Source organism: Eulemur rufifrons, chromosome 28, assembly GCF_041146395.1.
Source record: "Eulemur rufifrons isolate Redbay chromosome 28, OSU_ERuf_1, whole genome shotgun sequence".
Taxonomy (NCBI): Eukaryota; Metazoa; Chordata; class Mammalia; order Primates; family Lemuridae; genus Eulemur; species Eulemur rufifrons.
The window spans coordinates 19,389,429-19,461,517 of record NC_091010.1 but is presented as its reverse complement, the minus strand read 5'-3'; the positions used below and the strand labels follow the sequence as shown (position 1 = coordinate 19,461,517).

General features: G+C 42.1%; 1 protein-coding gene and 1 non-coding gene across 2 annotated transcripts; both read left to right on the top strand.

The window, feature by feature from the left end:
• The first annotated feature begins 25,954 nt into the window (after positions 1-25,954).
• On the top strand, positions 25,955-41,092 carry DYDC1 (DPY30 domain containing 1). The gene is made up of 6 exons (XM_069461222.1): positions 25,955-26,101; positions 26,568-26,669; positions 34,989-35,078; positions 37,838-37,885; positions 38,658-38,762; positions 41,063-41,092. Exons 1-6 carry the CDS (start codon positions 25,955-25,957, stop codon positions 41,090-41,092), a joined length of 522 nt encoding a protein of 173 aa, XP_069317323.1.
• Positions 36,988-37,092, top strand: LOC138376761 (small nucleolar RNA U13). The gene has a single exon (XR_011231734.1). It is a non-coding gene; the product is annotated as a small nucleolar RNA U13 (small nucleolar RNA).
• Positions 41,093-72,089: the final 30,997 nt, after the last annotated feature.

The window sequence follows — 72,089 nt, the reverse complement described above, 5'->3', positions numbered from 1 at the left end:
ACTCCCCAGACAAAGGGACATCTGAGTGGAGTTTTAAAAAACAAGCAGTGGGGAAGGGAGTTCCAGGGAAAATCTTGCAGAATGTAAGGTATAACCTGGGAGGATGTGGCTCATTTTTGGAGATTTAAATGCTCTCCTTGGTGCTTCTGGTGTGTGGGGAGAAAGAGGAAAGGGTAGGGTGGACCAGACAGGATCTGCTGGGCCAGGCTAAGTCTGTTTTTTATCCCAAGAGCAGAAAAAAAAACATTAAAGTATTTTGTTTGTTTTTAACCAGAGAAGTGTCCTGATCAGATTCATGGGCACAGAGACACACTCCCTCTGGGGTAGAGTGTGGGGAGTGAGCAGGTGGCAGCTCTGGTGTCTGTCAAGTCAGCTTTTGTTTGTTAAGCAGGTCAGAGGGGATTTGAGCCTGCCTGCTACAGGTGGAGTGAGGAATGTGGGGACCAGCTAGGTGTTTGCAGGAGGTTTTTAGGAAGATTGCTCAGCTTGGTGGGATGTAACCAACTCCTACTGGGGAATTACGCCACTCAGGGCTCGATGTTTGGACTGTGGCTGCTACACAGCCTGGAAATTCTGAGTCCCAGCCTTTGAAAGCCACACTTAGTAAACACACTGCAGTTCTGTATGGTTTTTACTAGACCTTGCTCATATAAAAAAGGAATAATGCCATGTGTCCCTTCCATTTATCGCAGTTTGTACACTGTTAACGTAATGGGAGCTCAGCAAAGTAACAGCAGCCTCCATTCACTGGGTGTCACTACGTCTAGACACCTCTTAATCATGCCACGACCTGTGTCCTCTGGAATCTTCCCCTCAGCACAAAGAAGTAGGTATGAGCTCCCCACACTAGAGGAAGACACAGAGGCGCTGGAGGTTTGATAATGTGCCAGAATCACACATCTTGTGATGTCCACGGAAAAGAAGTTAGGGCCCGAGCCACGCCCAAGAAGCCTTGAGCAAGTGGACTCCCTGTGGTTGGTCACAGTTTGGTTTTATACATTTCAGGGAGACAGGGGTTACAGGTAAAGTCATAAATCAATACGTGGGAGACATACATTGGTTTGGCCCCAAAAGATGGGCCATTTCGAAGGGGGCGGGGCTTACAGTTTCTAGGTGGGTTTAAAGATTCTTTGACTCTTAATTGGTTAAAGACATGAAGCTTTGTCAAAAGGCTTGGAATGTTTGAAGCTAAGGAGCTCTGTCAATCAGAGACAAGCCACCAGGCGACAAGCCACAGACATACATTTGTTGTGTAAATTGAGGACCTGCAGCTTTGTCTGGGGTACCCTAGGCCTGTTAGTGGGTTACAAAGGATGTCTCCAAGAAGGGGGGGGAGCATGATGAGGCATGTCTGACCTCCCTCCTCAGGGCAGGCAATTTAGTTTTAGGATATCCCTTGGCCAAGAGGGGTCCACTCAGCTGGTGAGGGGGAGCCTTAAGCTTTTATTTCAGCTCACAGTGAGAAGCAGGGTTGGCATGCTCCAGGTCTCTAGGCCTTGCAGGCTCCTGATCTCCGCTAGGGACAAGTCACCAGCTCCAAAGGTACCCCAGCCCTGAGGCTGCGACGTCCGAAGCAAGTGCAGTGGTGCCCACAAGCAAGACCCCGTAGTTTCGCGTGCCCCGGGCACACACGAGACCCAGAGTGCGCATGCTCCACGGCGGAGGGTGGGGAGGTGGGGGGGTGACATCGCTGTAGGCCAGGGCCACTGTGCTCCTGTGGGACCTCATTTGAAAGGGGCGGGGCGCATCAGCCTGAGAAAACGGTCAGGAACTGCAGGGGCGGAGCCGGTGTCTGATTGACAGGCGAGAGGCCAATGAGAGAAGGAAGGCCAGACGAAGGAACGCGCCACCTTCAGTTAAACTGTCACGGCCCCTGGGATTTCTAACAGATATTGCCTGTCAGGTTCTCAACAGGCTCGGCTTGGCCCAGCGCTCTCGAAACTGATCTTTTCTGGCCGTCTGTACAACGCTTTCGTGGGCTCTGTCCTCCGTCTTCTGTACGCTTCTCCACAAGACCTTGGTGAGCACTATTACCATGTCCGTTTTACAGGTGCTGCAGCTGAGGCTTAGAGGTAGAAACCTCAGCAAGGACACAGCTGGGATCCCAATCTTGGCACCTGACCCTACACCCATCCTGTCAAGGGCCCTGCAGTTCTACTGGCCCATAGACCTGGGAATCAAGGAGGAGTCCCGTAAAGAGACCGGGATGAATGCAGTTGAGCGGGTTGCTGGCGGAAGTGCCATAGGAGTGGACATAAATAGTAATAAATAGCTAGTTGGGTCCCACGCAGTGTGAGAGCCCAGAGGATGCAGCTGGGAGGGGAGCCAGGAGAGAGGAAGGTGATCCTGTGGGTGTTAGGGGCCAGGCTGTCCTCCGGCTGGCGGAGCCTGGCAGCCCTGCAGTATGACGTGGCTTTGGGTTGCCAGCAGGTGCAGAAAAGCTGCTCTCTTGGGGCTGTGGTGCTTTCCAGGTGTGAAGTTCAGCATTTTAGGAGCACAGCAGTATTATAGTACCTAGGAGACAGTTGCCTCTGTCTGTTAGGGCTGTGATAACAAAATACCACAGACAAGGTGACTTAGACAACAAATTTATTTTCTCACAGCCGGGAGGCTGAGAAGTCTGAGATCAGTGTGCTGGCAGAGGTGATTCCTGGCCAGGCCTCTTTCTGGCTTGCAGATGGCCACCTTCTATCTGCGTTCTCCCATGGTGGACCGAGGTCTGTCTGTCTGTCTGTCTCTCTCTCTCTCTCTCTCCCCTTATAAAGCCATCAATTCTGTTGGATGATGACGGCACACTTATGACCTCATTTAACTTTAATTGCCTCCTTCAAAGCCTTATCTCCACATAGAGTCACATTGGGGCTTAGGCCTTCAACACATGAATTTGGGGAGACACAATTCATTCCATAACAACGGTTCATACTCAGTAAGTATGTGACAAGTGATAATCGAGGCCTGAAGAAATTGAACAGTTTGAGAACTCACATGTACCTGAGGTCCTTCCACAAATCTTACCTGGTTTAATGGGCATGAGACTCGCTGGCTGGTGTGTGCCTCAGCCGTGGGGGAACATTCTGAGGAGAACTTGCGTGGGAGCTCATGGTTGTCCTCCCATAGCCACCACGAGGGGGTCTGAGAAAGTTACACCACGTGTCCTTGGTGGGGCTTAGTGAATCCATTATCCTTAGATTGCCCTAAACATTTCTTGAACTGTGATGTAGCTGTGCAGCTTCTGGAATAATGAGATCCCTCATGACCACCCCCGGGGAAGCGAAAGAATAATGAGTTTTATTTTGTATTGTTTGATGTTGTCCTTCTAGAGTGTGGTGACCAAGTCTGTCTTTTTCATCCTACTTGCCCTGGTGGGAGGAAGAGTGATGCAGTATGAAGCTCAAAGCCTTCAGGGTCTGGCCTATATGCTTCCATTTCTGGGTTCAATCACCTATCGAGTGACCTTGGGTAAGTTACTTAACTTTTTCTGAATCTGTTTCTTCACCTATAAAATAAACCTAAGAGAAATATTGACCAATAGTGTAGTCATGAGGTTATATGAAAACAATCTGAAATCATTAAAGAATGGCCCCTTGGACTAGTTATTCAAGTCACGAGACCCCCTCCACCCACCCTTCCTGAGAAGAGCCATCTGCTGACAGGCCCACATCTGGCAGGCTAGTCATTCATTCATCAGAGTGTTATCTTGAATGCCTGCAAGGAGCTGCAACTCCTAGTGCTGAGTCCTGGGGCCAGGGAAGAACAAGACAAACAAGGTTCCTCCCTTTATGTAGCTTGTGTTCCTGGGGGAGACCAAGAAATAAAATGCATTGGGATAGTGCTAAGAATGAAAGAAATTAAATACAGAGTAATGTGCTAAGAGAGTTCCTGAAAGCTGGGGTGTGTGTGTGGGGGGGGCTGTTGGAACACTGTGTCGGTGGCCAGATAGAGGGGGAGGCTTCTATGAGGAGGTGAGCTGAGTCCTAAACATGGAGGACCCATCAGTCTCCAGGCAGGGGAGCAGCAAGCGAAAGGCCCAGCTGATTGGGTCAGGCTGGGTGCCCGACCACACGGTCTGCAGGCTGACCGGTGCTCTGACTTTTCCCTTGGGATTTAGAGGTGGGAAGCAGGACAGGAATTTTCACTTGGCAGTGGGAGCTGAAGGTAAAAGGTAGAGGGATGAAAGTTTGAGAGAATCAGAAACTCTGTCTTCCTCTGCCTGGTTTCTTTCACTTAACAGAATGCCCTCCAGGGCCATCTATGTTGTCACAGTGACAGGATGTCCTTCTGTTGAAAGGCTGAATAGTGTCCCACTGTGTGTGTGCCCCGTTGTGGTCACCCATTCACTGTGGATGGACCGTGGATGGATTCCGTGCCTCGGCTACTGTGCATAAGGCTGTGATGCCAAAGGAGAGAAAGCTCCCACCATGTGTCCACTGAGTGTGATGTCCGCTTTGGCCTGTCACATGTGCTCTTACTGTGTTCTGGCACATTCCATCTGTACTTAATTGTTGAGAGTTTTTATCACGAAAGGATGTTGAATTTTGTCAAATAATTTTTCTGCATCACTCAAGATAATCACATGGTTCTTTTCCTTCATTCTCTTAACGTGCTCTGTCATATTCATGAACCTGTGTGTGTAGAACATCCCTGTTGATCATGGTGAACGATGATTTTAATGTGCTGTTGAATTTGGCTGGCTGCATTTTGTTGAGAATTTTTGCATGTATGTTCATCAGCAATATTGGTGTAAAATTGGATTTGCTCGTAGTGTCTTTGTCTGGTTTGGGCATAATGGCAATGCTGTCCTCGTAAAAGGAGTTTCTTCAATCGTATTCATTTTGGGGAAGAGTTTGAGAAGTGTTCTTATTAGTTCTTTAAATGTTTGGTAGGATTTGGCAGTGAAGCCATCAGGTCCTGGGCTTTTCTTCCCATTACCCATTTTACTACTAATTCAACCTCCTTGCTCATTATTGGTCTATGCTGTCTGCCTTATTCTCCATGGTGCAATTCAAACATCACCCCTTCTGACATCTGAAGCTTCCTTAAATCCTAGCAGGCAGAACTAATCACAGTTTCTCCGCTCCCTCTAGTCGCCCCTTCCCCATAGCTAGAAAGCAGCTCTGACACAAGAACAGTGGCTTATCCATCGCCACTTCCCCAGCCCTGTTGAGAGCAGCTACTCAATAAACATGGGCTGCACTCACTCAGGTTCAGCAAACGTTCTGTGTAAAAGGCCAGATAGGAAATGCTTTAGGCTCTGCCAGCCATAGGGTTTCCGTGGCAGCCGCTGCTCTGCTGCGGTAGCTCAGAGGCAGCCTTGGACAACACGCAAACTGTGTGTGAATGCATGGACGTGGCCGAGTGCCAGTGAAAGCTTATTTACAAACATGCTTCAGCATGAACTACTCAATAAATACCGAATGCACAAACGAGACACGTTTCCTTCTCACCCCCCAATTATCTTGCAGATGTAGAGTGGCCTCACTGGTATGGATGTCAAAGTCGTTGACCATCCGGTTCATGAGTGCAACAGCCTCTCAAGTTCTGAGTGTTGCAGGAGACAGAAGAGCTGGCCAGTGGTCTCCAGAGCTTTCTCTGCCACCTGTGTCCAAAGAGACACAATGAATTTGCCTGAGCTCGTCATTCATCTTGGTGTCCCCAGGGCCTGGCACAGTGCCTGGCAGGCAGAGGGTGCCCAGCAAATGCAAATGACAGAACCGCATCATTACCCAGTAAGTGAATGGACAGTGCAGTGTTTTCTGACTGTCCCCTTTTCTGGTCAACACAAGGAGGTGGCTGAGGAGCACCTCCCCCACCCCGGCTCCGGAAGAGCCCGGTGAGAAACAAGCAAGTGGACAGACACTGCCCCTGCCCACCTTTGCCTCAGCCTCTCCCCTTCAGCCCATCCACCCAAGGCCAGCTACCTCCCGCTCCCGCCTTGCTTTTGCTGGCCAGGGGCTGATGGTGGAAGAAAACCTGGAGGGTTTTATCAGCCTTGGTGGCCACTTTGATAAACGCTCTGGTCATTGCTCTCTCCTGCAGAGAGGCATTGTCCAGGACAACCTGGGCACTGGTGGCCACTCCATGGAGCACTGTGAGGGGAGCAGGGAGTTGGAGCTTCCGTCACCCTTCCCTCCCCACAGAGGAAACAGACACACAGACATGTGCACACAGTCCCCACTCCTGACCCCAAGAGGGCCCCTGGGACCTGTGCTGGCAACACTGCCCATTCACCATCTCCCAGCTATCCTCCCCGTGATGGCACCTGGTCCACCCAGAGGGGCAAGGGAATGGGTGAGGCTGCCAACACTGCCGGCATCCCAATCAAGGTGGATCCTGGCCCCAAACCAGGCGATGGAGCACCCCTTCCCTGGGCTCCTGGGATCCACATTCAGAGACCTCATCTTTTCCTGCCTTTCTTTGCACCCTCCCTGATTCCCGCAGAGCTTTCTCCAGAACCCTGACCCTCACCCTGACACAGCAACAACATATCCTTCTCCTCATTGGTCTTTCTCAGCAGGCTCAGGATACGGGCCCACGTGGTATCCCGGTAGTTCTCTATGTCTGGGAGGGAGAGAGCAGGAATGACACCCCCGTCCTAGGGATGGGAGCCTTCCAGCCATGCTGCAGTGTAGGATGCCTTACTGATTAGGGGCCACGAGACCTGGCTTCTGACCCCAGCTTTGCCTGCAAAGAGTCCTGGTAACCTGGAGCAAGGTACCTCATTGACCTGAATTGCAGTTTCTGCAGCTATGGAAGGGGCCCACAGCCCTGATCTGGCTGCCTCTGGGAAGGAGCACTGGGAGGGTAAAGCTCCATGTCGGTGTGAGCACAGCACACAAGAGCCAGGGGCTGCCACGACCTGCACACGCACCCCCTTTCAGGAACACTTGAAAGACCAAAGACATGTGCTTTCTGAGCTGGATGTGAGAGCATTCGTCATGATTAGATCAGGAGTCACATGTCCAGCTTCTATTGCTGTGTCCTCTGGGCTTCTCTTGTAGCCCAACACTTGAGCCTTGTCCTTTGGAACCTGATGCCCAGAAGCCTGGCTGACTTCCCAGCCTCTCTTTGGCCCCAGCTCCAAGTGGTCTACAAAGGGCAGGGACTGTGATTTGCCTCATGACTTGATTTGTCTTTGATTAAGGGACAGGAGTGGAATGGGTAAGAGAACCACTGCTGTCACCAGGTGCCACAGGGACAGTGTGGAGGAGGAAGACTGTGTGGTTATTCTCTACTTGCTCCTGCTATACTATTGTTCTTCCAAGCCTCTCATCCAATCCACAGCCCCAGTGTTCCCTAAGCAATGTCCCCTCACTGCCACCTTTGCCCCTCCCGCCTCTGCGGAACGGGGCTTTCTGTTCCGCCTTCTCACTCATCTCTGTTCCTCGGGCTTCTCCCCAGCCCCAGTCTCTCACACCCTAATACTCTCTCTTCTGAGCCATTCCTGGTACCCAGGAACTCCTCCTCAGTTCCCATCAGCCCACACGGATCCTGGATTGTCACCCTCCTCTCCCACACACCCCCTCGGTGGCCCAAGTGGAGCTGTCCCATGAGAAGAATTAGGAGAATCAAGACTCCGTACAGTGACCCCTCTCCTGCTGCCCCAGCCCCTTCCCATACAAACTCTCCCCTCACAGGGTCCAGACCTGGGTGCACACTGAGCTGCTCCAGTGCCAGCAGCAGGCTCCTTGGGGGCATTCTGTTGTTCTCGATGTCATACAACAGCATACTGGTGATGATTTCTATGCTGTGTGACCACAGAGCCAGGAGGAGTGATGTACATGCATCCTCCAGTTCTCCCTGTGGCCTCTGGAAAGAGAAGGGCTAGCTGTTCCCAGGCTCACCCCCAAGATGAGTCCTCAGGCTTCTGAGAATCAGCTTCCGTCAATAAGTGATTCTCTTCTCTCAAGAGGGCGGGAGCTCACTCACCTCAACCCCACCCATCCAACATTCACCTTCCCGGTGCTGGAGGGCAAGAGCTTCCTCGAGTGTGCAAGAGGACCAGAAGACAAGAAGGGACAAGTTCTCAGCCTGCAATGTCTCTGGCTTGTGTGTTGGGGTGAGGGTGGGTGGGGACTGGCGGTTCCAAAGCACAGAGTGTCCCCTGTAGCTGCGAGTGACCATCAAGAGGGTGGATGGAAGTGGTGGAAGCAACTTCTGCAAGTCCCTGGGAGGTCAGAGGTCTAGGTCACAAGACAACTGTGCCAAGGGAAGGCAGGTTAACTGGAAGGAGGATACCTCCTACGTAGTAGTTAACTAAGAAAATAAGATGGCAGATTAAGCCAGCGTCAGGAAAGCAACTACAAAACTATGTGGATGGATAGACAGGTTGATCGCATGAACACTCAGTGTAGAGGTGGGCCAGCACACTGGTGAGTGGATTTATATAGGTTAGAAAATTGAGTGGGACAACTAGTTGAGTCACAATAACAAAGGTGACTGCCTATGGTGTCCCAGAAGGAAGTGGTGGACGCAGGCTGAGGATCCGGGCAGGTGCTAAAGCCAATACCACAAATCCTTCCCATTGTCTGTCTCAGCTCTTTTGCCTCACCCCTTCCCTCCATTACTGGGTCTTCCATTCTGCCTAGGTCACATTTCTTCAGGTGCACTCAGGGTGCAAGATATGGGCTTGATCACACTGTTTAGAGACTTGAGGTGCTTATATCCCAGGTCCCAACTGGGTCCAAATGTCAGCACCCACCAAAAGAGAACTCCTGGGCTCAGACCCAGGGTCCTTTCTTTCCTTTCTCCGAGCCCAGAGGCAAGGGCTCCTCACCATTCTTTTCAGATATAAGATGGTGATATCAGCCACCATCTGGCACCGCCCATTGGCCAACTCCTCGTTCTGGATCTTGATTTTGAGGGCCTTCAGTGTGCCCAGCATATCCTCTGCAAAAACCTAGAGGAGAGACGGTACTCAGGAAGAAGGGAAGGTTAGAGGGTGGAAATAATAAAGAGAATGACAATCTCTGGCAGAGAAAGGAAGAGGAGGAGTGAGTGTGGAGAGAGGATGCAAGCCTGACTAGTGGTTGTGGGAGTGAAGTTACGGGTCACACGAGGGACATGGGAACCAGACCTGGAGCTGTGAATGAACTGGACCAAGTCATGCTCTGCTCACAGGAAATTTTGCTGGGCAGGCGCCCAACCAGCTATGTGGATGGAGGTGTCCTACCTTGGCTGGAGCCAGAAAGATGTCTGAGATATCCTTACCTTACCAGCTCTTTGCAGGGACCCCTCAAAGGTGTTCTTGGGTGCAGTGGGCTCATGCCATGCTGAGTCCCTTCTAGAGGACTTTGTGTAGTCCTCCACAGGGGACGAGGGACCCCTGGTTGCTGGGCAGCACTTTAACGATAATGAGGTACCCATGGCTGCTGATGTTTCTGTAAGGGATAAAGAAGGGGTGTTTCTCTTCTGCTGGACGTGGTTATTTTCTTTGGGGTATTTCATCATGGGTGGTGAAGACATGCAAAGAATAATGCTTAAGAATCAGAGGATGGCAGCTTGGTTCGAGACAAGACACTGCACCTCCCTGCTAACATTTCCTCAGGCAATTTGCTTAACTTTTAGGGCCTCTATTTCTTCACGTGTAAAGGGAAATATGTGACCCTTGGGGGGCGTTGGAAATGTGCTAGATGTGGACATATGTATCAAAACTTCTTGAAGTGTACACCTAAAATTGGTGAATTTTAAACACATATAAGTTATATCTCAATACAGTTGATATGAAAAATCAATGGTGGTTGTACAATAGTGTGAATGTATTTAATGTCACTGAACTAACTATACACCTAAAAATGGTTAAAATGGTAAATTTTCTGTTAGGTATATTTTATCACAATGAAATAAACTGCCACCCAAACTCAATTGCATTCTATATACTGACAATAAACAATTAGAAAATAAAATTTTGAAAAGAACATTTAAAATAGTGCCCAAACCAAAAAATACCAAGGAATATATGTAGTAAGAGAGGTGCAAGATCTCTACACTGGAAATCATACAACGTTGCTGGGAAGAAAATAAAGAATACCTAAATAATTAGAGGATTATATGATGGTCAGGGATTGGTACACAATATTTTAAGTTGTCAAATCTCCCTGATTGCATAAATTTTATGCATTATTCTTTGATTAACTTCTTAAAATTACTTTAAGCAGAAAAAAGGAAGACATATTTAACAATATTAAACGTAGCAAACAGTTAAGTAAGGACTTGAAATATCCAAATCTGTTAGCTAGGGAGTCAGTATTGACCCTAAAAGAAATATTTCACTGTGTTGTTAGGGGAAGAAGGCACATGGCTTTGGGTTTAGATGGAAGGTAAGAATGCTAACAGCATACTGCCTAAGAAAACCGTGCACACCGTATACATGAAGCTCTCTTTGTTAACTGGCGGGACTTACTCTCTGCCACTCCCTGCATATGAAGGAACAAAATAGAAAAACAAGAGTATCCAACTGGACACTTTTGCTGTCCCTGGAGATCCCTGTGTCATCTCCAGAAGCAGTGACATGCTCCCATCAGTGAGAAAAAGCATGAGTCACATTCTCTTATTCCTTCACTCAGCACACACATATTAAGAGTCTCCTATGGGCCAGACTTGCCAATCCCCCTAGAGGACAGGGACACAGCGAGGTGGCTCACAGGTCCTTCTCCTCTAGGAGATCCCCGCACTGAAACATACTCATTTCACCAGCACACAGTACCTGCTATAAAAGGTAATAAACCGAGGAGAGATGCTGGAGGCCACTGCCTCAGCCCTCCCCCTCTCCTCAATGGCCAACCTGGAATAAATGCCTCCTCACTCCCAGCCAGGGAGGAAAAACTCAGGGGACCTTGATCAGATCCCTCCAGTGCTCAGTCATCTACTGCCTGGAGACGGAGACAGTCTGTTGAATCTGTGAAGAGGCCAGTTATTTCTGTGTTTCTCAACATCAAAGCTCTTGTGTGCCCAGAGAAATCTGGACAGATTCAGTGCTATGGGTCATGGCTTCCACAGCCATTCACATCCTCATTTGCCTTGAGCCTCACTGACCTCACACCCAGCAGCAGCGTTTAACACTCTCATAGAAAAAGTGACTACTACAAAGAAAGATAAACTGACAGGCTACTTTGCCTAACTTCGAACATGAAAATCTCTGCAAAGGCAACCAGTCAAAGTGAGCAAGACTGCCTGCCTCTCAGTTGCTGTAATCACAGTCTCTCTCTAGTCGCACTCATAGTGCCAGCTGGACTCTCAAATATCCCCATTTGGCCCACCTGCAAAGCCTGGATGGAATAGGGCATGAAAGGAAATGCAAAATGGATGCCATGAACCTTCTGGGTTCTATCAACCATGGTCCTGGGAAAAAAAATCAATAGATACTGTAGCTCTCTCGTGAGCCAGGAAGAAGGGGATTGAAGTCAAGAGCAGTCTCCGTACTTGTTACAGAATTTCTCCTTGGTTGCAAATTTCCTTGCAAGCAGAGACCATGTCTTCTCCGTCCTTTGCATGCCCATGTGAAACTACAACATAACCATGCAATGCATCCAGGGGACAGTAAGTGGCTATAGCAGGATGCAGCCTAGGAGAGCCCCCAAACCAAATCTCCACTACCATCTACCACTGCTTGGATACTACTCCAATGCCGCTGTGAAAGGCTTGCAGATGTCCTCTTGAAGATGTGCACCCCTGGGATCAGGGAGGGTATCTGTGAGGACCTTTGCAGCATTCTGCTCCCATGTGTCTGCAATGCAGCATTTGCCTGCCATGGCTGCTCCACTTTACCCTGCTGTGGACACGTGGAAATCATGGCACTCAGGCAGACAAGGATGAGCACAGCTTGTAGGAGCCGCACAGGTGGGCATACACACCAACACCTTACAGATACCTTTAGTTTGCTTCTTAGTTCACCCTGGCCTCCATTTCCAGTACAGGTAAGAGCCCCTCCCGTATTGTTCTGGCCTGAAGAAATAACAGCTTTCTCTTTGGCTCCAGACTACAGAGTTCTCTTCAAAGACACTGGCCTCTGCCTGGAACAGCTTCCCCATACTGAGATGACCTTATTTCTATTTCCCCGCTAGACCAAGGTCTACAGAGAACTCCTGCTCCATGTTTATATCATATTTCGTGTCCTCTCCTGAACCTTTTTCTCCGAGATGGCTTTTACCTACCCCTCTCCTCCTTCAGTCACCATCTGGAGGACACACTCTACCATCCTGGTCCCCACACCTCTCTCACTGCAAGCCATTTCCAGGTCCATCTAAGTACAAATGTTCACAAGTCTAAAACCAAGTTTGTTAATATTAATAGATCCAACACCCATCCTTACTACTCCGGCCACATGAAGACAAGTGACAGTGTCGATCCATTTAGAAGGGGGAAGGTAGTTGCCATTGTGTTCTTCTAATTATAGTTTAGGGGCCACTGAAATGACCAGAGACACACACGGGTGGAGGGATAACCATAAGGATGACTCCATAAAAGTAGGAGAATTCAATACTGAGAGGGAGACATGCCATTGAAAAGCCATTAAAGCACGAGAGAAAGGGGAAGAAGAAAGGGACGCCACACATCCTGAGCACCTGCTGGGTGCTAAACCCTCTGCAGGCCCTTTTCCTTTTAGGCTCTCTTTTACTCTCTACAACACCACAAGGACACAGCTCTGTACTGATGCTTAAGCTGTGCTCAAAGTCACAGCTAATATGGGCAAAGCCAGGGATTCAAACCCAGGTCCACATGGCTCTGTTCCAGTCAAGTTCTCTGGCTGCAAGAGAACCAGCAGAAGGAAAAGGGAGGTGTGCCGAAAGTATACATGGTGCAAGATTAAGAACTGAGTCTATCTGGCAACAGCAAGAACAGAAGCTGATGACAAGGTGGGACTTCTTGCAGACCAGAACTGCAAGGTGGCTTGGATTTCAAGACAGCTCCAGGAACCTCACCGACAAGTAAATGCCCTGTGTTTTCATTCTCCTGCTCAGGCAGGTGCCACATGGAGCCACCATCTGACTTCCTCCGCTGGCTCAGAGTTTCTGATTACCCCAAACTTTCATCCCTCTACCTTTTACCTTCAGCTCCCACTGCCAAGTAAAAATTCCTGTCGTGCTTCCCACCTCTAAATCCAAGGGAAAAGTCAGAGCACCGGTCAGTCTACAGACCGTGTGGTCGGGCACCCAGCCTGACCCAGTCAGCTGGGCCTTGCGCCTGCTGCTCCCCCTGCCTGGAGACTGATGGGTCCTCCATGTTTAGGACTCAGCTCACCTCCTCAGAGAAGCCTCCCCCTCTATTTGGCCACTGACACAGTGTTTCAACACTCCCCCACACACACCCCAGCTTTCAGGAACTCTCTTAGCACATTACTCTGTATTTAATTTCTTTCATTCTTAGCACTATCCCAATGCATTTTATTTCTTGGTCTCCCCAGGAACACAAGCTACATAAAAGGAGGAACCTTGTTTGTCTTGTTCTTCCCTGGCCCCAGGACTCAGCACTAGGAGTTGCAGCTCCTTGCAGGCATTCAAGATAACACTCTGATGAATGAATGACTAGCCAGCCAGATGTGGGCCTGTCAGCAGATGGCTCTTCTCAGGAGGGGTGGGTGGAGGGGGTCTCGTGACTTGAATAACTAGTCACCTCGGGCGGCGGCGAGGTGGGGCGCCGGGGCGGGCGGCCGGGGGAAGGCGGGAGGTAGGGTCGGGCGAAGCACTTCCTCGGACTGTCGCTATCGTGTGCGGTCCTGAGTGACGCGGTGTCGCCTGACGACTGGAAGCGGCAGAGGTCGACAAACCAGGGCTCCCCAGGGCTTTCTGCGCCGCTTTTGCAATTGCCCGGGGAGAAGGAGGTGCCGGGAACCCGGGCGCTCTGGCCCATCTGGGCTGAAGGGGCTTAGTCTTGGGGACCGAGCTCTTTGTCCCTCTTCCCGTGGCTGATCGCCGGCCGGGGGCTTCCGCGCCGCAGTCACCACGTTGGCGCCCTCCACAAGCTCTCGGTGGCCCAAGACTCGCGTCCTCCCCAGAAACCACGGGTGGGGGACCGGACTGCCTGGTCCTGTTAAGGCTGTTTAAAAGCAGTGCGGCAGCCGCCAGAGGAAGCCCGGGAAGGGGGTGTGGAGGAGCCTGGGCCCCCGGCGGGGCGAGGTTAACTCGTTCGGCCAAGGGCGCGTTGAAAGGAGTGTCCGAGAGAGCGCACGGTAGCTAGGGGTCGCTTCCTCGTCAGACGCCCAGACCCCTTTTGCCCCCGAATCCCGCGCCTCAGAGCTGCAGACATTAAATGTTCTTCTCCTAGGCCAGTGGCTGGGGGTTGGGAGGGGACGATCGAAGGGAGCCCGGGACCCCGATGAGTGAAGGGTTTTATCTGCCTAAGCAATCGATTAAGCGAGCAGCCAGCGCTTGCTGAGCTGGCCAGATCTCAAGGCTGGGGCTTGGTTCGCTGCAATTTCCAAGCCTGGGCCAGCAGGGTTGGAGCGCGATGTTTCTATGGAGAACATGTAAGCTCCACTTCCTTGGGCTTGAAATCTTCTTCTAGGCTCCTTAGCCTTAAATCACTTCCTTCCTGGCAAATAGGCCAATTAGAAAATAATCCTAGGCCGGGCGCAGTGGCTCACGCCTGTAATCCTAGCACTCTGGGAGGCCGAGGCGGGTGGATCGCTCAAGGTCAGGAGTTCGAGACCAGCCTGAGCAAGAGTGAGACCCCGTCTCTACTAAAAATAGAAAGAAATTATATGGACAACTAAATATATATATATATAGAAAAAAATTAGCCGGGCATAGTGGCGCATGCCTGTAGTCCCAGCTACTTGGGAGGCTGAGGGAGGAGGATCGCTTGAGCCCAGGAGTTTGAGGTTGCTGTGAGCTAGGCTGATGCCACGGCACTCACTCTAGCCTGGGCAACAAAGTGAGACTCTGTCTCGAAAAAAAAAAAAATAATCCTAGAGTCCCAAAGCTGCCTGAGAGCAAGGTGGGGAAATTGAACGTTTGCCTGGCGTGCATTTGAGAAAAACTGAGAGTTGTACCTTTTTGAATTCATCAAAGGAAACAAGCGAATCTGGAGGCCCCTGAGTTTTCCCCCCTCTGCCCAAGGGACACTTTACACCTCCCAGGAAGTCTCTGTCCTCTCCCCTTGTTTCCCACCCACCACTTAGCTCTCTCTCACTCTACTTTTGGCCACCCCCCCAAAAAAAAAAAATCCAAAAGAAAATGCACTGGGTTCCATAAAAGTGCATCAAGAGGCAAAGAAAAAAAAAAAGAAAGAAAATGCACTGGGGTCTGGAGGTAATTGGATGTTTTACTTTTGCGTTAAGACAGAGGTCATAAAGAAAGAAAAATGGGTTTCCCATGTGTGCTCTGGATGTGTCCAACTGGCACTAGTGGTCCCACAGACAGCTTGCAGGGAACTTCCCCAGAGGCTGTAAGTAGGATGCCAATTGTCACTGAAGATGTCCATGCATTTTAAGTTGATTAGTCTCAATCACCTAGTCTGAATGAACTGTGAATAGATGATTCACTGGATAAATGTTTAGAATCTGGAATATTAATCATCACACTCTCTTAACCACTGAGTATTTAGTATTTACTACTTGACATGGGAGCCATTTAAAGTTTTGCTAAATCTAGTGATTGTTTGGATTTCTCCTTCCCAGACACTCCATTCTTCCTTACTCCACACCCCCACCCCCACCCGTTAGTTTTCTCTAATCCATCCCCATAAGAGTTTTCTGTAAAGAAATTTTAAAGAAAAGTTGTTCATTTTTATCAAAAGGTATTTAGACTGGAGACCATGTCTGTGTCTCCAAAAGGAAATGGAGAATTATAGCAATTACATAGATAATTCAAGCAAAACCTCCCACCACAGATTTACAATAATTACTTGGAAAGTTTAGGGGGAATGGAGTTATTTGGGACGGAAGAACTGTTCACTCACAATGTATCCATTGAGGCATAATCGACCTAGAACGCAGGTAGGCATACAGAGATGAGTAAAACTACCTTTTCAATATGGAAGATGGTTGAAGTGTCTATGACATTAGCTTCACATTTCTGTTGTTTGGAATGCTAGTGCAATGGATAGTGGTATTCCTATAAAATGGTTATTATTTCTGTGAGTTGCTAAATGCATCACCATGTAAACTTTTGAATCCCACCCCAGAACATCCAGGGCAAATATGAAGCTCTCACAAAACGTTGAATGCCTTCAGGAAGGCGCTCTTGGCTACTGCCACATGCTGGTGGATTTAACCCCAAGGGGAGGCCAAGGCCACGTCTGTGTGGATAGCTGGGAACCAAGGAGGCATAAAGGGGAAAAGGATAGGTTTGGCATTGAAGGAAACCTGCCAAAATGGCGGCCCAGCCCGATGAGTCCATGGACTGCACGTCTGTGCTCCATCCTCCAGGAACGAGGGAGAGCTTCCTACAGCCCCCAGCTCTGCTCGCACCTGCTATGAGTGTAGAACTGCCCAGGTGGCTGCCGGCCTCTTCGTGCCTCCACTGACCCATGACTCGGAGGGCCAAGGCCACACCCTCACCTTTTAGAAGCTCACCTGCCACAAACCTCCCAGTGAGGTCTACCTTTCCAGTGTTGAACCTGTTATGGGGCTTGTCCCTGTGCAGCCAGGTCACCCACTGCACCTGCTATGTCCCCCAGTCCAGGAAGCCAAGGCAGGTGCTGGTGGCCACCACATAGGTCCCGTCCAGCACAGGGCCACAGAGCCAACACAGCTTCCTGGGGGAAGTCTGCTGCGTCTCCACAGGGCCAATGCGGCTCCCCCCTGCTGCACAGTCAGTAGGTGCTGACAGAGGTACGGGTGCATTCCTCTTCCCGGGGGCAGTGGGCCTGGCTGCTCCCAGGCATGGTCTGGGCTGGCTTCCGTGGGCCACCTGCATTCTGCCCGAGACATCACTTCGCTGCACTCCCCACTACACACACAGCCATCCACTGCGGGCCCAGCAGGTGACTGACCTCATGTCTCTGCCTCCTTGTCTATAAGGCGGACAGTGGGCTCTGCCTCGTGGGGAGGGTGTGAGGGTGAGTGGAGGATGCACTTAGGGCACAGCAACTGCTGTGTGGATGGTGTGAGGCCACACAGGTGCAGCAGCTCCACACAGGCATATGATCCCATGTAGGTGGGTAAGCCCTAGACAGCTCTGTGAGCCCCACACGGGCGCATTAGTCTTATGCAGGTGTGTGAGCTCTTTACAGGTGCATTAGCTCCATACAGGTGTGTGAAATCTTTACACCTGTGTGAGCTCTTTCAGACCGTTTGTTTTCATCCTGCCATGCCCCCAACATTGTGCCTGACATGCAGGATTGATGACCAGCAAACGATCAGGAACCACCACCGCTTGGGCATCTCTGCGTTAGGATAGGTGCCCCAAGGCAGAACCTAGCGTCAGGCTCAGAGACTGCCGATCCTGTGCAGTGAGACATTTGAAGATGTTACAGCTTCTATTGACTTTTTGTCTAGAAGAGAAAACAAGTCCTCCTACTTGTTGATGCAACAACGTCATCGCTGTGGACCTATAAACTCCCGCTGTCTGCAAGTACATTCGGGCTGATAGCTCCCACTAGAGATGGGCCCAGAAGCAGCTGGCACAAGCTATAATGATGTGGGAGCCCCCAGCAGAGTCCAGAGGAAGTGCTCCTTGAGGAGCACCTGGGGTGCCTCAGGCCTCATCAGGGATGGGAATGAGCCAGCCAGGGTGGGCAGAGGCCAGTGCGCTCCAGCAGCCTGGAGTCCTGCGGGAGCCCGGGTGGGCTCCTGGGCCAGCACTCTCACTGCCTCCCTGTTTCCCTGTGGGACGTTAGAAAGTTGTCCCCTTGGTACCTCTGAGTCACACATTTCCCACACAATGCCACCTGTCCCCACAGCCAGCCAAGCCTCCAGCGCTTGCTGCCTGTTCCCTGTGGACACTGTGGGGTGACAGCAGTCAGGACAGGTGGAAGGAGGACCTGGCTCAAAGCCCAGCCACCTCTCCCTTCATCTGCAGAGTCGGAGGGGAATAAATCCCCCAGGGCCACAAGAGCGTCCCAGATCAGGGCTATCTCCCAGTGAGGCTGGGTTGGGGGCTGGGTCTGCCTCACAGCCGCATCTGCCCACCCTGTTCCCAGCTCTCCCTTCCCTTGAGCACCGAGGACCCCAAGCCTGTGTGTCTGCTCCTGCGAAGTGGCGGCAGCCCGGGGTCTGGGCCTGGCCAGGTGCACCAGTAGCTTGCCCGGGACGGTATTTACTGTGGATTGAGAGAGGATGCCAGCCGCCAGGCCTGGGCCCTGGAACCCTGGCTCAGGCACACGTTGTATGTGTCACCTGGACCAGAGGAGTGTTCTGTTCTGAGACTCTTATTTTCTCTACTGTAAAACAGAGCCAATACAGTGGTTGCAGTAGGCACCATTGCAGGCATCGAGCAGTCGGAAGGGCTTAATACTTTTTTAAGAATCTGCTATAATTTGGCAACTGTCAGGCACGAGGGGTACTTCTACAACAGGGGAGTGGCCTGAGGAAGCACACAGTGCAGCGGTGGCTGAGGTGGGAGTGCTGCCCACAAGTGTCTGGGGCACAGCTGGACTTCCGGCACCCTCATCAGCCTCCTCACCTGGCCCCTTGATACACTCATGGGATCTGATTAAATTATGTTCCATGACGTTTTATTCCAGGGCCATCTACTGACCCCAGAATGACCCCTCTCCCCCAGGAGGCTTGCTGGCCATCTCCCCTCCTGTCCATGAGTGCACAGAATGGGGCAGGGGCCGTCACTGCCACATTCTCACTCGGCAGAGCCTGTGGATGGTCTCATGGAACTAGGTTTTCACTGGAATGTACTTTCTCAGGAGTGGCTGAAGGACTGAGCAACCCCTTCCTACAGAGAGCTAACGTTTATTGGGCACTTCTTGTATCAGATATTGTGCCCAGTGCCCTACACACACTATCTCCATGAATTCCCAAAACAGCCTTAGTGTAACATTTTTGTATGAGTCGACCTAAATAACAAACAGAGAAAGGCTCTCTAAAAGAAAACTTTATTCAGGAATAGAGCATTGCAGTGGGAATGGAATATACATGCCGTAATCAACTATGCACACGTTCAGGGAGATAGAGAAAGAGGTTTTTAGAGTAAAAATGAGGAGGGTTACTGAAATTTTTGAGCTCATCATTCTTGTCTACAAAGATCAATAAAATGGGTGACACCAATGTGGTGTTGAACAGGCAGTTGCTGGGTAGATGTTCTTACAGAAGTATTTTTTGTGTAAGTTTTGCAATGGCGTTTGTGCAAGCTTGTGGTTTTTGCAAAGACTTTTGTGATAGTTTTTATTATTACATATACAAGCATGAGAACCCTGTCCTCATAGACTCCCTCAGCTCAATTTATCAGATTTTTTTGTTTTTGTTTTTTAACACACATGACTCCATTTTGATTCTGACAACTTTCCTATTTCTCCCTTTTGATTAAAAGCTTTCTCTGGCAGCATCACTGCTCAGTCATCCTGTGTCTAGGATTTGATTATCCTTCAGTGCTGGGATGGGCCTGTCCTGGTGCTGGTCTCGTCCCATGTTGGAGGGAGTGATTGGCAACTCGGAGTCAGTGTCAAACCCTTCCTTTGCTGTGAGGATGGGTCCAGTCGTCATCCGTGGCGTATGAGTCATGCTCTGTAAACCTGTATCTTGCTCTTGCCCTATAACCCTATCTTTCTCTCCTCAATAAACCTCATTTTCGTGTTTGCCTAACTTTGGCGTGTCTGGTCATTCTTCGGCCACAGGCACACAAAGAACCAACATTTTCACACTGAAACCTGACACTAAGACATTATTGTAGACTTTATAAATATTGTACACTTCAGCTAAATTTAAAACTTTCTTCAATAAATTAACCTTCCTGTGACTTCTTTACAAACTTTAACTTTTTAAACTTTACTCTTTTGTAATAACACTTAGCTTAAAACACAAACATATTGTACAGCTACACAAAAATTTTTTTTGTTTATATCTTTATTCTATAAGCTTTTATTTTTAATTTTTTTTAAACTTTTTTGTTAAAAACTAAAACATGAACACACACGTTAGTCTAGGCCTACACAGAGCCAGGACTGTCAATATCCCTGTCTTCTACCTCTACATCTTGTCCCACTGGAAGGTCTTCAGAGGCAATGACACATGGAGCTGTGGTCTCCTATGGTAACAATGCTGACCTTCTAGAATACCTCCTGAAGGACCTGCTTGAGGCTGTCTTACAGTTTACTTTTTTTCCCTTAGATAAGTAGAAGGCGTATACTCTCAAATAATAATGGCCAGACAGGGATGTGATGGCTCACGCCTATAATCCCAGCACTTTGGGAGGCCGAGGTGGGAGGATCGCTTGAGCCCTGGGAAACAGAGAGAGATCCTCTTTCTAAAAAATAAAAAGTTTTTAAAAAGTAAATACTAGGTGATAGGAATTTTTCAGCTCCATTATAATCTGGAACCACAGTCATATATGAGGTCCATAATTGACTGAAGTGTCAGTTTGGTGCATTGTTGGTGAAGAATGTAAATTAGTACAGTCACCATGGAAAAGAGTATAGAGGTTCCTCAAAAAAATCAAAATTAAAAATAGAACTACCCTATGATCCAGGAATCCTACTACTGGGTATATATCCACAGGAAATAAAATCAGTACATTGAAGAGATATCTGCACACTGTGTTTATTGCAGCACCCACAATAGCCAAAATAGGGAATCAACCTAAGTATCCTTCAAGGGATGAATGGATAAAGAAAATGTGGTCTATTCACCCAATGGAATACTATTTATCCAAAACAAAAAAAAAAAATGAAATTCTGCTATTTGCAGCAACATAGATAAGCCCGGAAGACATTATATTATGGGACATAAGCCAGGCACAGAAAGACAAACACTGCATGCTGTCACTCATATGAGGAGCCTAAAAATGTTATCATACAAGTAGAGAGTAGAATAGTGGTTGCCAGAGGCTGGGGGAAAGGGGGTACAGAGTGGAGAGGGGAGATTGATCAATGGGTAATAAGTTGCAGTTGGATAAGAAGAATAAAGGACTGATAACTAGAATCTATTTAGAACTCAGGAAAATCAGCAAGAAAAAATCAAACAACCCTATCAAAAAGTGAGCAAAGGACATGAACAGAAATTTTTCAAAAGAAGACAGAAGAATGGCCAACAAACATATGAAAAAATGCTCAACATCTCTAATCATCAGGGAAATGCAAATCAAAACCACAATGAGATATCACTTAACTCCAGTGAGAATGGCCTTTATCAAAAAGTCCCATAACAATAAATATTGGCATGGATGCGAAGAGACAGGAACACTAATACACTGCTGGTGGGACTGCTAACTAGTGCAACCTCTGTGGAAAGCAATATGGAGATACCTTAAACAGATACAAGTAGACCTACCATTTGATCCAGCAATCTCATTGCTGGGCATCTACCCAAAAGAAAAAAAGACATTCTATAAAAAAGACATCTGCACTTGAATGTTTTTAGCAGCACAATTCACAATTGCAAAGATGTGGAAACAACCCAAGTGCCCATCAATACATGAGTGGATTAATACAAAGTGGTATATGTATACCATGGAGTATTACTCAGCTATAAGAAATAATGGGCATATAGAATCTCTTATGTTCTCCTGGATAGAGTTGGAACCCATTCTACTAAGTGAAGTATCCCAAGAATGGAAAAATAAGCACCACGTATACTCACCATCAAATTGGTTTCACTGATCATCACCTAACAGCACATTTAGGAATAACGTTAATCGGGTGTCGGGCGGATGGCGGGGAGGGGATGGGTGTGTACATACATAATGAGTGGGATGCACACTGTCTAGGGGATGGACACGTTTGAAGCTCTGACTGGGGGGGGGCAAGGGCAATATACGTAACTTTTGTACGTAAACTTTTGTACCCCCACAATATGCTGAAATAATAATAAATAAAAAAATAAAAGGAACCAAGCAGAAGTCACCAGCAAGTGCAAAGGTGAGGAGCTGTGAAACTGCTGGGCCACAGAGCTTGCAGTGACAGTCTCCCAGGAACTCTGGCGGGGGGCGGTCCTCCAGCCCTTTATGGCGTCTTCCCCAAAGCCCGCTCCCCGTTCATCCCTCCCAGAGCGTGCCGGCCTGCCTGTCGGGCTCCATTGCTCTTTTCCGCGGCCCCCTTCGCAAAGCTGCTACGCTGCAAGTCTCCTCTGCTCATCCCCGCGCGCGCCCGCTGCCCTCTGCCGCGCCCTCGGCCCGCGCGCCTCCGCTCGCCATCCGGGCCCCTCCCTGCGACGCGCCTACTCGGCCCCCGAGGCGCGCGTGCTCGTTGCCTGGCAACGGGACGCGACTCCTGGATTGAGGGTGGGCGCGCGCACTGAGAAGGTACCAGCCCTTTTCCAGGAACCCTTCCTCTCGCTTGGCTGGGTTGGGGCCGGCAGAGGCGGTTCTCACTGTTGGAGCCTGGGAGTCGCGCAGGACTCACCCCGAGGCCGAGCCGGGGCTGGTTCGCGCCCGGGGCCCGTCGGCGCCGCCACCTTCGCCCTGAGCGGTGAGCCGCGCGGCACCTGCCGCATTGGGAGGTGGACCCGGGTAGGAAAGCCAGCCCGAGCGCCCCAGGTCCGTGGTTGCCGGATAAAACAGTGTATAGCATGCCCAGTTAAATTCGAATTTCAGATAAACGAGTTACTTTTTTAGTACAAATGTAGTATCATACACAGTTATTCGTTGTTTATCAGAAATTCATATTTAACTAGGTGACCTGTGTTATTTGCCAAGTCCGACACGGCTGCCCCGTGCACTCCCTGCCCACTCGGCTGGCTGGCTCTCTCCCAGGGACAGCAAGGGACCTCCTTCTATCTCTTGTGGCAGTTTCTTCTGGCTGGAGGCAGCTGTTTCTGTGGGAACAGGCTTTTTCCTGGTTAGCCAACACGCCTGTTTTGTACATGGAAAATAACTTACCGTGGGACAGATGAGTATTTTATTGTTTCATGAACAGGAAACATGTTAAGCGACATGGCAAGCCTCGCCCAGGTCCCGGTGATACATCGCTATACAACGCCCAGAAATTCCAGACAGACCCTCGACTTGGCCCAACGCTTAGGCCAGAGGTTTTCCTTTTAGGGACAACAGTCCTCTTCCCATGTTTTACCTTATTGGAGCAGTAACAGGAGTCCATTCCCTTTCTTATGTTACTTCACTTCAAATGGCATTGAGATGTCTATGTATTATTTTTGTCTTTAGAGTATATCCCGCTGAAGAAGTACAGCGAGGATACTGTGTTCCAAAGTCAGTTATAATAATTCTTTTCCGTGTGTGGTTAGGACATCAGTGCCAGCCTGATACGGAATTAGATTCACTGTGCCAGTTTGTTTTCCATTTTTAGAGTTTTTAGTTTTTATGACTACATTTATGTATACACACATACACATTCCTTTCCCCGCTGCTATTGCTAAAACAGAAATTGTATATGGCATATTGCATACCACATACAAATTCTGCACCTTACTTTTTTCACTTCATTCTGTGTCCCAGAGATCACTCCCTACTTTAGAGAGCATCCGGAGTCTGTTTTGTATCTGCATAATAACCCGTTGTGTTTCTATGTTTCATCAGTCCTCCTTTTGATGAACATTGAGATGGTGCTCCAGTTTGACTATTGTAAATAACGGTGCCAATAGCTATGCGTATATTCCACTTCATATTTTTGCAAGGGTCTCTTTGAGACAGGATCCTAGAAGTGAGATTGGTGGATCAAAGGGTAAATGCATATGTGATTTTCTAGATTTTGCCAAATTCCCCTCCTTAGGGGTTATACCGTTTTATACTCCAGCCATCATCACATGACATAAAAGCAGTATTGGGGTCTATGGATGGACCTCAGGATATCAGTGTTTCTGAAATTTTATGCAGAACGTTAGTGAATTTGTCCAGGGACAGGTCTAGACACACTAGCATGCTCTCCCCCATAATCGCCATGCTCATTCCTATATCAGGGCCCTGTTTCATACCTGGGAGACTCTTCATTCTCTTAAAGAAGAACTAATTCTTTCAGTAAATTTGAGCTTAGTTCAAATATCACCCCTCAGAGAAGCTTCCTTTGACTTCCTTGACTTGTTCAAATACCCCTATTATTTGGTCTTCATAGCAGTTATTTCAATTTCAATTTTACATTTATTGATTTGAATATGTGGCCAATATTTGTCTCCCCTACTCATCTGTAAGGTCCATGAAGTCAGAGACTGTTTATGTTTTAATTTGGGCTCTATAACAAATTACCATAGACTGGTGTCATAAAAACATACATTTATTTCTCACAGTGCTAGAGACTAGGAAGTCCCGGATCAAGGCGTTGGCATTTCTGGTGTCTGGTGAGGACCCTCTTCCTGGTTTCCAGACGGCTGTCTTCTAGTTGTGTTCTCACATCCCATTCTCTCCTGTTTCTTCTTATAAGGTCATTAATCCCATTCATTAGGGCTCCACTCTTATAATCTAATTACCTCCTCCCAATACCATCACATTGTGGGTTAGGATTTTAACATATGGATTTGGGGGCGGGAACACAGATATTAAATCCATGACAGTTTTGTATTCCCAGTAGCTATCCTGGTGCCTGACAGATAATAGGTATTTGTGGAATAAGTGAGTACATGTCATCAGATTCTCTGAAGAGTCTGAATTTCATAAAATATTAAGGGTAATTTGAGGGTGTTTAGTGTTTTTCAAAGCACATGAGATATAGTGGTTGTTGCATTTTTTTCTTTTTTAAAAACAGTCTAGTCTAAGATTATTCGTATCTCTGTTACCAGAAAGACTGGGACATAACTGGGATAGTGGAGGAACTCATTCACTTGCCACCCTGGAGAGACAGCTGTGTCAGCCCTGTGAATAAAACTCTTCTCAACATTGCTTGAGCCCATGAGTTTGAGGTTGCAGTGAGCTAGGATGATGCCACTGCACTCTGGCCTGGGCAACAGAGCAAGACCCTGCCTCAAAAAAACAAAAACAAAAAAACACTCCTCAAGAAGCTAGAGGAGCTTGTCTTCTAGTAGGAGGACAGAGACGTGTGCACACACACACACACACACACACAGATAATTCTCACGTAGTGTAACAAATGCTGTGTGAGCTGCTTGGAAAAGGAGGAACTTCTTTGGGTTGCCTGGGAAAGCTCAGGGAATGAATGATCTACCCCTTGCAGGTGGGGAGATATTTTGCAAGTTGAGAGTGAGGGATTATCCGTGCAGAGTCGTGGAGGTGGACAAGTGCTAGGTGTGATCAGCAGAAAGGCAGGATATGCAGTGGAGTCAGAACCTGGGGTGTGTTGGGACGGGAGAGATGTCTGGAGGTGAACCTGAAAAGAAAATTGGGGCCAGATTGTGAGGGAGCGTCATCTGCTGCTCTTTGGAGGCTGAATTTTTATTTTTTGGCCTTGGAAATTCATGAATTTTTTTAAGGTGGACTGTCATGGTATTTTGTGGCTCTCATGGCTTAGGAGGAGCATCTTAGTATAATCATTAGGGTTGGGGCTCTGGAATCAGGACGTGGGTGCAAACTCTGTCTCCTTCATCTGTCCTCTGTGTGATCCTGAATGTGCACTTATGCTCTTAGTGCCGGGCTTCCTCATCTGTCCACTGGGAGCCATGATACCCCATTTAGGGGCTATGCTGTAAGATTCAATGAGACACACATTGCTTGGCATAAAGTCGTCCTGCAATCAGTAACGATAGTATCTCTTTCCTGACTTTTAGACTTGAGAGTCCTGGGTTTTGAAACTATTTTAGTTGTAGTGACTTCTGTGGAGCCCTTTTGGAAACCATGAGAAGTTTCTGGGGCCAGTTTGCTTGTACCATCCCTAACGGGGCTCCCCATGACTAGTGATAGGGTGTAATGTTTTGTTGACCTCCCTGGACTTTACTCCTACTGTGCCTTAATTGAAAATTTTCTGTACTAATGCAAAACACTTATTTTTAAAAGTTCTTATCTAGAAGTCAGAAATGGAGTCGATATACCTTCAAAAGCACCTTGGGACATGTCTAACTCAGGGTCTTGCAGAAGTGGCAAAAATTCGCCCAGTGGATCCTATAGAATATTTAGCACTGTGGATTTACAAGTATAAAGAAAATGTGACCATGGAACAATTGGTAAGTATCAATCTCCTTTTGGGAAATCAGAAGAGTAAAATGATTGACCCAATTTGTCTCAAATTGTTTTTTTAAATTTCGTATTATTATTTTTCTATTATAAAAATAATATTTATTATATAAAAACCTGGAAAACATGAAAAAGTAGAAAAGAGAAAGCAATACTCAAAGAAGCCTCTTTAGATTTTTAGGTGTTTTCTTCTATGCATAGCCTTTTTTCTACACATGCATCCCTAAATTATTTTTTACCTACTTGTGATCATACATAATGTATAATTTTAATTTTGTGCTCTTTATTCAAATAAAACACACATCTTCCCAAATTATTATACAGTTTCCAAATGGATAGACTGTAATTTGCTTAACCCCATCCCTATTGTTGGTGATTAAGATTTTTTTCAAGATCATTTTTACAAATCATTTTATGTCTAATAAATCATGTGCTATTGTTTTTAAACAATGCTAGAGACAAAAGGAAATGGCCGAGCTGGAGCGTGAAAGAGAGCTAGCTCTGATGGAGCAGGAGATGATGGAGAGGCTCAGAGCAGAGGAGGCCTTGTTTCAGCAGGTAAGGCAAGTGAGAGAGTTCAGAGGTGACTGGAATGAGTGATGCCAGCCTCAGTGTGGCGCAACCCAAATGCTGAAAAACCCCCCAGCTCTGGTTACTTAGATACGGCTTTCTGATGTTTCCCCCTTTATGGATGTGGTGTCTTGTTTGCTGGAGAAGCAGCAGTGAGATTTTATGACTATACTTACGTATAACACGGATCCACATTTCTGTCCTCACCACTGCTGCTAATACAAAGGATGCAGGCCTCTGGGTGAGAGCAAAACCATAGGGTGTGCTGTCACAGAAGCCACAGGGAGAGAGGGCTTCAGTGAGACTCAGTGGTCAGCCCTGTCTATTGCTGAACTGCAAAGTGCTCCTTCACAGCCGCTGCGATTTGGGCGGAGCAGGGTGGGTGGAGCATGAGGTGGCCCGGGGGTAAGCTGGGGAGAGGGAAAGTGCAGGCAGTGCTTTCAGGGAGATCTTGAGGGGAAGGAGAGATGGTTTTGTGTTTGTTTTGATTTAGGAGCGCAGTAGGGGGACGTGACTGACATTAGGAAAGGGAGGGGAAGATTCATAGAGTCAGCTCTCCGTGGAGATCAGAAGGAATTGGCTTTAGCAGGCGGAAGGTCACTTCTTTGATTATAACTGAGGGAAAGAGGAGAGGGTACTGTGGGTATGTAGGTTTCATGGAACAAAATTGGGAGCAGCTCCTTGTGACCATTTATGTTTTCTTTATGAACTAGGGACCATGATCATCTGCCAAGAATGAGGCGGTAAGGTAGGAGGTGGGGAAAGGGGTGAAGGTTTGGAATGGTGGCTTTGGAGAAGGGAAGAGAGAGTTGACTGAGGAAACTTACCATTACCTGGTGGCAGCTGGAGACCAAGTATTCATAATTGGTGCCATTTGGCTTGGTTGTGTGATTATGTGATTTTCTTCACGTAGGCCTAGATATCTGAGTGCAGATGTGGAGAGGCAGACCCTTGGGCTGAAGTAGGTCTGGGGTAGCAGGACTGGGGAGCTGAAGATGTTGGTAAGGGAATGGGTGACGGGATGGGGCATGGAGTAGACGCTAATAGGGGAAAGTTCTAGAGTGGCTTCTGGACTAAGTTACTTTATAGAGAGCTTCTGAACCAAATTTAAGCCACCTCTATAGTTCTACCATACAGTACTTAATGCTAGAGTCTCAACTCGAGTCCACACATTTAAAAAAGGGAAAGAAGCCTATTATTTAGATGTTTGGATAAAAATAAAATTACAGACCTGGCAAATAGCTTCTCTGCCTAATCTCCCATCCTTGATACTGAAGTAGAAAATTCTAGGCACCTTAGATGGATAGGGCTGTTGAAAACTTTGCTTCTGAGTCTTTATTTTCAGTCATTTGGCTTATTCTTTTTTTTTTTTTCTTTTTGAGACAGAGTCTCACTCTGTTGCCCAGCCTAGAGTGCTGTGGTGTCAGCCTAGCTCACAGCAACCTCAAACTCCTGGGCTCAAGCGATCCTGCTCCTCAGCCTCCCAAGTAGCTGGGACCACAGACACGCACTACCACACCTGGCTAGATTTTTTTTTGTTGTTCTAGTTTTAGTTGTCTGGCTAATTTTTTTCTATTTTTAGTAGAGACAGGATCTCCTTCTTGCTCATGCTGGTTTCGAACTCCTGACCTCCAGTGATACTCCCGTCTTGGCCTCCCAGAGTGCTAGGATTACAGGCGTGACCATTGTGCCTGGCCTGGCTTATTCTTGAGGCAAGATTGCAAAGTGTTGAGTTGGGTGTCAGACTCTGGTCCAAACAGACAAGGTGTCTCCTGCAGCAGCTGCAAGTTTGAATGAGGATCCGTTCTTCCTCCTACAGCTCCTATGGCTACTGTCTGTCCCCTGTCTATCAGAATAAGGAGATTCTCAGCAGTTCTCCTTCCCCAAGGCAATTACATCACAAATGGGGGGATACTTAACATTCTTTGACTCATCTACTAAATCTTACTTACATATAATTTGACAATACTAGAAATCAAACATTTCTCTAGCCATCTTATGTTGACCCGTATGAACTTATCTGCTGTGCAATGAACCCTAAGTATTGTATTGGAGGGTGGAAGATAAAATAATGTTCCGCAGAAGAATTTATGGCCTGTTAAAGAAGTAGATTCGTGGGCAAAAATAGATGCTAGAAGAGAGACCAACCAACAGAGAAGGCCTTGAGAGTGAGGCTGAGAAGAAAAGAAACAGAGGGGACTCCCGGAGCCGGCTGCATAGGTGAGCTGGAGGCTGGGGACGCTGCTCCCCTCCCTGCTGGCTGCAAGAGCAGCTGCCCTCACAGTCAGTACTGCCACCGGGAAATGCCTGGGAATTCAGGCACTCTCCTGCAAGCCCAGCTTCTTGTCAACAGAGAAGTATTTTTACTGCCATTTTCTATGTCAGAGCTTATTATTGAGGTAAAAGCTTTTTGGTTTTTCTTTTTTTAGTGTGTTTGAATGGCTCTCTAGTGGTTTTCCTCATGTGTGAAGAAAGGAACTGGGTTTTGAAAATTTCCTGAAAATGTTAAGAAACTGGTTATTTTTGACTAGTCTGGTTGGTATTTAACTGCACTGTGCATTATTGTTGAAAGATTGGTATTATTTCACCACTTCTACCAATGTCTGAAAGTTGATTGAATGATATTGTTTCTGCATTTTAGCTACCTAACCCATCACTTTTATCTTAGTGGGGATATATAGGACTATCAAGAAATTACCTTTAAAATCCTTTTGTAAATCAAATATTAATCACTGTTTATTATCTATTTGTAAAAATGTATCATTTAAAATATGCATGATTTAAACAATGGAGTTGTAAAATGCTCTTAATGGGATGAGCTTAGCTTATTTATGAGATGGTGCTGGACTGGTGGTGAGAAATTAGTTTCTAGCTTGGGAACTGGCAGACTCATCTGTAAATGGTCAGATAGTAGATATTTTATACTTTGCAGGCCAAGAGGCAAAATTGAGGAAATTATGTAGGTGTTATGGTATATTAGATAGGTACAGCAAGAGAGAAAATTACCACAAATGTTTTATTGATGAAATCAAATAATAATAATAATTGAATATAAATTTTTGTAACACAGGCTTACTATTGAGAATTAAATTTTTTTAAAAAAGATAACATTTCACTTAGTTGGAGTTCAAAATTAATGTTCCCTATCATCAAAATCAATTAAAAATATTTATCTGTTAATGCTAATCTAGAATGAGATTTTATGTATTTCATCTTTGAAATGTCTTTTCACACAGATAGGTACTGTCAAATGATGATATCAGTCTGTATGTATATAATTTAAATTCAGCACATTCATCTCTTAGAAGGCATTTGTAGAATTCTATTAGATTTCTCTCTTGATATTTGCCTTTTAACATGTCATTACCTTGTATTATAGTTTAATCACTTCCAATTAAAGGTTGGTGGAAGCTTCTTAACTGCACAGTTAAATGTATTTTGGCAGTTTTTTTTTTTTTTGTTTGTTTGTTTTTGAGACAGAGTCTCACTCTGTTGCCCAGGCTAGAGTGCCGTGGCATCAGCCTAGCTCACAGCAACCTCAAACTCCTGGGCTTAAGCGATCCTACCGCCTCAGCCTGCCGAGTAGCTGGGACTACAGACATGCGCTACCATGCCCGGCTAATATTTTCTATATATATTTTTAGTTGTCCGGTTAATTTCTTTCTATTTTTAGTAGAGACGGGGTCTCGCTCTTGCTCAGGCTGGTCTCAAACTCCTGACCTCGAGCAATCTTCCCGCCTCGGCCTCCCAGAGTGCTAGGATTACAGGCGTGAGCCACCGCGCCCGGCCATTAAATGTACTTTGAAATATAGGAATTTCTTTTGCACTTACATTGAGGCTTAACAAACACTCTGGAACTATAGCTTGAGATTAGAAAATATATCCATTGCCAATTTGTGTGAAAATGGAGATCTAATATCTTGTTTCAGTGTGTGACAGCACTGGGAGTGTGTAAAGCAGCTTGACATTATTTGTGATTCCAACAACATGAGTTGATGTTGAAGTGCCATTACTACAGTGTAAATTTTATATATAAGTGCTGTTCTGCCTTGTAATTTTAGGTGGAATTAAGAAACATTACCAATTCTGCAGCAAAAGCTAATTTCCAAAGCCATTAATGTTTGATAATAGTGGTTGAGAGTGGTTCTTCTCATTAAGAAAAATTTAAATCTTGTATACTAATAACCTATTTGAAGAAGAAATCAAGAAAACAACCCCATTGAAGATAGCATCAAAAAGGATAAAATAGGAATAAATTTAACGAAAGAGGTAAAAGATCTATACACTGAAAACTATGAAATGCTAATGAAAAATTAAAGACACAAATATGTGGAAAGCTATTCTGTCTTTAGCAATTGGAAGAGTTGATATTTTTAAAATGTCTGTACAACCTAAAGCAATCTACAGATTCAACTTAATCCCTACAAAAATTCCAATGACATTCTTCACAGAAATAGCAAAAAATTCTAAAATTTACATAGACCCACAAAAGTTCCTAAATAGCCAAAGCAGTCCTGAGAAAGATAAGCAAAGTTGGAGGCATCACACCACCTGATTCAAAATTATATCACAAAGCTACAATAATTAAAACAACATGGTGCTGGCCTAAAGTCAGACACATGGAACAATGGAACAGAACATAGAGACCAGGAATGAACCCAAGCGTACACAGTCAGTTTTCGACAAGGCCTGTGAGAAGACACAATAGGGAAAGGATTGTCTCTTCAACAGATAGTGTTGGGACAACTGGATATCCACAGGCAAAAGACTAGAACTGGACCCTAGTCTTGCAACATACACAAGAATCATTCAGAATGGATTAAAGACCTAAATGTAAGACCTGAATCCGTAAAACTCCTAGAAGAAAACATAGTATGGGAAAAGCTCCTTGACTTTTGTCTTGGCAATGAATTTTTTGGAGATGACACCAAAAGCACAGGAGACAAAAGAAAAAATAAACAAGTGGGACTAGATCAAATTAACATGCTTCTGCACAGCAAAGGAAACAATCAACCAAATGAAAAGGCAGCCTATGGACTGGGAGAAAATATTTGTGAACCATATATCTGATAAGGGGTTAAAATTCAAAATATATTAGGAGCTCAAACTCAATAGCAAAAAAAAAAAGTAACCCAGTTAAAAAATGGGCAAAAGATCTGATTAAAGATTTCTCCAAAGAAGACCTAAAAATGGCCTAAAAGACCTAAAAACAGTGAAAAGATGCTCAATATCACTAGTTATCAGGGAAAGTTAAATCACTATGAGATACCACCTCATACCTGTTAGGATGGCTGTCATCCAAAAGAGAGGAGTTAACAAGTGTTGGTGAGGGTGTGGAGGAAGGGGAACTCTGTACACTGTTCGTGAGAATAGGCTGGTGCAGCTATTATGGAAAGCAGTACGGAGGTATGTCAAAAAGTTAAGACTAGAACTACACCATGACCCATCAATCCCTCTTCTGGGTATATATCCAAAGGAAATTAAGTCAGCATCTCATAGAGATGATCTACACTGCCATATTCATGGCAGCGTTATTGACAATAGCCAAGATAACAGAAGCAACCTAAGTGTCTGTCAAGAGATGACTGGATAAAGAAATTGTGATATCTACCTATCTATCTCATGTATATCTTATATATCTCTCTCATATATGTGTGTCATATATGTATGTATATATAAAGGAATATTCAGCTTTAAAAAAGAAGGGAGTCCTGCCATTTGTGACAACAGGAATGAAACTGAAGGACATTATATTAAGTGAAATAAGCCAGACACAAAACAAAAAATACTGCATGACCTCTCTTATATGTGGAAATCTAAAAAAACAAAAAGTTGAATACATAGAAACAGAAAATAGAAGTGGTTACCGAGGTGGGGTGTTGGGGGTGGGAGGGGAGGATGAGGAGATGTAGATTGAAAGGCACAGAATTGCAGTTATGTAGCATGAGTCAATACAGAGATCTAAGGTACAGCATGAGGCCTATAGTGAATAATGTTGTATTATGTACTGAAAATGTTTTAAGAATGTAGGTTTTAGGTGCTGTTACCATAAAAAAGTAACTGTGTGAGATGATGGGTATGTTAAATTGCTTACCTGTAGTAATCCTCTCACTGTACATGTATATCAAGACATCATGTTGTGTACACCTTAAATTTACACAATAAAAAATAAAAACTTGACCATGATCTCAAAAATTCACAATAAAACATTACCACTGTTAAGTCATGGAACTGCTGCGTGGTAGGACAAATTGGATATATTCAGCTTCTGTTTCTGACAGCAGTTCACAGAACTGACGATGGTCAAGTTTACAAGAGTGAACGAAGGTCATGGTTGACGCTACTGGCTCAATAACACGTGATAGATTCAAAAATTGTTTGCAGAGTAGCTGCTGTTGAATAACATGATGAATATTCACAGGCTTTAAGCACTCATGAGTTTTCTCACAAGTTTGTAAATTTGTTCAGCTCATCCTTTTTCTATTCCACACTTTTTTTTTTTTTTTGAAACAATGTCTTACTCTCTCACCCTGGCTAGAGTGCAGTGGTGCAATCATAGCTCACAGCAACCTCAAACTCCTGGGCTCAAGCGATCCTCTTGTCTCAGCCTCCCCAGTAGCTTGGACTAAAGGTGTGCACCACACACCTGGCTAATTTTTCTATTTTTTGTAGAGACAGGGTCTCACTCTTGCTCAGGCTGGTCTTGAACTCATGGCCTTGAGCAATCCTCCCACCTCAGCCTCACAGAGTGATAGGATTACAGGTGTGAGCCACTGCAGACGTTCCCAACACTGGGAACATATTTCTTTTTTATCACCATTGATTCTAACACATCTTAGCAGATTTCACTTCAGTTGTATTTAATTAGTGTTTCTCAACTTCTTTGAAAATATTCTTGTTTGCAATTGTTCTATGAAGACTATTTGTAGAGGCTGGTTCTTCAGTCATTTCAAACTCAGCATCAACTCTTTAGATAAACAACTGAGCAGTGTTGGGAACATCTGCCTACTCATCCAGAGCCAAGGAAAACCACTCCAAATCATTTGCCTTGTTTTTATTGACTATTGATGTTGTTCCCAATGTCAACTCTTTGAACAACTGTTCTCACCAAAAGGCTAAAATCTTAAACAAGCTTATTTTTTTTCTGGACACATTTGTTTTCAGCCACTGAAATCAAACATGTTTTAATTAACTCGCCATTGGTAAATATCTTTCCTTGCTTGGATAACACATCAGCTACTTGGAAGCTTACTTTTGTTGCAGCCTTATTTTCATTTTTAATTTTTGTGAAGAAATTCTTCAGTGATAATTCTGGTTTAAATTTTCTAATTTTTCTGACCTTTGCTTTCATGTGAGTTGGGGATATTGTGATGAGTGCTGGTAATGCTGATGCTTATTGTATTCTTTTAGCACAGTGTCATTGTATAATAAAAGTCATATTTTGCTGTTTAACTTGATAACAAAATAATCTACACTCCATTTTGCTTTAAAAGTGGGACATTCAAAGTTCACCCCTTGTTTTGATATGATGAATATAATTGTTCCAATGTGGTATAGTGATACTATAGCACTCCAAACACTGTTATAATGATGTCACCGATTTGTAGTGTGCAGAGCATCAGGACAAAGCGATGACAGTGCCATGTATGGTCTCTGTTGCAACCACTCCACTCCGCTGTTGTAGTGCAAAAGCAGAAATAGACAATAGACAATGCGTAAGCAAATGAGCATGGCTTTGTCTCAATAAAACTTTAGGGATACTGAAATTTGAATTTCATATAATTTTTATATGTCATGAAATATTATTCTTTTGATTTTTTTCCAACCAGTTAAAAATATAAAACCCATTCTTAGCTCATGGGCTGTACAAAAACAGACTTTATTGCTGGCCCCTACCAGTGTGACATATATATTGAGTTGGGACCAAATATATTGTTGGTTATCCATGATTTCAGATAATATTCTTAAGATTTTTCTGACCCACTGTTCTACAACCAAGGTTTGGCTATATGAAGACCCATCTATGCTTAAAGAGATTTTGTCTGAGAAAATTACTGTACTCTCATTTTTAACTTCAAGAGGAACAGAGCAAATGATTTGATTTTGTATAAATTATGCTTTCTACAATTAGCGATTAAGGAAGCTTCCTTTTTAAAATTTTATGCCTCAGGAAGCATTTGTAGAAACCTGCAGCATTAGGTGGCTGTGATCATTTATTTTTGTAAGTTTCTGAAATTAGGTGGTTATAAACTTAATTATCTTGCAATTAATTTGACTATAATATGACATGTATTTCTGATTATTCAGCAACAGCTGGCACTCCAACTGGAGTTGGAAAAGCAAGAAAAAGAGAGACAGAGAGTAGAACTACAGAGAGCTCAAGAGCAATTAGAGAAGGTAATTTGAAGTTTTATAAGTGTCTATTTTATTTAAAACTTCTTAGGATCCTCAACCTGTTTCTTTTAGCCATTATAGCAGAAAGATCATGAGCTTCGTAATCTAAAAACCCGTCTCACATTAGCTGTGTACCTTAAACAGATTCGGAAACTTTTTCATTCTTGGTTTACCTGTTTCAAAAATAGGGATAGTAGTATAATGTTATCAACGATATCTCATTGGATTGTTGTGATGATCAATTGTGATCATGTATGTGAAACTTCTTTGTGAGCAGTAGAGTTCTCTAATAGTGATACTCTCAACATTTTAGTCAAAAGTTAGTTGTTCCTAATTATGGTAGCTGGTGTTGTAGTTTAAGTTCTTTGTAATATTGAGAATATTCTGATCTCTGAGACAATAGTACATCTCTTCATGTTAGATGTATTAACTATAATTTACATTTTAAAATATGTTTTTAGGTGGACTTTTCATGCTTTTCATTAAAATAAACTGTGCAGTAACTTATTTCTAAAAAGCCCATCTTCATCGATTGTGTCTGTATAATGTCAAGCCTCTACTGTGACCAGTATTCCCTGGTATCCAAAAAGTATATGTCATATAGACCAAACATCTGGTTGACTGAGTTTATAGCTACTATCTCTTACTCAAATGTTGCTCCCATTATTTATTTCATTAAATTGAAAAAAAATTAAAATCAAGCAGGTTTTATAGAATATGTTCAATATGTTTATTAATGCGTAGATGAGAGCATCATTATTCAAAGCATTTAAAAAAGTGTGAAGGGTGAACTAAATTAAAAAAAAAGATTTTAAAGGATAAATTGAAAGCCCTATACATAATTTTGAAAAGTACAGATGCTGATGTTTTCTTAGTCTGAGTGTAGTAGGAGCATATGGATATGCACATATGAACACACACATTTAAGAATCCTCTTTCTCTTTCATTAAGATTCACAAAGAAATGATAAATGTTTAAGGTGATGAATATCTCAGTTACCCTGATTGATCATTATACATAGTTATGCTTGTATCAAAATATCACAGGGACCCCATAAATACGTACAACTACTATGTATCCATAAAAATTAAAACAATTCAGTGAGCCAAGTTGAAAAAGGAGAGGAAAAACAGGAACGTATCAAGAAGACAATGATCAAAGTAAGGGAATTTAAAGTATTTTTTTTAGGTGACCCGATAGCTATATTTGAATGCTTAGAAGTCTGTAGGAAGAATCGGTCTCTGCTTTGCGGCTCCAGGGTGTTGCATTCCTGTTATTTCATCATCTCCAGGCATCATCAGCCTGTATGACCAGAGTCACAGACTTTAATGATCCACATTCCTACTGGCTTATCATCCCTCGCTCCCTGCCCCGCCCCAGTACCCCTGCTTCACCCATTGCTCAGAGATGAGCCCATTCATGTCTTTTGCCTTTGGCCTTCTTGTGGCTGCTGACACACAACTTAAAACTATCACTTGCAAAAGGAAATTCACTTGGAGGATCCTGGTTTGAAGAAAGGGTTTAACAGGTACAGTGTGAAGGACTCTTGGTACAATTGGGCCTTCCAGACCTTTGCGAGCAAGAGAATCAGGTGCTGCCAGGCTCTCGCCTCTGCTGCCCTCTGGTGGTCAGTCTCAGTCTCTCTCACTGTGGCCTGGCTTGCTGCACATGAGCACGGGGTGAGAAACGTGGTCCTTCCTGGCTCCCGAGTCTCGCGCTGCTGTGGCTCCTACCATCTAAGAGGCATGGATTCTATTTTTTTGGCTCCAGTTAAGAAAAGAATCTTGGGGAAGGATTCTGACCGGTTTAGTTTGTGTGAAATATCCATCCCTGTGGCTGGGGGACATGATCCTATAAGAACATGGGTGTTCCCACTATAGCCTTGTGGACGGGGATGAGAAGTTACCAGGTGATCCTTGTGTGGTTCCTAAGCGTGGTGGTTGGTTTTTCACGTGCATGCATCAGATGCGCCTCCCTGAAACCTTGTTACAACTTATGGCACATAAGCGCTGTGATGTGAAAAAAAAAAAAAAAAAAAAAAGTAGTTACCAGAAAAGTGGACTGGTGTTGGGAAAACAGTACCATATACGTCCCTGTAATTAGGGTGACCATGTGTATGATCATGAGATCACAAATCTTCCAACAGCCAGAACAAATCAGCTCAGGATCAGTTAGATCACCCTGCTGAGTGAGAAGATGGGGCCACGGCGAGGCTCGGCTTGGCTGGAGGAACATCTTCACGTTCAGAAAGACGCCTGCCCTGCTGGGCAGCACATGCCTACTGCAGTGTTGGGAGTGTCTTGGAGGGCAGCGCTCAGGCACGATGGAGAAGATTTATGCATTCGGTAGTGACTTGGGCCAGATTAGTGCGTTCAGAAATATTTACTTCTTACTATGTGCAAAACTCAACTGCAAGTTCTCTTTAAAATCTCTTCTTGTAAGAATTTATTAGAATTTTTATTTTGTCACTTTTCACATTTGCTAATAATGTGGCTTCAGTTTAAGTGTTTCAGTCCATTTCATTTTTTAAAAGTTTTATGTATAAGTTTACATATAAAACATAGCATCTTCTTTTAGTGTAGAGTATTAAGGCTGTGATCTGCAGTTTTGTGATAATTGTATTCATACCACTCCTCACAGAGTGATATCATTTTTGCTTTAAATTGATCATAGCATTATGTAAAAATAAAAATGCTTGAAAATTAAACATGGAATCAAAATGAAGTATATTCTAAATATTTTTTCATTTTTATATATTAAAGGAGATGAAAATGAATATGGCTAAGAGTGAAGACACTTCACATTCAGAGGTGAGAAGAAAAAGTCATTCTATGTTACATGAAATGAATGAGTATTCTGTAATGTAAAGCTTAATTTTGATGCATTAGTAGCTACATTTTTAATAAGGACATTGTAAAAATAGCTAGTCCAAATATATATTCCATTAATAACAAGTCATAAATATGTGCTTTGAAGCAAAATCTCAAAGTGAATAAAAATTGGACATTCAGTTTGTGTTTGTATTTTTAAAAACTAGAATATTCTGAGATATTGAATATATAATCACTTATAAGTATTTTGAATTTTTGCATGTATTTTTATAAGTTTTAGCATTTGTTCCTAGAATTCTCTTGTCATTAACAGGTATCGGTTAATTCTATTAATTAACAATGCTTCATTTTGATGTAATTTAGAAATTTTTTATGAAAATTGAAAGAAAAGCAGTGCATTAATTTTGAAGGAGATTTTTGTTTTTGAGAGAGTCTTACTCTGTTGCCCCAGCTAGAGTGCAGTGGCATCACCATAGCCCACTGCAACCTCTCAAGCTCCTGGGCTCAAGCGATCCTCCTGCCTCAGCCTCCTAAGCAGCTAGAACTATAGGCATACACCACCACATCCAATGAATTGTTTAATTTTTTGTAGAGACAGGGTCTCACTCTTGCTTAGGCTAATGTCAACTCCTGACCCTAAGTGATCCTCCCGCTCAGCCTCCCAGAGTGCTAGGATTACCGGCTTGAGCCACTGCACCTGGCCCATAATTTTGAAGGCATTTAAAAGTGAAAATGCATTTTATGATTGTAGGGGGCAACACAAGACTCAGGCAAAACGCTGGCTGAAATCAGTGATCGATACGGAGCACCTAACTTGAGCAGAGTGGAAGAACTTGATGAACCAGTTTTATCTGATGTAAGTATCAAAATGTTTTGTAAAAATCAGATTTTTTAAAAACTTAGGTAAAGCCTAGTGAAAATGAGGCCAGGGTTGGTTGACAAATGGGCCTCTTGCTTTATAGACTGAAAACCAGTTCCCTGGTTGCTGACCATATTCCTAATTGGCATTCTGCCTTTTTGTGAAGTGTGTCACTGGCGTATCTATATCTATAATTTAGACTCTGAAAATTGCAAAACTTCCCCAAAATGTGTTTTTAAAATCATGTGTAAAATATATAATCTTTAAATTTGGGGGGGAAGCTACCATTTTATTTCTCAGTAGCAAACCCTAGAACCAAATAAATACCCTAATGACAGTGCATGCTTTTATAGTATATGAGTACATTTGTTTACTTAACAAACATGTCGTGTCTTCTGTGTGCCGGGCTCGGTGCCAGATGCTGTTGTGAATAGGACAGTCTCATACCTTGTGGAGTTTACTGTCTGGGGGCGGGAACAGACAGTTAGACAAGCATTTAATAGTCTTTGTTAGAATGACCAGGTAATTTATTGTCCAAACTGGTATAGACAAGCATTTAATAGTCATAGTTAGGGTAATCAGGTAATTTATTGTCCAAACTTGTATGTTTTTGAGGATGCAAGGAGAATATTAATAATTGAGCCATACCAGCAGGTGTAAACCAGGACTGTCGTGGCAGGATAGAGTGGGTGACTTTAGTCAGTGTGCACTGACAAGGCGGGACAGCTGGCACAGTCAAGGAAGCTTGGTCAGGGAAGGCTTCCCGGAGAAAGTCAATGATTTGTTACTGAGTGGTGGTGTGGGAGGCTGAGGATGGTGTTGCCGGCAGAGAGCAGAGAGGAGGGGGTCTGGAGGGAGTGAGGCAGGGAGGGTTGTGGGATGAGACTGGGAGAAAGCAGGGACCAGACCAAGGAAGGACTTAAAATTCCTGCTAAGGAGCTTAGATTTTATCCTAAAAGGAGTGGAGGCTGATATGTTCAGAACTGCATGTTAGAAAGACCATCTGGCTACGATAAGGCAAAGAGACTGGAGAAGCTGGTCTGAGACCAGTGAGGAGGCTATGGTAGTAATCTAGAGAAACAGGACATGGACAGCCTGCAGCCAATGGTGTTTCCAAGAGCTGTTCAGAACGTGGAACTGGATGGACTTGGTGCTAGTCTGTTGTGAATACATTTTTATTAAATGTCTGCTACGATGTGTCACTGTGCAAAATCATTGAGGGCATGGGCCAGTGGTACAGGTGCTCTGAGGGACAGAGAAGGGAGACCTGATCTAGTCAGGCTGAATCTTCTTGAGGAAGTGAAGCTTGAGATTAGCCTGAGATGAGCCCAGAGGAGGGAGAGAGAAAGATACTTTCAAGGAACTGAAATAGTTGAGGATTGTGGCTGGGTTGCATGGAGCTAGGAGAAAGGTGTGATTTACAGCTGGAGAGGTGGAGAAAGGCCGGGTCATGTTGGGTTCCATGTGTTGCTAGGGATTTTGGACTTAAGTGCCTTGGGAGTTATTAAACGGATTTAAGTATTTGATCTGTGTTTTTATAAGGTGGAGCTAGAATTGGAGAGGGGCAGGAATGGAAAAGGGAAACCACTTAGGAGGTTGTTGCAGTCACCCGACGCAAAACAACCAGGGTTAGACAGCAGAGACAGAGAGCTGGGTGGATTTGAGATTGGCTCGCAGGATAAGAGAGAGAGGGGGTCAGGAGAAAGCCCAGATTTCTTCCCTGGGCAAATCAGCTAGGAGTGTTACCACGTGATAAGTTGATGAATATAAGAAGAGGAAGTAGGTTTTTTGAAAATGATGGCTTCAGTTGCAGAGACGTTGCCTTTCAGGCGGCTCTGAGCTACGCAGGTGAAAATGGCCAAGACCAGCTGATGTATGCTGTGGGTCTAGAGGAGAGGAAAGGGCCCAGGCAGGAGATATAAATTCAACAGTCGTGGGCATCTGTGCTAAATGACACGAGGGGAGTGAGTCAATACCTAGGACAGTGCTGAGTGTGTGCAGGCCTGGGGGCTCAGGGAGAAACCCGTTACAAATCCCAACTTTTAAGGGGTGGCCACAGGAAGAGGACCTCACAAGAACGAGAAAGCATAGCAAGAGAAATAGAAGAAAGGGTGGGATGATAACTACCTAGAGAGCATAATTTATGATCATATTCTATTTGAACATTATTTGAAATTGTCTGAAACGCTCAGCTTCATTCCCGTAGTCACATAAAAATTACCTAAACTCTATTTTCTTTGGCTTATACCTTTTCAGAGTTCTAATTAAAGCAAATTTACTTTTTATTTTGCTTTTAGGTTGCATTAAACATTGACCAAGATTTGTAGGAACAACCAGCCTAAGAACAATAAATTTTTATGCTCGTTTCAAGTTTCAAATCATGAGGTCCCCACTTTGTATGTTTTTCCTCCAAGCTTGAACTCTACCTCTTTTTTTCCTCTGAATTCACCTTCACAAATGGGCTTCAAGGGCAGCCTTAGCATGTTGTTTTGGATCCCCTAGTGCAACTGGTTATGTGTATGATTCCACTGGGAAAATGGGAGAGTTTGCTGAAGCAACCAAAAGGGGCCAAGGGGGGGGGGACAAGCTGACACAGCGTGTGCATCTGCGTGTGAGCAAGACGGGCTGAGAGGCAAGTTGCTGTCTGTGAACGAGGCCGCCACTGCGCAGGGCTCAGGGGTATTCAGCAAGCTCCAGATACGGCGTCTCTCCCTGGGAGTGAACTGCAAAGCTTTCCCCAGTTTGCTGGGAGGTGATGCTTCATAGAACCACTTAATCTACACTTAGGTGACGGGGCTGGGATGGGGAAGGAGGGCTTCACCACTCTCCAGCTTAGTTTGTTCATCCACACCCGGGAACAGATGTGGGGCTTCCCCTTCCTCACTGTCTGCCCAGCTGGGTGTCCAGGGTCCCCTCTTCCTCTTTGGGGTCTATGAAATGCAGGCATGTTGTAGGAAGTTTCCACATAGAGTGAATTGAATGGGACCAAACAAAGTTTTGGGGTGCAAAGAAACAGAGTGTCTTCTGGAACAATCAGTAAGCTCAAATACCAGGGCAACTATTGAAGGGACGATCCCACTGGCTACAGGCCACACACTTTTGGTCCCTTTGAAGTTTCAGATCTATCCTTGGATTTGTGGGAGAACCTTACTTCCTTTACAAAATTCTTCCAAATCTAAGTCTATGGTATGTGTCCTTTCTGTTCTTAAAGGCACAGGTATGAAAACACAAATGCCAGAAACAGACTCCTCTCTTTTTAGATTTGATTTTTGTTTATAAACCTGAGGCAATGAGAACCGAATAGCCCGGTTGCTTAAATAGTGCTATGATTGGATGTGTCCCCCAAAGTTCATGTGTTGGAAACCTAATCCCCAAAGCAACAGTGTTGAGAGGTGGGACCTTGAAGAGGTGATTAGGTCCCGAGGGCTCTGCTCACACGAGTGGATTAAGTGGGTTGGTTAGCGTGAGAGTGGGCTTGTTATAAAGGCAAGTTTGGCTCCCTCTTGCTCTGTCACTCCTCCACCTTCCGCCATGGGATGATGCCACAAGAACCCTCTCACCAGATGCGGCCTCTCGACCTTGGACTTTCTAGCCTCTAGAACTGTGAGAAATAAATTTCTTTTCTTTGTACATTACCTAGTCTGTGGTATTCTGTAATAGCAACACAAAATGAACTAAGATAAATGGGAAGAGAAAAAGTGAATAAATGGTAGGAAAAGTATTAGTTTCATTAAAAAGAAATGTTATTCTTCCATACCAGTTCTGTACATTTTTGAGAAAAAAGTCCCAGGGGCCCTGGAGAGATGATGTCTGTGTCAGTCCAGCTGCCAGGCCCTGTGCCCCCAGAACAGATGACTTGCATGCACAGCCACCCAGGCAGCAGTGTTTATGGGATACGAGGAGTACAGTGTCTTCCAGGCCTTGGTCTCAGCCTGAGGGGGTGCCACCATGGAGGGCTGGGGCAGAAGACAGGCTCAGGGGGTTCTTGGGCTCGGCACAACCTGTGGCCGTGTCTGAGGGGTATTATCTGGAGCTTGGATTTGGCAGTAGGAGTCTCTGAGTGTTGGATAGTCACAGGGTGAACCACTGTGGTTCTGGGCGAGGGTATAGTCTTGTTAAAGTGCTCCCAGCCAGAGTTGGGCACAAGAGGGAGGAGGCAGAGGAGGTTCCTGTCCCTTCAAGGAGGTGACTCCCAAATAGGGCCGGTACCCAGACTTGTATCTCAGGGCCTCAAGAGGGTTCTCCTAATGGCAACAAGACTCACAGTAGACCCACCCATCGGTAAGGATGGAGATGGCTCCTATTCTGATAGACTTTCTGTTGCTAGATGATGTCCTGGGCTTGGCTGATATATTCTAGATTTTCCAGCTGAACTGGTATTGAGCAACCCAATGATTCCAGAAGAGGAGGGAATGGATGGAAGCATGGGAGATGTCAAGGATGTAAGCATAGATAATTTAACTAATTTTTCGCACTGCAAAAGATGAGAATGTTAAAATACAGTTGCACCAAATACACATTTTTGCTGAATCTTGAATGGCAGAAAGCTAATCTGATTATTCAGCCAAAGTCAAGGATGAAGTTATATATCAACTTCTGAAACACAGCAATAAAACATATTATACTTTTATTTATTTATTTTTTTTGAGACAGAGTCTCACTCTGTTGCCCGGGCTAGAGTGAGTGCCGTGGCTTCAGCCTACCTCACAGCAACCTCAAACTCCTGGGCTCAAGCGATCCTCCTGCCTCAGCCTCCCGAGTAGCTGGGACTACAGGCATGCACCACCATGCCCGGCTAATTTTTTGTATATATATATATATATTTTAGTTGTCCATATAATTTCTTTCTATTTTTAGTAGAGACGGGGTCTCACTCTTGCTCAGGCTGGTCTCGAACTCCTGACCTCGAGCGATCCACCCGCCTTGGCCTCCCAGAGTGCTAGGATTACAGGCGTGAGCCACCGCGCCCGGCCATATTATACTTTTATAAAAAATTTGGTAGTTCAATTTTGATAATGTAGTGCTGGAACAGTTATTTCTCAGCATTTTGAAATGCTGTGTCACTGTTGTGGTCAATATGCCATACATCGTGATTCTATGTAAATTTTTGTTTCCAGCTAAGGTGGATGGAGAAAGAAAATATTTGTGGGCACTTTATTTTTGTCTAACATATTTTTTTCTTCATACTCTTCATTCTTTATTTTTATTTGATATTTTTGGGTGCCCAATTTTCTCGAATCCCCTTTTCTTTTCTGTAAATGCTATATTCTTTATTTTGTTTAGGTTGAAGATGTATTATCCTGAATGTAGTGGTACATGATTTTTTTGGGGGGCGGAAGTAACAGCTTTATTGATATGTAATTCATATACTAAGCAACTCACTGATTTAAAGTTTACAATTCATTGGTTTTTAGTATATTCGTGGAGTTGTGTGACCATCGCCACATTCAATTTTAGAAAATTTTCATCACCCCAAAAAGAAACTTTGTACCATTTGGCCAACCCTCCTCTTCCCCTACAATCTTCATACATACCTAGGAGTGGAATTGCTGGGTCATATGGTAAGTTCTATGGTGAACTTGTTCAGGAGCCACCAAATTGTTTTCCACAGCAGCTGCTCCATTTTACATTCCCACCCATGGTGTGTGAGTGTTCCAGTTTCTCCACATCCTCACCCACACTTATTTTCTTCTTTTTTAAAAATGTGTGACTATTTTAATGAATATGAAGTTGTGTCTCATTGGAGTTTTGATTTGCATTCCTCAATGACTAATGACTTTAAGCATCTTTTCTTGTGCTTGCTGGCCATTTGTACATCTTCTTTGGAAAAATGTCCATTTAAGTCCTTTGTCTATTTTTTGATTTGGTTGTTTGCCTTTTGGTTGTTGAGTTGTAAGAGATCTTTACATATTCTGGATACTAAACCCTTATTGGTTATAAGATTTATAGGTATTTTTTGCTGTTCTGTGATCGGTCATTTTACTCTCTTGATAGTATCCTTTGATACTCAAATGTTTTTCATTTGATGAAGTCTGATTTATCTATTTTTTCTTTTATTGCTTGTTCTTTTAATGTTATCCCTAAGACATTATTGCCAAATCCAAAGTCATGAATATTTACTCGTATAGTTTCTTTGAAGAGTTTTATAGTTTTAGTTATTTTATTTAGGTCTTTGATACATTTTTAGTTAATTTTTACATATGGTAGAAAGTAATTTTTATATATGGCATGAGGTATGCATATGACTATTCAGTTATCCCAGCACCATTTGTTGGTAAGGCTATTCTTTCTCCATTGAATGGTCTTGGCCCTCTTATTGAAACTCAATTGACCATAGATGTATGGGTTTATTTCTAGACCCTCAGTTCTAGCAATAGAACTGTTCCATTGATCTGTATGCCAGTACCACACTGTTTTGATTATTGTAGCTTTCTAGTAAGTTTTGAAATCGAGAAGTGTGAGTCCTCCAACTCTCTGCTTCTTTGTCATTATTGTTTTGACTATTAGGGCTCCCTTGCAATTACATATCAATTTTAGGGTTGGCTTTTTCATTCCCATAAAAAAATGACAGTTTTTACAATTAGAAAATATTTTCTAATTTCCCTTATGATTTCTTCTTTGACCTATTGGTTATTTATAAGTGTGTTAATTTCCATTTATTTGTAATTTTCCAAAATTTCCTTCTGTTCTTAATTTCTAATTTCATTCTATATGGTTAGAGAACAACTTTATGTGATTTTAATAATTTAAATTTTATCTGAGGTTGTTGTATGGCTTAGCATATGTCTGTTCTGGAGCATGTTCTATGTGTGCTTGAGAAGAATCTATATTCTGCTGCTTTTGGGTGGAGTATTCTATAGATTTGTAGGTCTAGTGTTTACAATGTTATTCAAGTCCTCTAGTTCCTTTTTGTTTTTTTTTGTTTTTTTATTTATTTATTTATTTATTTTTAGTTCCTTTTTGATCCTTTGTCTAGTTGTTCTATTATTGAAAAGAAAGAATTGAAGTCTCCAACATTTGCGTTATTATTTGTTGCTCCCATAGATTCTGTCTGTTGTCACTTCATAAGTTTCTGGGTCTCAATTTTTAGCTGTACATGTGTTTATAATTGCTATATTTTCCTGATGGATTGACCTTTTTATCATATAAAATGCTCTTCTTTATCTCTAGTAAAATTTTTTTGTCTTAAAGTCTGATTTTAATATAACCACTTCAGCTCTATTTTGGTTACTCTTTGCATGAAATATCTTTCTCTATCCTTTCACTTTCATCCTGTTTGTGTCTTTGAATACAAAATATATATTTGTGGGCATTCATGCTATTAATCTATGCCTTTTGATTGATTGGCATGTTTAATCTATTTATATTTAATGTGATTACTGGCAAACTAGGATTTATATCTGCCATTTTCTATTTTTATATGTCTTATATCTTTTCATTCCTCTATTCCTCCATTAGTACCTTTTTTGTTAGGTATATTCTGGTATATCATTTTAATTCTGTTGTCTTTTTTCAAGTATATTTTTTGTTGTTTTCTTAGGGATTACAAATAACCTGTTAATTTATAAGTCTAATTCTAATTAATACTAGTTTAATTTCGATTATTTACAAAAACTTTACTCATATATAGCTCTATTTCTTCTGCTTCCTTTGTCCCATTATTGTCATACAAATCATATTTATACTTTGCATACCCATCAACACAGATTTATAATTATTGCTTTATACAGTTGTCTTTTAAATAAGATAGGACTACACACAAAAATCCACTCAAAAGGGATTAAAGACTTAAATGTAAAACCTGAAATGACTACAAGAAAACAAAGAGGAAAAGCTTCATGACATTGGTCTGGTCAATGATTTTTTTTGGATAAGACCTCAAATGCACGGGCAACAAAAGCAAAAATAGATAAATGTGATCCCGTTGAACTAAAAGCCTTCTGCACAGCCAAGGAAACAATCATCAGAGTGAAGAGACCACCTACAGAATAGGAGAAAATATTTGCAAACTGTACATCTGCTAACGGGTTAATATACAAACTATATAAGGAACTCAACTCAATAGGAAGAAAATAATCCGATTAAAAATGAGCAGAAGAACTGAATAGACATTTCTCAAAAGAAGATATATAATTGGCCAATAGATATATGAAAAAATGCTCAACATCACTCATCATCTGGAAAATGCAAACCAAAACTACAATGACATATTACCTCACTCCAGTTAGAATGGCTATGATTAAAAACACAAAAGATAACAAGTGTTGGCCAGGATGTGGAGAAAAGGAAACTCTTATGCACTGTTGATGGGAATGTAAATTGGTACAGCCATTATGGAAAACAGTATGGCGGTTCCTCAAAAAATTAAAAATGGAGCTACCATATGATCTAGCAATCCCACTACTATCATATATCCAAAGGAACTGAAATCAGTATATTGAAGAAATATCTGTACTCCTATTGCACATTAGCCAATTGTTATTCACAAAAGCCAAGACATGGAATCAACCTAAGTTTCCATCAGTGCATGAATGGATAAAGAAAATGTGGTATACGAGGGCTGTCCGGAAAGTGTCCGCCATCCAATATGTTCTCGTTATATTAACAATGGCTGGATACTTTCCAGACAGCCCTCGTACATACATAATGGAATACTATTCAGCCATTAAAAAATGAAATCCTATCATCTGTAACAACATGGATGAACCTAGAGTACATTATGTTAAGGAAAATAAGTCAGGCACAGAAAGACAAATACCACATGATCTCACTCATATGGGAAATCTAACAAAGTTAACGTCATAAATGTGAAGAATAAAATGATGGCTGCCAGAGCTGGGGGTGGTTAGGCAGGAGTGAGGGATGAGGAGACATTGGTCAAAGGATCCATAATGACAGTTAGAAAGAAGAATAAATCCAAGAGATCTATTGTACAGCATGGTGACTATAGTTAATGACAATATATTGTATTTTTGAATAATGCAAAGTGGATGTTAAGTGCTCACCACAAATATGAGAGCTATGTGAGGTAATGTATTTGCTAATTAGCTAGATTTAACTATTTGGTAATGTATATATATTTCAAAACATCATGTTGTACATGACAAACACATCCTGTGTTATCTGTCAAAAATAAATTTTTAAAAAGGAGAAAAAAATTATAAACAAAAAATTTATATTGTCTTTTCTATTTACCTATATACTTACATTTACTGACACTCTTTATTTTTTCATGGGAGTTCAAGTTACTGTTTATTGTCTTTTTATTCCAGCCAGAAGGATTCCTTTAGCATTTTTTATAGGGCAAGGCTACTAGCAATGAATTCTATGATTTTGTTAATCTGGGAATGTCTTATTTCTCATTCATTTTTTGAATGATAGTTTTTCTGGATATAGAATTATTGATTGTCAGTATTTCTTTCACCACCTTCAGTATGTCATCCCACTGCCTTCCCACTGCCTTTTGTCCTCCAAGGTTTTTGATGAGAAATTAGCCCTTAATTTTATTGAGGATCCCCTGTACATGATTAGTCACTTCTCTCTTGCCCTGAAGATTCACTCTTTGCTTTTGCCTTTGGATAAACTGATTATGATTTGTCTCACTGTGAATCTCTTTGGAGTTATCCTACTTGAAGTTAATTGGGCTTTTTGTGTAGATTAATGTTTTCATCAAATTTGGGATATTTAGGGACATTATTTCTTCAAATACTCTTTTTGCTCCTTCTTTTCTCTCCTTCTGCATCTCTGTTATGCATGTGTTGGTACACTTGACGGTGTCCCACTGGTCTCTGGCTCTATTCTTTTAGCCTTATTTTTTTCTGTTTCTCAGAAGGGATAATCTCATTTGACCTATCTTTAAAGTCACTGATAACATTATTCTGCAAGCTCAGATCTACTGTTGTGTCCCTCATATAAATTTATCACACCAGTCATTGAATTTTTCAGATCCTGAATTTCTGTTTGTTTTCCTTTTATGATTTATATCTCTTTACTGATGCTTTTTCTTTGGTAAAACATCATCCATATACTTTCCTTCAGTTCTTTAGACATGGTTTGGCATACAACTACTGAATGTATTTGGATATACCAAGAGCATAAAAAAGTAGCTATCTATGAAACAGAGTTGACGTTAACTTCTTAGAAGTTCTTTCTCCTTTTTACTTCTTTAGTATCATAGGTGGCTTCATTATTTTCCAAGTGTTCCAGTTAATCAGTGAGGGTCATCCTTCACTCTTCTGTGGTTGCCACGCTTCTAGACTAATACTTGCTCCAATTCCTCTCAAGTTCTGAAGCCACAGGCGATAGGTTTTTAACTAGTCATTTTCTTGGTGTCACTGTCTCCAGCCCCTTGTCAAAATATGGAAGATCAGCTTAACACACACCTTAGAATCATGTGGTGCCTTCCCAGCGGCCTTCCAGATCAAAGGTTTTGTGGGCTTATACTAACTGCAAGCGATGGCCATCCATTCTTTGCTGAATTTTCCTCATTTTAACAAATCTCTTTTAGTTGGCTTCCCTCTGAGGACTTAGCTAGATTCTGAGTGCACAAGCTGGTGTGAGACATGGTCAGTACCATTGAGAAGCACGTTTCCCGATGGCGAGCAAGGGCGCATGAAAGAAGATAAATAATGACACATGGTTTGAATGACCAGTTTGGTAGTTAGTATGATTAACTTTACGTGGAGAGAAGTCATGTAGAACTTCATGGAAGTGAAAGACTAAACCAAACCCAATAAAATCCAATGAAATACAACAAAAGGCAAAGGCGCAGAATTGATCATGGGTGAGCAGGAGTAAAAATGTGCACAGAGGAATAAAGGCGGGAGTGCCTGTAGGGGGCTTGAAGAATAGCTGATGTGTACAGGGATGCAGTGAGAGAGAAGTTCAGGAAAGTCAGCCAGATCTGGAAGCGTATGAAATTCCAAGCTAAGATGTTTGGATGGTATCTGCTGGAAAGGGACTAGAGATGAGAGTTGCATTGAAAACATTTGTTGGGATTGGAGGATGAGAAAGCAGTATCAGGTACCTAAGAGATGTTTTAAGATGCTTTATTGTTGGTATTTAGGATGGTTTAGGATTAGGATGCTGTTGAAATAGTCCAGATTTAAGGTAATGATGGTCTGAACCTAGGCTGTGGCAGTGGGAATTAATTCAGTGACCATTTGTTGGGTACATACTATATGACAAGCATTGTACTAGGTTCTCATGGAGAACATATGTGTAAAACATGGTACCTGTTCTGAAGTCATTCACAATATGAAGAGGATGTAAGGAAAACAAGTGATGGGGGAACATATTTTATAAATGGACTTGGCAGTTGATTGAATGGGGGTGAAGGACAAGGAAGAGTCTGGGTGACAGAACAATGGTGGGGCGTTGAGAGCTTAGAGGGGTCAGGCAGAGATGCAGGTCTGGGATGGGAGGGACACCTGGCCAGCTGGTGTGTAGTAGGGTGTAAAGGAAAGCTCACAGCTGCTTCTGGTTGCTCTCACTGAGCCAGAGAGTGGGAGAGCAGGAGGCTGCCTGTTTGGGGGACACCAGAACTGACATAATTGATACATTTTTCAGGAGACCAGCAGCTGAGCCACATAATTAATGTATACAAGATCATAATCTTACTCCGAAGTGTCATCCTCATTAAAAATATTCAGGTATAGACCACTGAAAACAGCAAATAAAAAACAAAAGCATAAGGTTTTGAAAATTAATTTTTTTGTGAAAATAAAATTAAACCAAGTATTCAGATCGTAATACATTGAATCAAGTTTATTTCTAATCATGTATTTTTTTTACCTTCTTTCTTTTTTTATTTTTTATTTCAGCATATTATGGGGGTACAAATGTTCAGGTTACATATATTGCCTTTGCCCCACCCAAGTCAGAGCTTCAAGCATGTCCATCCCCCAGATGGTGCGCACTGCACCCATTAGGTATGAATATACCCATCTCCTCCTCCCCACTCCCACCGCCTGACACCCAATGAATGTTAGTACTAAATGTGCACATAAGTGTTAATCAGTTAACACCAATTTGATGGTGAAGACATGTGGTGCTTGTTTTTCCATTCTTGTGATACTTCACTTAGTAGAATGGGCTCCAGCTCTATCCAGGATAATACAAGAGGTGCTAGATCACCATTGTTTTTTGTGGCTGAGTAGAACCCCATGGTATACATATGCCACATTTTACTAATCCACTCATGTATTGATGGGCAGTTGGGTTGTTTCCACATCTTTGCAATTGTGAATTGTGCTGCTAAAAACATTCAAGTGCAGATGTCTTTTTTTTTTCCCTTTGGGTAGATGCCCAGTAATGGGATTGCTGGATCAAGTGGTAGTTCTACTTGTAGCTCTTTGAGGTGTGAAATTATAACTATTTCTGCTACCACTAGATGTCACAAAGAATCAATTTTTAAAAGCCTCTTGAGTCAGTCATTTTGAAACATTTCTTCTTATACAGAAATAAGGTTTTTTAGTATTCACAAGTATAAGGAACAACTTTGAAATTTTAAAACTACTGTAAAGTAGTTCAAATATCCAGAAGAGTACACAGAATAATATAAGCAATGTCTTTTATTTCCAACCAGATTTAACAAACACTACCCTTTTACTTTTTAAAAAATTGACAGGTTTTTTAAAAATAAAATCTTACACTTAATGTTCTCTTTGTACCCCTACTCCATCCCATTCCTCTCATTTCTTACCCACAGACAGCCATTATCTTGAGATCAGTGGGTATAATTCCCAGTTATACATCCTTGATGTTTTTATACAAATGTATATTTATCTATCCATAAATAAGATAGTTTTTGGGGGGTGAGATTTTAACTTAATGTTAAATGGTATCATACTATAGTTGTCATTCTGCAACTTGCTTTTTTCATTAAGCATTATATTTTCAAGATTTATCCCTGCTGATATATTAATATGTATATCCACTTCATTTATTTTAACTGCAGCGTAATATATCATTGTATCCATTCTTCTATTGGTAGGTGTTTAGATGGCTTTAAATGCTTTATTTGTATGAATATGTACATCTATGTGTGTATCTCTGTGCAAATGTGTCCATTTGAGGAAATGGGATGTTTGCACATTTTCCCTTGACTCTCAAGTGACACTGTACTAGTAAACCAAGGTCTGCCAGACACTCCTTTCTAGGGAATATTATCAATGACAACGTACCTAGGATCCTTCTGACACAGTCTAATGTTGGAACAGGAGAACTAATATGTGAAGTTTCTCTGTTGGTTCTTTTTTTTTTTTTTTTTTTTTTTGAGACAGAGTCTCACTTTGTTGCCAGGCTAGAGTGAGTGCCGTGGCATCAGCTCACAGCAACCTCAAACTCCTGAGCTCAAGGGATCCTCCTGTCTCAGCCTCCCGAGTAGTTGGGACTACAGGCATGCACCACCATGCCCGGCTAATTTTTTCTATATATATTTTTAGCTGTCCATATAATTTCTTTCTATTTTTAGTAGAGATGGGGTCTCGCTCTTGCTCAGGCTGGTCTCTCTGTTGGTTCTTAACACACATTGCCACACTAGAAAAAAAAATTTTTCCTTGGGGCCATGGTGTTTTATTACAAAAATATAATAAAAACTTGAAAAAACAAAATGATCCTTTCTAATTTAATGAAAAATGAAATTTATTGACTTCTATTCATTTAATCCATGCTTTTAGAATTAATTTGTCAATATTAATTATAGCAATAAGAACATCAACACATAAGATTTTCACGAACCAACTGCAGGGTTTTGCCCAGGTTTTGCTTCACCAGGCCCTGGGCTCAAAACTAGCATGAGCTAAATATAACTCACAACAGTTAAAGTGTTAAACTTTAGCACACATCCAAATCTGCTGGAGGGTTTCTTAAAAATGCACTCCCATTTAAGTCATTAAGTCAGGGCTGGGTCTGGAGAATTTGCATTTCTAACAAGCTCCCAGGTGCTGCTGCTACTGCTGGTCAGCACTGGCACTTTGGAAAATGTTGCTGTAGAGTATATAAGGCACACTTGTGCGATGCCTGGGGCACAGGTTGTGACCATTCTCAAGCTACTTGATAATGCAAGATTGCTTTCCCAAGTGGTCACATGAGTTTATAATCCTGCCAGCAGGATATAGGCCGTTCCTGTTATGACATATCCTTTTCCATACTTGGTGATGTTACACTTCAATATATTCTGCCCATCCCAGCAGTGTAATGTGGTAGTGTCTTTGTTGTTTAACTTACATTTTCCCTACTAGTCAGGTCACACATCTTTTTCTGCTTATTGGACAATGGATTTGCTCTTCCAGGAATTGCATGTTCATATTATTTGTGATATTCTCTATTGATTTTTCTCTCTTATTGACTTTCTTTGTTGGATGCATGTGTTGGGAAATCTCTCAGGTGGCTGGTTGCCTTTTGGTTTATGGTCTTTACTGTTTGGCAAAAACGTTAAGTTTTATTTTGTTTAAATGCATCATTTTTATTCATGTTTTATGCTTTTTTGGCCTTATTTAAAAATTAATGAGCTATTATTAATTCTGAAAAGAACTTATAACATGTAGTTTAAGGATTATCTTTAAAAATTATTTTCATGTCTTTTAGTTTACATTTTTAAAGTTAATTATCTTCAAGTATAGTCACTAATCAAGCTGACAATTTTAAAATCAGGTAAAGCACCGTTTTACCAGTCATATTGAATAATGAAAATTCTAGTTCATGTACTTTGATATTGCTGAAATGATATTCTAAGTGCTAAAAATGGCATATCACAATTTAAACATCTCAACCTACTTTTACCCTGGCCATTATTTTTGGCCCTTTAATTTGCTGATTAAACACTTCCTTCAAGGACAAAAGGGAAACATCTTTTGAATCAGAGGACTCCGTAAGTTAGTGCAGGAGGACTTACTAGGTGGGAGGTGTGCAGTGAGTGACTTCTGGTGTAGCTAGGCTAATGGTGGTCGGCAGATGAGATTTTACAAGTCACCGGAAATCCTTACATACTCCAGAGTGTCTCCTATGTGGCCACACTGGCTGGAGGGACACCAGCTAGATACTTATTTGCATCAATACTGTCTTGAGCTCCCTGATATTATGATTCATTCACATAAAAGAAAGAGAGCGCCCGGCGTGGTACACAAGATGTTTTGCATTGTCCCTACTCCTTTTGTAGGGTAGACATTACCCTCATTTTATAGAGGCAGAAACAGAAGTTCAGAGAGTTATTTAAGCTTCTGAGATTTCTCACAGCTGGTCATTGAGAGAACCAAGATTCAAACTCAGGTTTTTCTGACTTTACAACTTTCCTGCTACCACTATGTTCTCTCAGTAATATTCCATCAGAACCTACCGTGTTTGTCAGCATCACTAGCTATTCACACTTTAGTGTAAAGTGGCCCAAGCTCTTTTACTAAACCATAAAACCTAGCTGAGTTGCATAAACTAGGAGAATAAATGAGCAGGTGGGATGGTCTTGGAGGGTTTGAACTTGGCGGTAATGCCTTCTGAGAGCCAAGGACAGGATGGTGTGGCAACCAGAAAAGAGGGAGTTCACTTGCTTTGGCCTTTCTTGTAGGGCAGTGCTTCTCAAATTTGACTTTCTTACAAATTAGTGGGGGATTTCGTGAAAGTGCAGATTCTAATTCCTGAGTCTAGGGTGGGGCCCAGATCCTGCATTTCACACGAGTTCGCAGGTGATGCTGAGGCCGATAGCTGAGGAACTAACAAGGCCTTGGGGCATACTCAGGACGCCCAGGGCTGGAGAGGAAAGGAAATGTGTTTGATAGGCGCTGGGGTTGCTGGAGGCATTTGACGACAAAGCACCTTCTAGGTAAGGTGGTGGAGGGCTGCTTCAGGTGGGGACATGGGTGGTGGGCACAGGTTGGCAATGCTTTTGGCCCACGCTGCTGCTTCCGAGCCCAGCCTGAGCACGGTGTCACTCTCTCTTTATGGTATCTGATGACTCATTGGATTCAGTACAAGTTATCCTTATGGATCAAAATCCAGTGGAAGCAGATCATACTGAGCAGTGGATTTAGAGATGTGTTTGCTTCATTGTCCAGAGATTCTTTGAGTAGAGCTCGGGAACATTCAATGTTCAGCTTTCTGTAAATGAAGCCGTGAAAGGCTTTTTGTCTAAGCTCTGGTAGCAGAAAGCATTAGAGTAGCTGGCAGCAGATAAATACGCAAATTCCCTATAATTTTATTATTTTTAATTAGGAAAAAAATGAAGCAGCTTTAATAGGCAGTACAGTGTAGGGAAAGGAGAGAAGGTGGAGTCAGAAGAGCTGAGTTTGCGTGTTGTGCCACTTGCCAGCTGAGCAGCCCAAGACAAACCACCTAATCTCCCTGGGCCTCAGCTTCTTCCTCCGCTAAGACGGGGCGGTACTCCCTGCATCAGAGTCGTGAGAGCTGAATGAGCTGACACTTGCAACAGTGCTTTGTAAACTGCAAGACTCTCTCTATATATATATTTATTAATATGGAAAATTGGTACCAGGGAAGGAGTAGGCATGGGAGGCTGCCTTCCGCATGGGGTTTGTAAAATCTGCTCTTAAATCCCCAAATGAGACAATAATATAGACATTTCTAAACAGGAAACACCTTTGGTGAAATTTTGTGTCTTTTTGGAGTGAAAATTTGGGTGGGAGGATCAGTTTGGCCTAAATTTCCTAAGTAATTATTTTAATTTCTTATTTCACTTGAAATATTTAGACTCAAATAATACTAATTTCTTTTATCAAACTGATTTCTAGAGTAAATAAGGTAAAGACAAAATATCAAGAGAAAACTAAAGCCAGATTACTTCATGGCTGTAATTTTCTTTCTCTACAATTTTGGCCTCTAAGATGTTCTAACTCCCTATTTTGTTGTTTGGGGTGGGGATTTGTTTAGTGAAGAAATTGTATTCTGGGAAAAAGGCAACTGGCTTCTGTCTCTGCCTTAGCCTTTGGCTGTATTGTGCAACCTTAGGTCAATGATTTAACACCATGAAGTAAAGTATGGACTGAGGTTTCCAGTTCTCTGTCAATCTGTATATTCACACTTCCCAGATTTCTCCCCTGTGGTGATGAGTTTATGGTGAGTTAGAGGGAGGAACATGATATTTTAGATTTCTATAAATTTAATAAGGTCAGTTGAAACAATCTTCAGTTTTTAAAATAAAAGGGATTTACTTTGTCTGGCTATGGCCATTATGATTTTATTTCAAAATGTCAGTCTTTAGGGATGCCGACAGATGTCTGATAGAAATCTAAATACATCTTAGCAGTGTTCTAAGTGAAGAGTTTTAGAATTGGGAGGTGATAGCTAATTCCTTGAAACCATGTATAGTGTATTTAGTGTATTGATTGCTATGAATTGATTCATAGATTTGGCTCAATATATTTTCTACTTCAAAAATATTAAAAGTCATTCAACAGCAGAGGTACTACTAGCCAAGTAGAGAATTCCACAGAGGCACTCATAATTCATGACACTATAACAACAATTGTGCTTATATAATCCTTTTCCTCCCCTCCGTCAAGGTTACCCTGGGTTGGAAGAGGAACTGGCCAATCATACCCTGTTCTCCTATCCCACCCAGCTGCCTGCTTTTTCCTCTGAAATTACTGGCTAATTCTGCATACACCCATGCTGTTTCCATTTTTACTTCGGCTGGATATTTATCTTGGTGAGTGTGTTGCTTATGTAAAGGAGTACTGTTTGCTTAGTGATACCAACAACCTTCAGAATATTGCTTACTTAATACAGAATCATATATTCTTAAAATTACTTGTAGAAATTGCTCTGCTTATCAGGGATTACTTTTATATTTTATATCTATAAAAGAGCACTTTGAGTTTTTTGTATAATTACATACATCATTACCTGTTGAGCAAGATGTTGGCTTGGAAGAAGGCCTGGGGAGTGCACACAGAAGGGAACACCAGTATTCACATGGTAGGAACCTGGACTAGGTCCCTTAGAGCACCCACTTTTCCCCAGGGCACCGGCAGTCACTTCCTGGTAGTGGCGGATCCATCCTGGGAACGCACCGCGTTTGTGTTTATTGTCATTATTTACTCTACTCTGGTATCCCACGTTTTTACCCAGACCGGAGGATTCAGTCATCCCTGAATCCTCTCACTCCTTTGCTTCCTACATCCAGTGAGGTATCCAGACCCTCCTTCTATTCTCTGACTCTACCACGTAATCTCCCTGGTTCCAGGGCAGCCCTGCCTAGGCCAGTTTCCACACGAGAGCAACAGCTAGCAGAATGGTTTCTGTAAAAGTCCATATCTGATTATATGCCCCATCCATGTACATCTTTTGCTTGCAACCCTTGGTTGGATTCTCTTTGTCCTCAGGATAAAGTCTACACTCTTCATAGGACCCACAGAGCTCTTCATGATCTGGCCTCTGCCACCATCTCTGGTCCCCTCTCTTGTTGTTTGCCAGCCCACGCTCCATGCTCAGCCTCATTGAGCCCCTTGAAGTGTCATGCAGGTTTTATTTGTTCTCTAACTCCTGGGCCTTAAGCACACGTTACTCCTGTTGCCTGGAATATTGCTTCCTAATCTCACCTGGCACACACGGATCTGCCCCTCGGGTCTTTCCACTGTGGAAGGGCCTACCCTGTGCAGCTGGAGTGCAGCCTGTCCTGGGCACGGCTGCCCACACACCATCCTGCCCACACAGCAAGGCAGCACTCTAGCCGGGCACGATGCGTCCTCTCCACATCTTGTCCCCTGGCACAGATCTGGTGTGCAGAGAGCAAACAGCCAGCCTGCCCTCTGATGTAACCCTAGGCTCAGGGTAATTGTTCCCGTTAGGGTTGGGAGGCTGGGCCTCCTCCTAGGCATGTCATTATTTGGTTTAAGAGCTTTTGCTCCTCTTTGAAAATCCAGCTCCTTGGCTGTCAAACTGCCATACTCTGTGGTGTTCAACCCAGGGCTTCAACTTCTCAAAGATTTTTTTCCTTTATAAGAAAGACTCAAGAAGATAGTTTTTAATTTTGAACATAATGACTTATTCCTTCTATGGCTTTACGATCACTTAGTGTTCTTTGTCTCATTTTCCACCGGACTACAAGCTTGTTGATCGCAAGAAACATGTTGGGTTGTGTTTGCTGTTTGTATCTCCAGAGACTACAGCAGTGCCTGGGACGTAGCAGGTGTTCAGCAAATAATTAAATTCAATGAGTAGATGAATGCAAGAGTGAATGAGCCAAGATAAATATTTAATTTCAAAAATTTAGGACAGTTTTAGATTTACAGAACTATTGCAGGGGTAGTATAGAGTTTCTGTATAAACTGTATCCAATTTCTCCTCTCATTAACATCTTATATACACATTTGTCACAATGAATGAAACAATATTTATGCGTTACTATTGTCTGAAGTTCATTCTTTATTCAGATTTCTTCAGTTTTTCCCTAATGTCTTTTTTTCCGTTTCAGGGTCTTACATTTAAAAGTTATGCCTCCTTAGGCTCCTCTTGGTTGTGACAATGTTTCAGATTTTCCTTGTTTTAATGACTTTGACAGTTTTGAGGAGTACTGGTCAGGTGTTTGTAGAATGTCCTTTAGTTGGACTCTGTCTTATCTTTTCATCAGGATCAGACTGGGGTTATATGTGCTTTGGGGAGTAAGAGCACAAAGGTGAAGTATCATTTTCATCATATCACATCAAGGGTACAAACTGTCATCAATATGACTTATCACTGTTGATCTTGGTCACCTTGGTCACTTGGCTAAGGTAGTGTTTGTCAGATTTCTGCCCTGTAAAGTTACTTGTTTTTCTCCTTTCCATGCTGTACTTTTTGGAAGAAAGTTACTATGTGTAGCATAGACTTAAGGAGTGGGAGTTAGATTCATTCCACTTTCTTAAGGGTGGAATAGCAAAATAAATTATTTGAAATTTTTCTGCATCGGAGATTTGTGTATTCCTCCAGATTTATGGATTTATTCAATAATTTATTTATATCAGTATGGATACATGAATTTTTATTTTATAATTTAGGTTGTAAATTCTATATTTGTTACTCAAATTGTTCCAATTTAGGCCATTGGGAGCTCTTTCAACTTGCTCCTATATCCCTTTGACATACCCATATAATTATTATTATTTTAACATTACTTTCTGACACTACAAAAATTCTCCAGGTTCATCTCATATGTTTCCTGCCCCAGTCCTAGGATCAGCTATTTTTCCAGGAATTATTCTTCCTTTAAGTAGAGAATGATATTACAAGCCAAGACCTAGATGCCAGTTGCTACTGAAGTTTGTTGCTTTTAGGCCTTTGCAGCTGATAGAATGGAGATATATGTGTGTAGGCTAACCGATGTGTGTGTGTGTGTGTGTGTGTGTGTGTGTATACACATCTGTAAGTATTTCTATATGAAAATAATTGTATCTATTTAAGACAAACATGAGTTTATACTGATTCCTCTTTGAGCATTTAATTTTAAAAGTTGTATTGAAAATGGTAGACATAAATCCAACCATATCGATAATTGGATTAAATGTGAATGGATCAAACAATTCAGAGTTTGTCAGACTGGGTAAGAAACCAAGAGCCAACTATACGTTGTCTACAAGAGACATGGAAAAGTGATACTGTGCAAATAAACTTTAAGACAAAGATATTATTGAAGTCAAAGAGTAACATAATGAAAGTGTCAAAGTCATCAGGAAAATATAACAATTATAAACATGTACGCATCTAACAACAGAGCCCCAAAATGAATAAAGCAAAAAATGACAGAATTGAAAAGGAGGTAGAGTCCATTCAACAATAATAGTTGGAGACTTCAATACCTGACTCTCAGTAATTTATAGAACAATTAGACAGAAAAACAGTAAGGATATAGAAAATTTGAACAATTCTAGCTGGGTGCAGTGGCTCACACCTGTAATCCTAGCACTCTGGGAGGCTGAGGCAGGAGGATAGCTTGAGGTCAGGAGTTAAAGACCAGCCTGACAAGAGCAACACCCTGTCTCTACTAAAAATTAAAAAAATTAGCCAGGTGTGGTTGCATGTCCCTGTAGTCCCAGCTACTCGGGAGGCTGAGGCAGGAGGATCACTTGAGTCCAGGAGTTTGAGGTTGCTGTGAGCTAGGCTGATGCCACAGCACTCTAGCCTGGGCAACAGAGTGAGACTCTATCTCAAAAACAAAACAAACAAAAGAAAAACAACCCCACAAACTTGAACAACTCCATCAACTAACTTGATCTGACATTTATAGAATATTCCACCCAACAATAGCAGCACACATGGAACATTTTCCAGGAAAGACCATATATATGATAGGCCATAAAATAAGTCTTAATGCATGTAAAAGGTTTGAAATCAAACAAAATATGTTCTCTCACCATAGTGGACTTAAATTAATTAACACAGAAATAAACTTAGGACCTGGGCAGTGATCTGTCCCTTAGCTCACTTATCAAGACTTTTGGCATGTTGGTGTTCTATGCATGTACAACTTTATGGTGATACTTTCCTGAGTGACTGCCTGTCTATTCCCAGTTTTCCCAGCTCTCTGGGTCTCCCCCTTTTGGGCCTTTATCCAGAAAGCTGGGCTTTAGTTACCCTACTCTGCTGTGCACTTTCCACATCTATGCCTACATCTGAGGCCAAATGGTGGAGAACATGCAGACAAAAAAGCAACAGGGGCTGGCTCTACTTACCCAGGACCACAGCTTCTCTAATCACAGAGAAAGTTCCCCTCAGAGTTTTAGGTACCTGCAGGTCCCCACTAATGATTTTATTGCTATGGAATTATCTTGAGGCTGGAGCTCTAGAAAACAAAACAAACAAAAAAATACAGAGGATTTCTCTCTACTCTCTCAAAGAATGAGTAATCCCCTTTCCTGCTTCTGAGTTAGAACTAGAAGACTTCTTCTAGAACTTTCTCCATTGTGTTCTTGTGCCCACTTCTGGGTTTTGCACTTCCCAAGTAGGGTTCCAGGAGGAAAAAATAGGAACTTACTACCAGTTCAGTGGTACTTTGAATGCTAGTCTTCTTTCCCTATCTGCCTGGTGCTATTTACTTGTCAGAGTACTCAAATTGCTGCTCTATGTGTTCTGTCTTTTATAGGTTTTTTAGCTGCAGTCAGTGGAAGAGACGGGGTGGTCTGTGCTTACTCCATCTTATCTGGAAGTGGAACTTTACATGTTTAATTTATTTTTAAGTTTTTTTTATCTAAGCAATACATACAGGGGACTTTACCTATATATAGGGATATATTTCCTCCAAAAGAAAATACACCAACATATTAATTATGCTTATCTATCTATGAGTAGAAAGATCATAGTATGTATTTTTTCTTTTTAGTATTTTCTAAATTTTTTCACAATTACCATACATCATGCCAAAATAAAACCCAATAAATTTTATTTCTAAAAAGAACTCTAAAATAATGAAACATTGTCAGTAATTGGAAGTCCCCAGTGCCATTTGATATGAAAAATATGAAACATTTTGCTTTTATTTCTACATGAGAAACAAGCCTTAAAAAGCCCAGAGGTGTTTGGGATGTTGTGTTGCTTTCTAGTTTTTGGAAAACTCCACAGACCGACTCCCCCAGCCTCGATAACGATGCAGAAGGGTGAGCCCTTACTTGTGCCCTCTCCACCCTTCTCCTTTCTGCTTCACCCGGAGCTGGTCAAGCCTAGAGCTGGTGCTGTGGCTACAAAGTCAGATGCAGCATGGTGCCGTTCCCAGGTGGTTCCCAGCCTCCTGAGCTCCTTTGACTTTTAAGGACCCAGGTGATTTGAAATATGTTTTATTTGGACCTTAACTACATTAAAATGGATTCATCATAATCCTCATTCCATGACATGTGCTGATCATTAGTGCTTTCTTGGCTCATGTTTATTTGTCCATCTGTCTCTCTAGCTATAATAACAAGGTAAGAAACACTGTGGAATAACAGTGGCATGACACAATGTTCACCTCCACCAACGGAAGTTGATTCTTGACAGTGACCTGTCTCAAGCCACAGGCCCTTCGCCTCTCACTGCCAGCGTGCTTCCACTCAAACTCATCCTCCTGAATCTGCGTTCACTAGTCTTTTCCTTTCCTTTTTTTATTGAAGTAAAATTCACGTAACATAAAATTAACCATTTTAAAGTGTACATTTCAGTGCCATGTGGCACATTAATCATATTGTGCAACAATTACTTCTACTTAATTCCAAAAAATTTTCATCATCCCCCCCAAAGAGCCCCATATCCATTCAGCCATCACTCTCATTCTTCTCTCCCCCAGCACCTGGAATCTGATTTCTCTCTACGGATTTGCCTATTATGAATATTTCAAGTAAATGGAATCATACAATGTGTGACATTTTGTGTCTGGCTACTTTCACATAGCATAATGTTTTTGAGGTTTATCCATGTTGTAGCATTTATTGGTACTTATTCTTTTTGTGTCTGAATAGTATTCCATTGTGTAGATATACCTCGTTTTCCAAGTCATTCATCAGTTCATGGATATTTGTGGTGTTTCTATCTTTTGGCTCTTGTGAATAGTGCTGTAATCAACATTCACATACAAGAGTTTGAATACTTGTCTTCATTTCTCTTAGGTATATGTATAGGAGTAGAATTGTGGTCTTATGGTAATTCCATGTTTAACTTATAAGGGACTACCAAATTATGTTCCACAGTGGCTGAACCATTTAATATCTCTACCAGCAATGCATTAGGGTTCCAATTTCTCCACATTCTTGCCAACTTTACTTTTTTCTTTCTTTTCTTTTGTTTCTTTTTGTTTGTTTGTTTTGTTTTGAGACAGGGTCTTGCTCTGTTGCTCAGTCTGGAGTGCAGTGGTATCATCATAGCTCACTGTCACCTTGAATTCCTGGGTTTAAGTGATCCTCCTGCCTCAGCCTCCTTAGTATCTGGGACTATAGGTATGTGCCACCAGGCCTGGCTAGTTTTTAATTTTTTTTTTAGAGATGAGATCTCACTATATTGCCCAGGCTGGTTTTGAACTCCTTGCCTCAATTAATCCTCCCACTTTGGCCTCCCAAAATGCTGGGATTACAGGCATGATCCACTGTGCTTAGCTTCAACCTTATTTTCTTTTTCAAAAAAATTATAGGCATCCTGTGGGTGTGAAGTGATAGCTCATTGTGGTTTTGATTTACATTTCCCAAATGACTAATGATGTTGAGCATCTTTTCATGTGCTTGTAGAAAGAAATGTCTGTTCAATTCCTTTGCCTATTCTTTTTTCCCCCCATGTGTGTGTGTATCTTTTTGTTGAGGTGTCAGAGATTTTTTTTTAATATATATTCTGGGAACTAGACCCGTAACAAATATATGATTTACAAATATTTTCTCCCATTCAGTAGATTGTCTTTTCACTTTCTTGATCATATCCTATGATGCACAAAAGTTTTAAATGTTGACGAAGCCTAACTTATCTATTTTTCTTTGGGTGCTTGTGATTTTGGTATCATATCTATGAATTCATTGATAAATACAAGGTTATAAACATTTACCCCATGTCTTCTTCTAAGAATTTAATAGTTTAGCTCTTATATGTAGCTTTTTATTTATTTTGAGTTAATTTTTGTATATGGTGTGAGGTAGGGTTCCAATTATTTGGATATCTAGTTGTCCTTAGCACCATTTATTGAAGAGACTTGTCTTTCCCTATTTAAGGGTCTTGGCATCCTTGCCAAAATTCAGTTGACCACAGATGTGTGAGTTTATTTCTGAACTCTCCATGCTATTTCTTTGGTGTGTATGTATGTATGTGTATGTATGTATACATATATATATCTATATGTGTGCATATATATGTATCTCCTTACGCCAATACTATGCTGTTCTGATTACTGTAACTTTGTAGTAAGTTTTGAAATTGGAAAGTGTGAGTCCTCCAACTTTGTTTTTCTTCTTCAAGATTTTTTTTGGCTGTTCAAGGTCCCTTTAAATCCAGATGACTTTTAGGATCAAATTTTTCATTTCTACAAAAGAAGCCACTGGGATTTTGCTAGAGATTGCATTGAATCTGTAGATTGCTTTCAGTAGTGTTGTAGTATTGACATCTTAACAATATTAAGTCTTCTAATCCATGAACACAGGATGTTCTATTTACTTAAGGTTTTTTAAGTAATTTCATTTAACGATGCTTTGTAGTTTTCCATGTGTAAGTCTCGACCTCTTTGGTTAAATTTCTTTCTAAGTATTTTATTCTTCTGGATGCTACTATAAATGGAATTATTAATTTTATTTTCAGAAACACAACTTATTTTTGAGTGTTGATCTTGTGCCTGAAACTTGGCTGAATTAGTTTATTAGCTTTAATAAGTGTATGTGTGTATGTGTGTGTGTGTTCTTTATAATTTTCTGTAGACAAGATCATGTCATCTGTAAAAAGAGATAGGTTAACTTTTTTTCCTTTTTTAAAAAATTCTCCCTTTTTTATTTCTGGGTACCTTGTACATCTTTTTTATTCTCTAATTGCTTTGACTAGAACTTTCAGTATAATGTTGAATGGAAGTGATGAAAGTAGGCATCTTTATCTTGTTCTTGATCATAGGGGGAAAGTTTTCAGTCTTTCACCATTAAATGTAAGTGGTAGGTTTTTCACAAATGTTATTTTATCATGTTGAGGAAGTTCACTTCTGCTCTTAGTTTGTTGTATGTTTTTATCACGAATGTTGAATTTTGCCAAATGCATTTTCTGTATCAATTGAGATGATCATGTTTTTTTCTTTCTTTCTATTAATGTAGTATATTATTACACATTGATTTTTTGGTATGTTTAGGCACTCTTGCATTGCTGCAAGGATAGATCCCACTTAGGTATAATGTATAATTTTCTTAATATGCTGCTTGTTTCCTAGTATTTTGTTGAGAATTTTTGCATTTTTATTCATTGGCATGTTGGTCTATAATCTTTCTTGTGATGTCTTTGTCTGGCTTTGGTGTTAGTGTAATATTGGCCTCATAGACATAGTTAGGCAGTGTTTTCTTCTCTTCTATTTTTTGGAAGAGTTTGAGAATGGTTTGCGTTATTTCTTCTTTGAATGTTTGGTAGAATTCACTAGTGAAGTTATCTGGTCCCAGGCTTTTCTTTGTTGTGAGATTACTGTTTCGATCTCTTTACCTTTTATAGTTCTGTTAAGATTTTCTGTTTCTTTGAATCACTGTTGGTAGTTTATGTATTTTTAGGAATTTGACCATTTTATCTGGATTATTTTATTGGCATATAATTGTTCATAGTATTATTTTATAATTCTTTTTATTTCAGTAGTAATGTCCCAGTTTTATTTCTGATTTTAGTTATTTGCGCCTTCTCTCTTTTTTCTAAATCTGTTGAGCTAAAAATTTTCAGTTTTGTAGATCTTTTTCAAAGAATCACCTTTGGCTTCATTAAATTTTCTCTACTTCATTTATCTCCACTCTAATCTTTATTATTTAACTCCTTACATTAGCTTTGGGTTTAGCTTGATGTTTTGCTAGCTTCTTAACATGATAACTTAGGTTATTGATATGGAATCTCTTTTCTTTTTTTAATATAAGCATTTATAGCTATAAACATTCATTTGAGTACTGCTTTTTCTGCATCCCATAAGTTTTGGTATGTTCTGCTTTCATTTTCATTCATCTCTAAATATTTTAAAATTTCACTTGTAATTTCTTCTTTGACCAATTTGTTGTTTATGATTGTGTAGCCTAATTTCCATGTATTTGCATATTTTTCAGTCTTCCTCCTGTTACTGATTTCTAGCTTCAATCCATTGTGGTTGGAAAAAATATTTTGTATGATTTCAGTCTTTTAAAATTTATAAGACTTTGTTTTGTGCAGTAACATGTGGTCTGTGCTGGAGCATGTTCCATGAGTACTTGTGAAGGACATGTATTCTACTGTTGTTGGGTATGGTTTTCTACACATGTTGGCTGAGTTTAGTCAGTTTATAATGTTGTCCAGGATCTCTATTTCCTTAATATTCTTCTGTGTAGTTCTGTCCAATTATTGAAAATGGGTTATTGAAAACTATAATTGTGGAATTAGATATTCCTTCCCTTCAATTGTGTCAGTTTTTGCCTCATATAGTTTGATACCCTGTTGTTAGGTGCATATATGTTTATAATTGTTATATCTTCTGGATGAATTTACCCTTTTATCAGTACATAATGTCCATCTTTGTCTTGTGTAACAATTTTTGACATAGATTATATTTTGTCTAATATTATAGTTTTATCACCTCAACTATCTTTAGTTACCATTTGCATGTAATATCTTTTTCTATCCTTTCACTTTCAACTTATTTATATCTTTGAATCTAATGCAAGTCTCTTGTGGACAGTATATAATTGGATCATTTTTTGTCAATCCATTTTACCTTTTAATTAGAAGGTTTAATCTGTATGAATTTAAAGTAGTTACTGATGAGGAAGGACTTACTGCTGCCATTTTGCTGTTTGTTTTCCATATGTCATATGTTTTTATTTCTCTATTTCTTCATTACTACCTTTTTGTGATTGAATTTTTCTACTGAACAATTTTGCTTCTCTTGTCATTTCTTTTTCTGTATACTTTAAAGTTTTTTCTTAGTGGTTACCCTTGGGATAACAATTAACATCTTCAATTCATAACAATCAAGTTTGAATTAATACCAATGTAGTTTCAATACTATACAGTGATGATGTTCTTTAGAGCTCCATCTTCCCCTTTGTTATTGTTCCAAATTACATCTTTGTATATTGTGTACTCATTAACATAGATTTGTAATTATTGTTTTATGCATTTAGCTTTTAAATAGAAGTAGGATAAAAGGATTACAAATGAAAAATTCAGTAATACTGTCTTTAAATTTACTTGTAATGTATCTATGTATGTACTGTGATTTTTTCCTCTTTATATGGCTTCAAGTTACAGTCTAGTGTCCTTTCATCCTGACAGCCTCCCTTTTTAGCATTTCTTGTAGGATGTGGCTACTAATACTTGATTCCCTTAGTTTTTATTTATCTGAGAATGTCTTAATTTTTCCCTCATTTTTGTTGGATAGTTTTGTCAGATATAGAATTATTATTTGACAGTTTTTTTCACCCACAAGACATTAAATGTCTTATCCCAGTTCCTAGGCTACACAATATTTGATAAGAAATTGGCTGTTAATATCTTTGACTGTTACTATCCTGTTATCTTTGGCTGTTACTATCCTTATATGTGATGAGATGCTTCTCTCTTGCTGCTTTCAGGAGTCTCTCTTTTATTTGACTTTCAACATTTTACTTTAAGGTGTCTCAGTGTGGCTCTTCTAAAATTTATCTTGCTTAGAGTTTGTTGATATTCTTGTATGTAGAGATCCATGTCTTTCATCAAATTTGGGAAATTTTTGGCCATCATTCCTTTCTTTCTGTTCTTTGCCTCTCTCTTATCCCTCCTGGAATCTCATTATTCATATGTTGGTATGGTTGGTATTGTCTTACAAGTATCTTAGGCTCTGTTCATTTTTTTTCTTCTTCTTTTTTTTTTTTTTTTTCCTATTTTTGCTCTTTAGATGAAGTAATCTCAATTGGCCCATCTTCATATATGCTGGTTCTTTCTTCTGCCTGCCCAAATCTGCTGGTGAACCCCTCTAGTGACATTTGCATTTCTGTTATACTTTTCAGCTCCAGAATTTCTATTTGGTTCTTTTTTATATAATTTTCCATCACTTTATTGATATTCACTATTTAGTGAGACATTGTTCTCCTGGTTTCCATTAGCTCTTTTTCTATGGATTCTTTTAGCTCTTTTAGCATATTTAAGATGGTTCATTTAAAGTCTTTGTCTAATAAATCCAATGCCTAGGCTTTATCAGGGATGTTTTATTTTTTCACCAGTGAATGGCCATACTTTCTTGTTTCTTTGCATGTCTCATAAGTTTTGATTGATAACTGGATATTTTGAATATTATAATGTAGCAACACTGGAAATCAGATTATCGCCCTCCCCCAGTTTTGTTGTTGCATCTTGTGAGTTGTTGTTATTTGTTTTATTAGTAGTTTTCTGAATTATTTTTATAAAGGCTGTACTCTTTGTTATGTGTGACCCATGAAGTTTATGTTACATTAGCTCAATGGCCAGCTTGTGTTTGATGGAGTTTCCTTAAATGCCTTGAGCAAAGAAAAGAAAAAGAAAAAAGCCACCATACCCTCCCAGTCTTTGCAGATTCCCTCTGCATTAGGGTACCCTTTATTTCCTGGCTGGGCCATTTATAACTCTGCCTTAACCTTTACTTCCTGTTTGCATGAAGACTGAAAGTGAGCCAGAGGGGATAGGTTTAGGTTTAGGATCTTCTTTGACTTTTTCTGAGCATGTGTCCAGCCCTGGGCTTGTGCTCATCTTCTTGATTCCCCAGTATACATTGTAGCTTTTAAAAACACTTGTTCCCCATGTATCTCCTTCCCAGCCCCTCCTTCCCCAGGTTTGGTCTGTTTATTGCTTGTCCTGAGTGTCACCCCTCACCCCAGTCTGTTGCAGCCAACACTTTTGCATTTAAATATTTAATATTTTCATCAGTCACTGCTTGGAAAGCTTCTGCAGTCCTGGGAATGCTTGAGTTGGGCAAAACAAAAAGGCAAGTCCTTGTGCCAATCCTTCAGGGAGCCACTAGACAGGTCAGTTGAAACACACAATTACAGTCCTTTGAGAATAAGATTCATTTTTCTCTCTCTGGCATTAGCAACTTGAACTAGGAATGTGGGCTGCCTTCTTCATAGCCACACTGATCTGGAGAGCAGGGTGTGGGAGGCAGGCAATTTACATGCCATAGCACTCTTTTATGGTAATGTAGCAGCTTTTTTCTTCATTAAGTTTTTTGTGAGTTCTTGACTGGATTCCAGAGTTCACAAAAGTTGATTCAGACAGTTTTGCTTGTTAGTTGATTTTGTGGAGGGATGGAGCCCTGGAGTTGTATACTATACCATTTTCAGTGACATCACTCCTTTCTCTACCTTTTTGTATCCTTTATTGCATCTTTATATATTCCTAAAATTTATGTTTTTAAAACTGTTTTTGTCTTTTTGAAAAGGGTATCATGTTATATATTGTCATTTGGCTTTTTTAAAAACTGAATATTATATTGCCACAATCCATCCCTATCTTTGCATGTGATACTGTTATTCATGTTTTGACTGCTGAATGATACTGTAGAGTGGGAGTGTTTCTGAGAGATTGACTCAGCTTTCACTACATAAATATTGTTTGCGTGCCTTAATTGAGGGTTAGTGAGCACGAGAGATAGCTCATTTTTCTAGATACGAGTCAGCAGGTAGTTTTAAAATACCTGGTATGTATAACACAGTACCAAGCCCTAAGGGTACGTTGGTGTGGAGGGCCAGGTGGGCCCAGCTGGTGCCTAACTCAAATGTGAAATGATAAGAATGTGTGCAGAGGTAACCATCTGTGTCATAGAAATGGAGGGGGAGACTTCCAAGGCACCACTGCAGAAGAATTAACAGACTATGGACAACTGGATATGATGATAGACTATCAGAAATTGAAACAATCTTCCAGGATTTCAAGCCTCAAAAGTTGGGGGATGCATATTTGGAGAAGGGGTAATTCTACTAAGAAAGCAATCCAGTTTTGAAAATGACAATGCGTAGCTAGGTTTGCATTATATTACGTGAACATCTCAGGGTCTTTTCTTTTTTACATTACTCCTGAGTCAAGGCAAAAGACTTAACTCTTCCCTCTGATTTTAGAGTCTTCCTCATCCAATCTAGCTTGTGTTTTTCTGTCAGACTGAAACTCCTGTTTCGTTGCTGCTCTGCCTGACTACTTACTGCTTGGAGTGCTGGCTCCTCGGCCCTCTACCTCCCTGCCCAGTTGTCTGCCCCTGCCCTCTGCAGCTGGAGGTGGGGCAACGTTCTGCATCTACTCTAACAGCTGTGGCTTCTTGGCTGATGACGTTCCCCCCAGCCAGAGGCTCCCTGTTTCCCTGATGCCTTTGTAAGTTCCATAATTCCTTTGGGGCCCAGCTCAGGTCTTGCTTTTTCTATGATGTCTTTCCACATTTTTTCTCTCTTTTCAGAATAGCTGTTGTATATAGGGTGTGTAGGGGCAGAAAGTTGTGATATCTTTCCTCACCTATTACAAGGGTCACGGCCAACACTCCTATAACAAAAGACAGATGAACAAGAGAAAAGCATAACAAATTTACTTAATCAAAGTTTTACATGACATGGGAGCCTTCAGAAATGGGAACCCAGAGACCCAGGGAAAACTGTCTACTTCTGTGTTTAGGATTAGTGCAGACTGGACAGCCAGGTAGATATGTGATTGGACAAGGGGTGTGGAATAGACCGAGAAGGGCAGGGAAACCCAGTAAGGCCTGTGTGTTCAGATTCTTCCTGGCCTCTCTGTGCAGTGTTCCTTCTTCTTGGGCATGATGCGGGACCCCTGCGGGATGAGGGTCGTCAAGGGAGAAGGAAGAGAGTGGCCTTTCTATGTTTTATGGTTTGCTTCAAAGGAGAGAAGTTCTAGTTTCTACGACCCATTTTGGGGAAGAGGAATTTTGGTTTCTATGACTCACTTTGGGGAAGAAAGAGAGGCGAGAGAGTGGAGGGCAAGAGAGGATCAGAGAGACCGAGGCCTTCCAGTCTCCTTCAGTCCAAAGTACTCAGCATGCCAAGGTGACATGCTTTGGGATGTCATTTTCTGAGCCCCAACAAGTGCTTAGTTGGACTTTTTACCCATTGAAGTTCATATATTGCTGAAATTATCTAAAATTTTTAAAATGTACAATCTGAATCAATTTTATCTTTCTTTCATAAATAAATTATTCACGTTCTAGGATGGCATATATAGGAAAAGTTTGTGCTTAAATTAATGAGGTAAAATAAGTAGATCTGCTTGAAAATAATCCATGCAGTTATTATGCCATGTTTGCCCTGAAGTAGCGCTGGGCACACTCCTTCTGCATCTAGAGTTCTAGGGCATCGGAATCGCCCCTTCTTCTGCCCGTGGCATGTCCATCAGGCGTGGCTGCGCCTGAGTCAGTGAAGGGCGCCGTCCGGCCAGGGCCACCCCACCAGCCCTGCTGCCTCATGATGCCACCCGGGACCAGGCGCCCTCAAAGCTCCTTCATGAAACTGGTCAGTGGGACTTACATGTGCTACTTATCAGAAACAGTCTTCCGTTAATATTTTATATTTGAGGTTTCATCTGGGGTAAACCTGACTGAAAGTGCGATTTATTTCCAAAGCCAAGTTCCTTCAGAGGCTTGTCAGTGAAGCTTCAGAGCTGAAGGGAGATCAACTGTGGGCCTTTGACACACGTTGGACTTCGGTAATCAGTGGGGCTGGGGCCGGGGGCATTAGGACGATTCATGTGTAAGAGAGGACAGGACAGTTTGTGCACAAGGGATGATTCAATTTGTGTTTATAATGGCAAATTAGGGGTATGAAGTCCTCGTGGGTTTGGGTTTCAAAGTCATCATGTATTTGCTAAGATCTGCCAATTCTTTCTCAAGGGGACAGATTGAAACTTCTATTTTTAACTCTTGGTTGAATTGCCATTTCTTTTATATAACTGGTAAAATTTATTACAAAAGTGAAATCTTTTGGCTGGTTTAGCATTGCCAAGGCCTGCCATTATTACCTTGACAAAAACATGGCTATGAATAAGGATCTTCACTGCCGCATTATTAGATATTAAATAACTAGAGAAATTGAAAATATTCAACCATTGGGGAATAAATGGTTACATAACTTATGGTACATCGTTATTGTGGGATACTATTCAGGTGCTAAAAATGAGATCTATCTTTATGCAGAGATGTAGAAAGAGGAACATAGTATGTTGTGGAAAACAGCAAGGTGCTAAATTATATACATTTATATATAACATATATACACACACATGTTATGATCTGGTTTCATTCAGAAGAAAATTATGTATTAATGTGTGTACATAGGCTGCTAAATAATAATATTAGCTAATTTTTCTTTTCTTTTTTTTTTTTTGAGACAGAGTCTCACTGTTGCCAGGCTAGAGTGCCGAGGCATCAACCTAGCTCACAGCAACCTCAACTCCTGGGCTAAAGCAATCCTCCTGCCTCAGCCTCCCGAGTAGCTGGGACTACAGGCATGTGCCACCATGCCCGGCTAATTTTTTCTATATATTTTTAGTTGTCCAGTTAATTTCTTTCTATTTTTAGTAGAGACGGGGTCTCACTCTTGGTCAGGCTGGTCTCGAACTCCTGACCTCGAGCGATCCTCCTGCCTCGGTCTCCCAGAGTGCTAGGATTACAGGCGTGAGCCACCACGCCCGGCCCTGTATTTATTTTTATTGTGTGCTAGCATTATGCTCAATACTCATCATACCTAAATGATCTCA

Excerpts from the sequence above, each read along its gene's own strand:
- DYDC1 (XM_069461222.1), top strand. The coding sequence starts at position 25,955 with ATGGAGTCGATATACCTTCAAAAGCACCTTGGGACATGTCTAACTCAG. Across the intron at positions 35,079-37,837 it reads CTCAAGAGCAATTAGAGAAG|GAGATGAAAATGAATATGGC; the intron begins GTAATTTGAAGT and ends TATATATTAAAG. Across the intron at positions 38,763-41,062 it reads ATGAACCAGTTTTATCTGAT|GTTGCATTAAACATTGACCA; the intron begins GTAAGTATCAAA and ends TTTTGCTTTTAG.